The following is a 56,802-nucleotide window of genomic DNA, read 5'->3' as shown; positions in this document are numbered from 1 at the left end:
ATGCTAACATAGAAAAATGCTGCATCGGAGCACCGGAAAGTTTGTCTGGACCGGATTGAAAAATGGTACTACACTTACTAGGATTATAAATTCGGGGTTGAAAAATTATGCAAAGGGTCCTGGAAACAAAGAATAATCAGATTTTTTGTTATCCGCCTAAAAAAAATCTAGCCTGACCTAGACCTTGTATTATTTGTTATTATTATAGTATTATTTCTCAAGGTTTCTTAAATTTCCTCATGCTGAGATTTGGAGTTTTTCCTTGCCCTACTGTAGGTTTTAGATCAGGGGAGGGTGTCATAATAGTTTTTGCAGCACTTTGAGATTTTTTATGATTGAGGACGTCACAAATAAACAGGACTTGACATACTTATATGTTCCTGTTGCTCAGCTTTCTTCATGGCACGCGTGCGCCACCTTGCGGCGGCCGCGCCCACTGCATGCAGCAGACACTCGTGACGTCACCGTTAGAGCTTGCAGGGGGAAGAATCAGCCTAGTTGATGGGAGATTTACAGAAAACGACACACGGGGGCGCACACTCATGACGTAGTCATGACGTTTATTGAAACATGACGTCATCCGTGCAAACATTTCATACAAAGTCAAGTTTCTGAATCGTTGCGTTATGACACCCTATATTATGCTACTGTGCAAAAAAAATTAAAAGTCAGACTGACTTGTGAGAGTGTTTTAAAAACAAGGTGTGGCCCCGCCCGTTCACCCACGTATAAAAAGTTCACGGGGCTCTCAGCCAATCGGGAGTCACGACGGGCGGGGTCCGGCCTCGTTGACCTTGCCCCCGGTTGCCGCGAGGACAAAGAGGGGAGGGGACGTCCTGGAGATGGTCTCGGTCCGCCGTCCTTATCTGCCAAAAACACCACATCGCCATGTTGAAATGAACCCCTGGCGGGTGAACCACAAGCTAGCAAAACGAAGCTTCGTGAAGCACTTGCAATATTTTAGCCGAGGTGTTGATCAGGAACTCAAAATCGCAGCCGAGGATTATCTTCTCAGACCCCCGACTCAATGAGAGTTAAAAGGGACAGTGTGTATTTTTTGCACACTCGATGTCACTGTTTTCTGTCAAAAACGAGTGCTAAAAGCACAACGGAAGAAGACTAAATACAGGAACTCAAAGCGACCAAAATGCACCTTCTTACGTTTGAAATAAGAAATGAAAACATAAAAGAAAATAAATGAAAAAAAAAAAATGAAATCCAAAATGACCATAAATGCTTCATGAAGCTTCATTTGTATCATAGTGAAAACGCAAAGAAAAATGGCCACCTCCAAGGAACAGCTCCCATCTCATTCAGTGTTTGTTTTGTTCCCGATACTGTTTCGGGAGTGGGGGGTTGGGGGGCTACCTAAATAAAGCAATGAGTGGGACAGCTCATTCCTTGCAGGTCTTGGGCCAAATCCGAGACCCGCAGGACCAAGCGGTACCGGTTTAGTTCTATTCAGTATCCAATTCTTGTCCACTTTGCATCCGTCTGTCACTCTGATTGGACACAGGATATTGTATATATTCCGATTATGTAAACAAGCATATTAATCCAAATAATCCTATTCCGATTGAAACGCTTCCGTGAGCCCTCATACATGTACACAGTCGAGTGATTGGGCAATATCCCTCATCCGGGATATTTTGAAGCTGCAAAGCACTGTGGGATTTGTAGTGCAAAGACGAATGATGCACACAAACATTGCTTAGAAAACCTCATAAGTACTGATTTATTTCTCCGGGACATTCCAGTTTTATTTTCCCCTCTTCATGGATATTATGCCACTGTTGTATCCAACCATATATAGTGTCCGTTTATGATATTGGCAAAACACGTATGTGCAGAGTTTGTAAACACACGAGACGCAGCTACGGAACCCACTTTAAGCATGTTGAATTTTGTTGTCACTGTTGTATCCAACCATATATAGTGTCAGCTTATGCCACAGTTGTATCCAACCATATATAGTGTCCGTTTATGCTATTGGCAAAACACGTATGTGCAGGGTTTGTAAACACACGGACGCAGCTACGGAGCCCACTTTAAGCATGTTGGATTTTGTTGTTAGTGAGTTAATGAGTAACAGGAAGAAAATCATCCTTTAAAGGGACAGTGTATATATTTTTAGCAGTAATGGAGTTAGAAGAAAAAGTCCCTTCATAGAAAAATGGACTACTACAATGGCTCTTCAATGTGCCTACACGAGACTCAATGGTCTTACCTGGTTCAAACTGGGTATTTTGTGCAAGAGTGCTTTTAGATAATAAATGCCAAAGCAAGGACAGCAACCTAGCAGATTAGCTCAAGTCTTGTACCAATTTGCTCTGGTTACCGGGTTACTTGCGAAGGATTTTATACATAGGACTATAAAAGATTTTATACGATTGAATACAAGTTACATTTATTGAGTGAAATGAAATTATCTGCATTTATATAGCGTTTTTTAAGTCAAGACTTCCCAAAGCGCTTTACAGTGTGCTTCACATTTCCCAATAGCGGCCTTGCAGCCATGTAAGGCGCTAACCTGCTTATTGGGGGTATTAGGGGTTCAGTGTCTTACCCAAGGACACTTCGACATGTACCACGGAGGAGCCGGGATTCGAACTGCGATCTCTTGATCCCAAGACGAGCGCTCTACCTCCTGAGCCACTGCCGCCTCCGCAATGAAGATTTTCACCGAGTAGGCTTAAGTTCAATAACATGTCACGCTGATCCGAAGGCGGAATGGTTTGTCTAGTTCTGATGATAACAAGACGCTGACGCGGGACGGCGAGCGATGTTTTGAGAGCAAGGCCCGGATGACGTAGAAACGCTCGGTGTTGTTTTTGACTTTTTCAGACATGGGGACGCTCTTCTTCGATATGGAGGAGCCCACATAGGGGCTTCCCTGGCACGCCCATGGGAGGAGCCGGCACACCAGCTTGCGGGAAAAACGTGGGCCGAGAAAGAAAGTGAGAGAACGAGAGACGAGGCTTGACAGAGACTCGAGCGACACTAATATTCAATGGATCTCTTGTCTATCTTTTCCATCAAGAAATGAGCGCGCATTGTTAGGTGAATGTAGGTTAATGGAGTCAGATAACTAATATGAACAATTTGTTACATTTTAATATTAAATTCCTAACATTGGCAAAGGCCATATGTAATCATTGGTATTGTTCCACAAATTCAATATTCATTTTCAAACAGGATGAGCGCCTGCATGTAAATGTAGTTCTCACGATAGGACAATGTTTGGCTTTAGTCTTTATAGTCTCTTCTTTTGGGTCAGGGCTTCCTGTCACAACCCTTTTCCTGTCTGAAGCGCTACGTCTAAGAGAAAGGGAATTTTCTCGGACATTCCTGGGAGCCATTCCGGACGTGTAAACGTCTGCTCTTGTTTTCCTTAAATTTCCGGCACATTAGCACGCAGGAAAGGGCCGGTGCGCTCAGGACTTACGAGTTCTGGGGAATTACCGGCGTGCTGATTAGCGAGTTGGGCTAGCAGCCAGCTAACATCTTTAGCCGTCATGGACATTTTATACAGAGAAATTGCCGCCAATTTTTTAGTGAACCCTAATTTTGGGGGCAGGATTTTGTTAGCTAGCCCCTAAAGTGGCACTACCCACCTGGAGTGTCCGTGCATACTCTTCTCCGGTACATTGTTGCCGTTTTGGAGCTCTTTCCTGGCGGTCTGAAAGATAAACAGGCAGAAATTTAATTTTGGGAGGACATTTCTGATGCAAAAACTGTCTTTCGAGTGTCCCACTGCAGTTACAATTGAGTTATATTTCTTGTTTCTAGGAAACAGGGTTTGTACAGTCTTTTTGTGGACAAATTCAAGCACTTTTAAGACAATTGTTCAATTTCTACAGTGCCATCCATCCATTATCTGCACCGCTAGATAATGGATGCTAGGAGTATTCTTTTGTTTATCTTTCATTCGCTTCAACACACGTGTTTTCCTTGCCTTCGTGGTCTTCCGAAGAATTTCTCCGCCGTTTTTTGGTGCCGGAATTATTGCCTTTGTTACCACTTTCTGTATTATGTTTCGACTTGTTACCGACACTGAAGAAAATACAAATTTTTGTTGATTTGCACCTAATACCAACTGTTTTTTACAGAGGCATACTTCTCTTTCACTCGACAACCACCAAAACAATGACGTCATCTCGAAGCAACGAGATCTCGTTTGCCGAGATCGCCGCGAGACCAAAACAACAATGGCACATCTGCCTGACGAAAAGTTTGGAGTGCGGTAAATCTTTGTTAAAAAAAAAAAAAAGACTGTAAATTCCGGACTATAAGCCGCTACTTTTTTCCCCAAAGGTTCAACCCTGCGGCTTATTCAGTGATGTGGCCAATTTATGTCATTTTTCTAACAGCCGCCAGCGGCGCTCGACTACAAAAGGTAATATTTAGACCGCTGGAATATATGCGCCGAGGAAGACTGCAATTTCTTAGCTTGTGCACAAATTAAATCAGCGTAGAAATGTCCTCACCATGCTAATTGCAAAAAGAAAGGCACATGACGCAGCTTTCAAGCTAAATGCAATAGAGCAGTCCAATAAAGAAGGAAACAGAGCTACTGCGCGTAAACTTTACTTTGCGTGCGTGTTGCTAGCGTGTTTTTGAATAAGGGAGCGTGGGACGACGTCTATATGACATAGTCTCTTTCCCATACTGGGGAAGACGACTTTGATGACGTCAGTTATAAGGAGGAAGATGAGGACGGGCTACTGTGATTACTACTAGTACGGTATGTTTTTTTAACAGAGCCGTTTGCTGAGTTGCGAGCGTGTTGCTAGTAGCGTTTTGCTACCCTTCACAGGCACGGTTTGGGATGAAAGTTAAAATATTATTATTAAAGCTTTGAAAACTCTCTCGGTGTACCGTCTTTCTTTGTAAATATGTGTAACCATGTATAATATGTATTTGCAACTGTATATTTTTGTAATGTATTTATTTTAGAGACTTATTCTGATATGCTTTCCACGGGCGAATCAAAAAGAAGTGGCGAAAACAACGGGGGCTGACGGGAAGTGGAGTAAAGGTGAGACGCAGCGGACAATAGTGGATATATATTTTTCCCACCCTTACCTTTGGAAACATACATTTTTTTCCCTTGGATTATTTTCAACGGGACCCGGACTATGCAGGTCTGCATCAAACCTTAAGTACTGGTATCATTTTCCTTTCATTTTGCCGGCTGTGGTTTTTGGACTGTGTACTTTATATTCAGTTACAATCGCGGGACTCAAAGTCGGGTTTGGGTTAAATTTGTGATTGTGTTACATATTTTAATGTGTGCGCATGCGGCTTATATACAGGTGCGCCTTGTGTAAGTACAAAATCTGTTTTCCTCTGAAAATGTGGTGGGTGCGGCTTATAATCAGGTGCGCTCTATAGTCCGGAATTTACGGTAATTGGGTAATAATGACAATTTGGTGTCAAAAAAGTTGCGTCCCAGGGACGCGGGCAAACCAGAACAATACATATATTGTACTTTCTTCCATGTTATAAGCAAATGATGAAAGGATTGGTGTCCAAACCCATCACACACGCCCACCTTGAGGAAATTGCGCCTGACCAGGAAGGCCACCAGCACAGTGGCTAGGCCTAGCAGGATGAAGCCGTACTGCATCACTTCCATGACGGTGGGCAGGACCACCAGGTTGGTGTGGAAGGTGTCCAACACCGGACCGTCGATAAAACCGCTCTGTGGACGACAAAAGACGAAAATAAGCCGGGGACAGACAACCGGGCAGGGTCAGGAACTCTCACTCAGAGTCCATTTTTGAAACGATACACTTGTACGATTTTCTCACTTTCCCCGCGCAAACTTTAGTTGTATGTGTAACGGGTGTAATAATAACTTTTGATTTGATGAAATTTCTGCTGAAATATGTTCGTACAGTGGAACCTCGGTTCTCGAACATAATCCGTTCCAGAACCCTGTTCGAAAACCGATTTGTTCGATCACCGAAATCATTTTTCCCATTCAAAATAATGTAAATCGTTTTAATCCGTTCCAACACCCTGAATGTTTACCTTGAATGTTTAACGTAAACATAAAGCTAACCCGGGCAAATCGTACGTCCGCGTTTTCGTAATCCTCCGTACGAAAGATTACGCTAATATGAACGTGTAAAAATAAAAAAATCAGGTCGTTTACAAGTTATTTAGCACCCGGGTCTCCACAACAAGTGGTGAGCGGTTCATTGAAAAGGGGGCTCCGTTCCAACACCCTGAATGTTGGGCTCCGTTCCAACACCCTGAATGTTTAACGTAAACTTAAAGCTAACCCAGGCTAATCGTACGTTCGCGTTATCATAATCTTATAAATAGGATTTCTTACCTTTGTGGTGGTCAGCAGAAGGCGCTCGCACACCTCCTTCATATTTGGCTATTATTTCTTTCTTAAATGCAATAGTTGTACGCACTACTTTTCTTTTTTTACCTGTAGCAACTTTGCCGCTTGCACTGACTTTCTTCGGAGACATCATACGGGGCTAAAAGACCAGCACGCCGCTCAGCATAGCCGGTGTTCGAACTCCGATCTTTTGACCGAACAGCGAAGCAAGAATTTCTCAAAATTTTTGTTCGAACTAAGAGGCGTTCGAAAACCGAAGTTCCACTGTATAGTTTGTATATAAGTGTCCTGCAATGACGAGTCCAACAGCGCCACCTGCTGGTATGGGGTAAGGTTTAGTTTAGCCTCTGATTTTATGACCGGAAGGCGGATATTGTTAGCCACAACTGACAAATCTCGCACCATACACAGTAATGTAATGGATATTGTCAAGCTGTTTGGATTTATTTTCGTTTTGTTTCTCTCGCCTTTTATGTTAGTTTTGCCGGACGTTGCATGTTGTGCTAAAATGCTAATTCCCCTTATAGATGTTGAGAACCAGGAGAGGTGCTAACCAAATGGTGTGTGTATGTTGTGTTGCTCATTGGGGATGGATGTATATGGCGAAGGATAGTTAATGACATCAACGCATATGATGCGGAGGGGGTAAACCAGTGCATGCTGGCGGGCTTCTCTGCTGATTGCATGGTACAACAACTCAGCCCTTGTTGTGCTGTAGGCTTAATGTTTGGTATCAGGTTGGGAAGAGTAAGGTTTGGTGAATGTGAGTGTGTTCTTGACTAAAGCCACCTCCCCCTAGGACACAGGTGTCAAACAGGCGGCCCGCGGGCCAGATCAGGCCCGCTAAGGGATTGAATCCGGCCCGGGAGACAACACTCAGAGAAGCGCAAGAGAAAAACAAGCTGAAGGTTGAAATTTGTCAACTTGCTGTTGCCAAAGAAAGGTGACTCGGACAAAGACACTGTACTTGTATTTCTCTCTCTCTCTCTCTCTCTCTCTCTCTCTTTTCCACCCCTTTTCTCCCACCCTCTGTCTCTCTCTCTTTCACTCTCTGTGTCTCTCTTTTTCTTTTCCTTTGTTGCTCTTTGTCTCTTTCTCTCTCTGTGTCTTTTTAACTTCTTTTGCTCTAACTTCCTTTTCTCTCTTTTCTCTTTCTCTCTTCCTACCCTTCGCGCTTTCATTTCTCTCTCTCTATCTCCCTTTTTCTCTTACTCTATTCCTCTCTCCTTCACTCCTGTCTCTCCTTTTCTCTTTCTTTGTTCCTCTTTCTCTCTCTCTTGACATCTCTTGCTCTCTCTCTCTCTCTCTCTCTCTCGACATTTTTCTCTCTCTCTCTCTCTCTCTCTCTCTCTCTCTCTCTCTCTCTCTCTCTCTCTCTCTCTCTCTCTCCCTCGACATATCTCTCTCGACATCTTTCACTCTCGACATCTATCTCTCTCTCTCTCGACATCTCTCTCTTTCTCAACACCTCTCTGTCTCTTTCTCTCTCTCTCAACATATATCTCTCTCTCTCGACATCTCTCACTCTCGACATCTATCTCTCTCTGTTTCGACATCTCTCTCTCTCTCAACACCTCTCTCTCTCACTCTCTGTTGCTCTTTGTCTCTTTCTCTGTGTCTTTTTAACTTCTTTTGCTCCAACTTCCTTTTTTCCTTTTTCTCTCTTTTCTCTTTCTCTCTTCCTACCCTTCGCGCCTTCTTTTCTCTTTTTTCTCCTTCAGTCTTTCTATTTCTTTTTGGATTTCTTTCTTCCGCTCCCTTTCTTTCCCCCTCTCTCACAACTTTTTATCTTTTGTTTCTCACGCTCTCTCACTCTCTCTCTTTTTCTTTCTTTGTTCCGCCTCTCTCCTTTTCCCTCTTCTCTTATTTCTTTCTCTCTTTTTCTTTCTCTTTAATCTACTAGTCCGGCCCCCGACAGAATGTTTGTTCTATCGTGTGGCCCCAGAGTTAAAATGAGAGAGGAGGATATGGCTTTGGTATACAGATAGACTTCCCCACCTCCTCAAACCAGATCATGGGCATGATGGTCTCGGGGATCTTGCCCGTCTCGCTGCAACACAAAGAAGGCACGTCAGGCCGCAAACAGGAAGTCTTTGTAGGACGCGCTCGAGGGACGGCTCCTACGTAATTCCGGACACTCGTTTGATGTAGAGGTTGAGCTGCAGGCGGATGGACACGTTGAGCGGGACGCCCGTTTGCTGAAAAGACAAAGAAGAGTCGAGAATTGACGACGCACGTGGGACGGTAATTAGCCAAGCGCCCCTCGGCCGCCCTCCCTGGTACAATGGTGGGACAGGAAGGCCGCAGGCATGGCAGCTGCGCCCCATTGCTGCTTCCTGTTTTGTTGTAGCTAGCATGTTAGCATTCAGGCTAACGCCACACGGATGCTATTTCTTTGCTCGGTTCAATAGTGCATGAGCAAACGTTCTGGTCCTCGTTTTCAACAAGGCGCCCGCTCCTAGGCTTTGTAAACGCACCAAATGTCATGTAAATAAAGGTCGCTATTAAATTCATCCTCCATGTCAAAGTTAGAATTAGAATTACCGTATTTTCACGACTATAAGGCGCACCTAAGAGTCTTTAATTTTTTCAAAAGCTGATCATGCGCCTTATAATACAGTGAGCCGTGTATATATGGATCAATATTAAGTCGCAAGGTCTCTCATCTAAGGCAAGCAGCTGCCGACTAGATTTCCCCCAGAAGGCGAAGTAGTCCGCGGTGTATGCTAGGATATATATACCGCCGTTTCATTTCCTAACTAATGTGTCAATCATCATTGGGATTGGTCACTATTGGCTAAAGTTATTCGGAGGTTTTTTTTAGCATTTACAGGTTCGTGTAGGCTAAAGCGGGGCAAAACAAAGCCTGCAATTGGCCGAAAAAGATGTGAATCACATGTTTGGTTGCTCTACGACCAGGAGAAAACATTTTTACTCCTGTAGTCTGTATTTGTAAACAGGAATTATGGGGCTAAACAGACAGCTAGCAACAATTATTTGTCGGCATTATTGCGTGTTTTGGAGTGTCTAAATATTTTACACGGTTGGATTTACTACACTCATGGCTGTAAAGGGACCATGGTTGCGTATTATTATAGAACGTGATGGCTGCAAGACGACTTTGGTGAGCTACTTTATATTTTCTCAGTATCTTGTTCCTGTCTGATCTTGATGTTTCGAACATTAAAATAAAAACAGAACAGGACACGTATTTGCTTCTTTGAGAGCCATCTGAATGTTAAGGGGTTAATACGTTTGACTGAGCTATCTCACTGTTTTGTTGACGTTCCCACTGTAGCGCCTTATAACCCGGTGCGCCTTATAGTCGTGAAAATACGGTAAATTTAGAAGACGGTAATCCTCGGTTATCGCGGTTAATGGGGACCGACACCACCCGCGAAAACTGAAAATCCGCCAAGTAGCGGCACCCCTTCAAAAATGCTTAAAAAAACGTATACAGGTATACAGTATACCCCCCTGTATACAGTACACCATATAGAATCTGGGTAGAGAGAGTGAAATTCACGTTATAACAAAAATAAAAAAACTGTAAAATATTTTGTATGTACACGGAATAGGACTGCGGCGAAACCACTACGAACCATTCAGTATGATTGTATTAACCGCTCTCAACCACATGGAGCCATCGCAGTTTTTTTTTCGCTTGTTAACACTACAGTGAAAATGTGATATTTGATGAGTGTTTGTGAAGCGTTTTGGGAAACAACAGTTAAAAAAATGGTCCGTGTTCATTTTAATGAAAGCGAAAGAGGAACCTTCTGACAATAACAACATACTTTAGCTAGCGGCATCGAACAGCTTTTACAACAAATACACAAAACCACACACAACTAGCCGTGTTTAGGTAGTACAAACAACCGCTCGCTTTTGGTATGATAAAGTCAAACTTGAGATGAAATGTGACATAAGAGAATATTCTTACGTCGCGTCGCCGAGTTCCTCCACTATAAACTGAGCGCCACATAAGAAGGGGGTGAGGTGGGAGGAGTTGAAGGAGTGGGAGTGAGCGAAGCGGTTACTCACCATGACTAAGCATTGTGTCAGGGCCTCCCCCTCCCCTTCACAATAAGAGTGTCCACACCGTGTCCTCAGTTGACATAAGCTCGCGCTCAATGGCGTCAAGTCAATAAATGCTTTTATTGAGGAGGTAAGGTATATTTTTTAGACCCGCGAAGCTCTGAACCCTCAAAAGTGGAACCGCGAACTAGCGAGTTTCCACTGTATACCTTTATTGTCATTGTTACAAAATGGGTTGAACATATTGTGACAGCGAAATTGGACGTGGCACTCCAGTTTCACATTTTACAGTGAGTATAGAAGAGAACAAAGAAGATAAAGGAAAAAAAGAAGATTTTTGTATTGTCCTTGTTGCAGGCTTTGTTTTCCGGGGAGGGGGGTGCATGAGGGGGGTGAGGGACAGACAGAGAGGGCCGGATCAAACTAGGTGGGGGCAGGGGGAAAGCTCTGTACACATGTTTGATGTTACTGTACACACGGCCCAGTGTTTTTTCCCCCCTCGTTGCACAGTCCACGTATTGAATGAATTTGGGAAGTACAGTCCTTAAGCATGCCTGATTAAAATCGCCGGCGACGATAAAAGCTCCGTCGGGGTGTACAAGCTGCTCTTTATTGACAGCAGCGAGCAGGAGATTTAGCGCTATGCTAACGTGAGCATCCGGTGGAACGTAAACAGCAATCACAATGACCACAGTTAGCTCTCTCGGTCGATAGAAGGGTCTACCCGATACTGCTAGAAACTCTATATCGGGTGAGCAGTGTGTGTCAATGATTCTGCTGTTATTGCAGCGCATAGTCCCCCACCCCTGTTTTTAGCTGGGGTCTCCGTCTCGGCCGTGCCAGTGTAGCGTGTGTCCTGCGGCGTCAGGGAAGCCAAGATTCCGTGATGACAAAAATACTGCAATTCCGGACGAAGCTGTTGGTGGCGATCCGCAGCTCACTAATTTTGTGAACGATAGACATTGGAGAGGGTTTGCTGTAAGGGGCATAACCATTCCTACAGAATTCCCTTGTTGCTAGGTCTTGGATTTCACTGCAACAACGTGCTTTTCTTCTCAGTAGAGGCCGCCTGCTCCAACCTTTACGCTGGTGGCCCACAAGACCATCTTCCAATCTTTGAGCCACACATGCATACATCAAGCTACATGTAGGCCACTTTGTTATCATCGCCCTCAATATAAGGACAAGATCGTCTTTTAATCTTCAGTTTTATTGAACTCATTTCGATGTGAACGTGGCTGTAAAGGTATTATCCAATTAGCTTATCTGCGATGCATTGACTTTATGAAATTTTATGGTCGTTGCGCATTTACAGGTACAGAGAAGAAGAAAACAACATCACGAAACAGGTCATGAGAGATTTCAGGAGAAAAGAAGGGAGAGCGAAGGACTTAAAAAAGCAGGAACTTGTCATGGATCCAACTGGCCTACTGAAAACTTATCATTGTCCAGAATGTTGTTGACATGCCTGTGAAAATTCCCTATGGCTACCTTTGACCTGGAGCCTGATTACCAAACCGTGGTTGAAAAAAAGGGACCCTGACACTCAAGCCAAAGTCTGTTGGACACTTTATCTCCTCACACACTTTCAGCTGTAAACACGGAGGCTTTATCTGATAACCGCGACACCGGCACTCACCGGGTGGATGTCGATGAATAGTCCGTGCTGGTCCTCGTTGGGACGGAGTCCGTGCACATAGTCCAGCAAGACCGGGTCGGCGTTGAAGAAGTGAGGATGCGAAATGAAGACGGGGGAATCTGAGGCAGAGAGTACGTTAAGATGGCGGACGGTCGAGAGTAAAACCCATCGTGTCGGACCACCCTTAGCCCGCCACTCACTTTGGCGGCAGCTGCTGACATTAAGGAGGCCCGACTGCCGGCAGGGGCAGAACCCCTCATTGGGTGCGTAGTCGTTGCCGTTGGCGAAGAGCGTCTTGGGAGCCACGTAGCGGTACAAGGGGATGCCTTTCGTGCTGCCCGAGCGCTGGTACACCAGCTCCATAGACCTGGCGGACCGAGAGACATGGTCAAGTCACGTTCATTTGTATAGCCCTTAATCGGAATAAGTCTCGGAGGGCTACTTCAAGTCAAGTCAAGTTTATTTGTGACGCCCTAAATCACAAAGAGTCTCAAAGGGCTGCACAGATCCAAGACTATTGCAAACTACAGACTATCATGACACCATCCCGATATTGTCAACATAAAATAGAGGTTATTCATATGCTATAGAATAGAAGTGTGTTTTAAGCTTAGATTTAAACATTTCCACTGAGGTTGCAGATCCAATCTCAGGGGGAAGAGCATTCCACAGTACCGGGGCCCGAATGGAGAACGCTCTCCACCCTGCGGATCTCTTCTTGGCTCTTGGGATCACTAGTAGACCAGCGTTTTCAGAGCGAAGGCTCCGGACCGGAACATAAGGGGAATTTAAATCTGATAGATATGAGGGAACAAGTCCTTGCATGATTTTGTATACTACCAACAGAACCTTCAAATCACATCTTAAGTTAACAGGGAGCCAATGCAGGTTAGCTAAAATTGGGGTCATGTGATCAAACTTTCTTGTCTTGGTTAAAAGCCTCGCTGCAGCATTTGTACCAGCTGAAGGCTCTTGATTTTGAACTTCGGGAGAACGGAGAGTAGTGCATTACAGTCATCGAGACAGGAGGTAACAAAGGCGTGAGTTATAACCTCAGCATCAAACTGAGCAAGGATAGGGCGAATTTTAGCAATGTTGTGAAGAGGGAAAAAAGCTGTTCTAGTAATATTTGAAAGGACAGATCGGTGTCAAATATGACACCTACATTTTTGACTGAGTCACTCTGGGTTATCTTACATTTGTCAATGTTCAGAGACACTTTTGAGAATAAGTCACGGCATTTAGATGGACCAATGACTAACATAACGGTCTTTTCAGAGTTAAGACACAAGAGGTTGAGTGACATGTCCACAGTTTAGTGTGCCAGATTCCTCCGTCGGAAGATATAGTTGAGTGTCATCTGTGTAGCAATCGAAACTGATATTATACTTGCGAACGGTATCACCTCATGGAAGCATGTAACTACTGAAAAAAAGGGGGCCAAGTACTGAACCCTGCGGAACACCACAGGTGACACTAAAGGGCTCAGATGTCATTTCACCCTATTTAACACGGTGCGTCCTATCTGAGAGGTAGGATCTGAACCATTAGAGGACGGTTCCTGAGAGACCAATCCATTTTTCCAACCGTTCTAGTAAGATATTATGGCGCACAGTGTCAAAGGCAGCACTAAGGTCCAGCAGCAGCAAGAGTGATTCAAACCTACAGATTTTTTCTTTCACTCGCCCCGGGTATTGTTCAGGCTTTTAAGTCCACTTTCATTAAACCTACCCTTAAATTACCCAAGCTTGGCCCGGAAAGCCTATGTAGTTATAGACAGGGTTGGGTAGGGTTACTTTAACTTGATTACTTTCAATGACTTTTGGATTACTCCAATACCAAATATGCTAATAAAAGACAAAAGAAACTAAATATGAATAAAATTACTTTGTATTTTGTGCAGGCTTGGGGAGTAACGGAACACATGGAATGGCAAAAATGATGTTGGCAAGCTGTTTGGATTTATTTTCATTTTGTTTCTGTCGCATTTTAAGTTCGTTTTGCCGGAGATCAAAGAGATCAAAGCCAGGAGAGAAAGCTTACCACGTGTTGTGAGTCATCATTGTATTCATATTTAGTTTCTTTTGTCGTCTCATCTCATTAGCTGCACCGCTTATCCTCAGTAGGGTTGGGGGTGCTGGAGCCCATCCCAGCAATCATCGGGCAGTGGGCAGGGGACACCCTGAACTGGTTGCCAGCCGATTGCAGGGCACACAACTCGCTCGCTCATTCACACCTAGGGACAATTTGGACCGACCAATCAACCTGACATGCATGTCTTTGGAATGTAGGAGGAAACCGGAGTGCCCGGAGGAAACCCACGCAAGCACGGGGAGAACATACAAACTCCGCACAGGAAGTCCAGTAGCTGGATTTGAACCCACACAGGAGGTTCCCAAGACCTTAGAACTGTGCCGCACACGCGCTAACCACTGCGCCGCCATGCTGCCCTTCTTTTGTCTTTTATTAGCATATTTGGTATTGGAGTAATCCAAAAGTCATTGAAAGTAATCAAGTTAAAGTAACCCTACCCAACCCTGAATATGGTGATATGAAATTAAATGAAATGATCTGCATTTATATAGCGCTTTTCAAGTCAAGACTTCCCAAAGCGCTTTACAGTGTGCTTCACAATAGCGGCCGTGCAGCCATGTAAGGCGCTAACCTGCTTATTGGGGGTATTAGGGGTTCAGTGTCTTACCCAAGGACACTTTGACATGTAACACGAAGGAGCCGGGATTCGAACTGGGATCCCTTAATCCTAAAACGATCACTCTACCTCATGAGCTATTGCCGCCCCAGTTTAGTGTTACCTTTGGTGTTCCGCAGGGCTATGTACTTGGCCTCCTTCTTTTTAGCATTTATATGCTTTTGTTGGTGATACTATTCGCAAGTAGGATAATGCTTTCCATTACTACGCGACGGGCGCACCTGCAAGCGTCTGGACTGTAGAAAGGCAGCGTGGAGCTTTTGGTCATGAAGGGCGGCCACATCTGACCCGCCGTGCCGTTGATCATGTTGCACTGCGGCGTCCGCCAATAGTTGAGCTGCCCACACAAAAAACCATCAGCCGCCAAGATGTCTTCCACTCGGGTTTTGCTTTCTCACCTCGGTCAGGCCATTCCAGGAGTCTACTTTGTGCACGTTGCGGATGTCGTCCTGACCCGTGAAGATGGTGAACAGGCCCGTGTCGGAGTTGTTGAACTGCGCACGGGAAAGCGTGAGAGTTAGCGGGGCTCTCTGCAGGGTTCATACACCTTTTTCATGGCCAAATTCAAGGACTTTCAAAGGCGTTTTTTCCAATTTCTCCTGTATCATTCACAGAAGAAAATCCAATGTGAACCTTTGCACTAATACACATTTCATTGTGCTGTGTTTAGGTGTAGCCTGCACCTATCTCCTTGGGCATGACCCACATGGGGTGTTGACGCTTGATAGGACAATGTCATACGAACCAATGCCAGCCACCGTTAATCACGGGGGAAGAAGGAAACCGGTGACAAAGTAAAGCCCTAGAAAGCAGTGTCATCATTTTAAGGAGACTTGTTGAGAAATCTATCTACCGAAGCCATACCCCCCTAGTGCACAGGTGTCAAACAGGCGGCCCGTGGGCCAGATCAGGCCCGCTAAGGGATTGAATCCGGCCCACGAGAAACCACTCAGAGAAGCGCAAGAGAAAAACTAGCTGCAGGTTGAAATATGTCAACTTGATGTTGCCAAAGAAAGGTGCCTCGAACGAAGACACTGAATTTGTATTTCTTTCTCTCTCTCTCACTCTCTCTCTCTTTTCCACCTCTTTTCTCCCACCCTCTGTCTCTGTCTCTTTCACTCTCTGTGTCTCTCTTTTTCTCTTCCTTTGTTGCTCTTTGTCCCTTTCTCTCTCTGTGTCTTTTTAACTTCTTTTGCTCTAACTTCCTTTTCTCTCTTTTCTCTTTCTCTCTTCCTGCCCTTCACGCTTTTTTTTCTCTTTTCTCTCCTTCTGTCTTTCTATTTCTCTTTGGATTTCTTTCTTCCGCTCCCTTTCTTTCCCCCTCTCTCACAACTTCTCTTTTTATCTCTTTTGTTTCTCATGCTCTCTCCCTCTCTTTTTCTTTGACCCACCCTCTCTCCTTTTCCCTCCCTCTTTCTCTTATTTCTTTATCTCTCTTTTTCTTTCTCTTTAATCTACTAGTCCGGCCCCCGACAGAATGTTTGTTCTATCGTGTAGCCCCCCGAGTTAAAATGAGTTTGACAACCCTGATTTAGGTGTAGCATGCACCTGTCTTCTTGGGCACGACCTATATGGGGTGTTGACGCTTAATAGGACAATGTCATACGAACTAATACCAGCAACCGTTATTCACGAGGGAAAAACAAAGCAAATCCCTAGAGAGCAATGTCAGCATCATCTATCTACTGAGCACATTCACCAAGCATTTATTCGTGGCTACAATTTCAAAGCTTTTCACCCAAAATTCAAGCACTTTTCTATCCTTGAAAACAGCACATTACCATTAAGCTGTTTTTTAAAGATTTCAAGCACATGTACAAACCCCGTCTCTGAAAGAGGCAGGTCAGAGCAAATCTCACCTCGCTGAAGAGGCCGAACTTCCCGGAGGAAGGCAGCATCCCGGGCAGGTACTTGTTAAGGAAGTCCACCAGGTTGCTGTCGTAGCCCCACATCAGCTCGCCCACCGTCTTGGTGAGGAAGGGGCCCTCCTTGAAGGTCTTGAAACTGGCGCTGATCATCAGACGCACGGCGAACGGGAGGTTCTCCATCATCACTGCCGCGCCCTGACAAACGGCAATAGCATCAAGCCCCGATGACGAAATCCCGCTACGGAAACTACACAGTGCTTTTTTTCCACCAAAAAAAAAAAAAAAAAAATTCCACAGAAAAACCTAAGTTGATGACATGCCAAAAGTGAGGCAAGCCGCTTGAAGCTGGCTTTCGATTGGGGGCGAGTTTGTGAACAGCGCAGCCCCATATTTTTTATTTTGCACACAGGAAAGAAGACGACAGAAAATGCCATCAAAACGGGAGCTCTTCCAAAGTTTTACTTCCCCGCCCCTGCCTCTACGTTTTGATAGCCGCTAGTCAGAATTTGGCTAATGTTTACATGTCAGCGCTAAAGAGCTATCTATCTACAGTGAAGCCTTTTTAATTTATGAACACATACTTTTTCATGATTACTGATTCGGGGCACCTGCGGGACCTGATTGGCTGTTGGACTCTTTTTAAACTCCCGTCTTCCGAAAGGAACCCGTCAGACCGTCTGCGAACCTATGCTCTCAGCTAGGCAAGCTTCTGTACTCTCCGACACTATCCTGCCTTATACCTGTTGCCGACCTCTTTTTTGGACCGGTTTCTGTTTTAGCTCCTCCGTCCCGGCCATCGACCTGTTTTTCCCGCTGCCAACGACCACCCAGAAGTGCCACTTCCGCGTTCCTGCTATCTGCTACCAGTGACTGACAATCATCGGATCGTGGATGCAAGCACTGTTCTCTTTCTTAATAAAAACTGACTAAAACGAATATTGGGCCAATTAACCGGCCAATTCACCTGACATGAAAGTTTTTGGAATGTGGGAGGAAACTGGAGTGCCCGAAGGAAACCCACGCAAGCACGGGGAGAAAATGCAAACTCCACACAGGAGGTTTGATCTCATAACTAGTCAATGGATTTGTGGAAATGCTAAGGTTTTTTCTCCCCTCCAATGGAGTCTGTTTTCTTTTTTTCTACATATATAAAACAAATTCATTTCAAAAGCTCCATGTCTGCTGCATCCATGTGACAATTTGGGACAGGGAATGAGTCTTATTTTCACGGTTGCCATGGCGCCCAATTGGCCCCGCCCATGTGTCACGGTTGCCATGGCGCCAGTTGCAGCTTGTTGACATATTAGCTCCCTGTCAGTATTTAAACTCTGTCCTGTCAGTCCCCTTTTGTCGGTCCATCTGCGAATCTCTGTTTTTACATGGGAAGACCTTTTTCGCCTGTCCTGTTTTTCGCCCCTGTTTGTCTCCCGTTCTGATCTGTTTTGATCCAGACCACATCTGCTCTCCTGTCCCGAATTACGACCTGTTTTGATCTCGACCACATCAGTTCTCCCGTCCCGAATAACGATCCCTTTTTGATCCCGGCCACGTCTTCTCCTCTACCGGCTTTCGACTTGTTTCCGATCCCGATCACGTTTTTGCGCTTCTATCCCGGCTACTGACCCGTTTTTTCCGTTCCCGACACCGCTCGCCACGGAAGTCCCACTTCCGCGTTCAGAGTGACCTGAAATAAAACTGTGAGAAACGTCACGCGAGTGGGTCCTGTTTCCTTTCTGGTCTTGACACTTATAGGCTGTATGCCACCAGATTTAAAAAAATAACAAGTGTTTTCTGATTTCAAAGTGCTTCTTACCAGGACTAGCATGTTGGGGATGGTGACCACGTCGGACTCGCTCCCAGCCGACATACCGGGTTCGAAAAAGTAGCTCCGATACTCCCGGTAGGTCACGGTGTTGTTGCTGTGAAAGGTGATGTTGTCCTTGTGGCACTGCTTCCTAAGGGAGTAACATTCACTTGGTCACTATCTTCTTTTTTTCAAACCTGAGTAATAATTCCGGGTTCGTACACCTTTTTCATGGCCAAATTCAGATTGATTAGATAGATGGATGTCTAGATAGATAGATGTCTAGATAGATAGATAGATGTCTAGATAGATAGATGGATGTCTAGATAGATAGATAGATGTCTAGATAGATAGATAGATAGTTAGATAGATAGATGTCTAGATAGATAGATAGTTAGATAGATAGATGTCTAGATAGATAGATAGATAGATAGAGGGATGTCTAGATAGATGGATGTCTAGATAGATAGAAAGATATATGTATAGATAGCGGGAAGTCTAGATAGATGGATATATGTATAGATAGATGGATGTATAGATAGATAGATATCTAGATAGAAAGTGGTAAAGATAGATGTTTAGATAGATGGATATATGTATAGATAGATGGATAGATAGATAGAAAGATAGAGGGATGTCTAGAGGGATAGAGGGATGTCTAGATAGATGGATGTCTAGATAGATAGATAGATGTCTAGATAGATAGATAAAAAGATGTCTAGATAGATAGATAGATGTCTAGATAGATAGATAGATGTCTAGATAGATAGTTAAATACTTTATTCATCCCTGTAGGGAAATTCACACTTCCAGCAGTATCCTTGTGTTGAAAAATAAAATGATAAAATAAAGATATAGAATACAAAAACACCCAATATAACGTTTTGCTATAGAGTATTTAAATAGTGCTACAGAAAATACACACTGTCATAAAAAAAGGGTAATATGCAAATGTGGGGGTGGGGTTTCATGTGGGGTTTTACTCCCCCGGGCGGAGTTAAAGACCCTCATGGCATGAAGAAGAAATGATCGCCTCAGTCTGTCCGTGGAACAAGACTGTGATAGCAGTCTGTCGCTGAAGCTGCTCTTCTGTTTGGAGATGATGCTGTGTAGTGGATGTAATGAATTCAAGCACTTTTCTAAGACTTTCACAGCCAATTTTCTCTAGTACCATTAAAAGAAGAAATCCAGTGTGAAGCATGTATTTGGCAAAACCACAAATATGTGATTTTTAATGTTGTGTGTAACTTTATCAAGACATACAACTTTTAGATCCCGAGTGAATCACAAATATATTTGTTTTTAAAACAAATCTCTACCATATAGGTGTTGGGGAAAGAATCTTGGCAACAATTTCAAGTATTAACAAGCACTTCACCCAAATTCCAACACTTTTCAATGCTTGAAAACACAACATTATTATTCAAGCACTTTCAAGGATTTCAAGCACTTGTCCGAACATGTTCATTCTGGGAAACACTATCTTCAATTTTTACCCAGCCCATAATAAATGGCCGATGTCGCTTCATAGGATGTGCCGTACAAAATAATGCCAGCTGCAGTTAGTCACAGAAGAAATGCAACAGAAAATCAAAGTCACCAGAGACCAGTGGGAGTGTCCTTAAAGCAGACTTGTTGAGTATCTTGGCAACAATTTCAAGTATTAACAAGCACTTCGCCCAAATTCCAACACTTTCCAATGCTTGAATACACAACATTATTATTGGGATTGAAGGATTTTATACATTTGACTATAAATGATTTTTATATGATTGAATACAAGTTACATTTATTGAGTTTAATGCTGTAGTTATTTACTGACTGTGCCTTTATTCAATGAGAAGTGAAAGTTCAGGGCCCCCTGGTAGGAAATGTTGTTTACAGGAACGGCGGGAACGGGACGAAGGGCTGATAAGATAATCAGCACATCCAGATGCAGAGAGGCCCTGATGATGTAGAATCGCTCGGTGTTGTTTTGAACATTCTAGACATCACAGCGAGGTGGTGGAGCCAAGGGGGGGCTTCCCTGGCACGCCCATGGGAGGAGCCGGCGCGCCATTGTGCGGGTAGAAGATGGCCAATAAGAAGAGAGCTAAAAGACTTCAAAAGAAGGCTTCCCAGAGACTCCAACGACACTAATTCGGCCGTTTTTCGATGGAGTAGACCCAGTTAAATTGTTAATGAAATTAAATCTGCCCCCGTGTGAAAATGTCGGCTTTCCTGTTCATCTTTTGCATCAAGAAACGAGGGTGCATAAATTGTTGGGTGAATGTAGGTTGTGTTTGGTTAATGGAGTCAGATAACTAATTCGAACTATTTGGAAATCGGTACATTTTAATATTGAATTCCCAACAGGATCAAGAGGTCGCAGGTTCGATCCCCAGCTCCTCCGTGTTATATGTCAAAGTGTCCTTGGGCAAGACACTGAATCCCTAAAGCCCCCAATAAGCAGGTAGTCGCCTTGCATGGCTGACTCCCTATTGGTGTGTGTGAGTGTGTGTGAGAATGGTTAAGTGTGAAGCACATTGTAAAGCGCTGTGGGAGGTCTTCATTGACTTGAAAAGCGCTATAGAAATGCAGACCATTGACCATTATTCAAGCACTTTCAAGGATTTCAAGCACCCGTACGAACGCTGAATATTCATTTGGAAACACATCCAAATACAGCATGCACTGTTGATGATAACAAAAATCTGTCACCTAAAAAAGGAGTGGCCTAGAAGCTGCAATCGGATAAATAGCATGACACAGCGTTTCCCGCTCTTATCTCACAGGCGACATGTCAACGACACATAGTCCAAGTCGCATTGAATCGTCATCTGAAGTGGAATACTCGTCAAATACGAATAGAAATGGACTCCGAAAAAAATGGCTTCTATTGAAGGTGGTGCTCGGGACAAGATGGAGCATTTAAGTCAAGTCATGATTGTTTGTGACGCCCTTAATCACAAAGAGTCTCAAAGGGCTGCACAGATCAAAGACTATTGCAAACTACAGACTATTTTGACACCATCCGCTGATCTAAAACCTACATGGGGGCAAGGAAAAACTCAAAAACCCAAACATGAGGAAAATTAAGAAGCCTTGAGAAAGGATAGTCTTAAAGGGCTGCACAGACCACATGTTATTGCAGACTACAGACTATTATGACACCATCCCCTGATCTAGAACCTACATGAGGGTAAGGAAAAACTCAAAAACCTCAAGTCATGTTTACTCGTTTGGCCCTTAATCACAAAGAGTCTCAGAGGGCTGCACAGATCAAAGACTATTGCAAACTACAGACTATTATGACACCATCCCCTGATCTAAAACCTACATGAGGGCAAGGAAGAACTCAAAAGCCTCAAGTCATGATAATTTGTGACGCTCTCAATCACAAGGAGTCTCAAAGGGCTGCACGGACCACAGACTATTGCAAACTATGGACTATTATGACACCATCCCCTGATTTAAAACCTACATGAGGGCAAGGAAAAACTCAAAAATCTCAACATGAGGAAAATTAGGAAGCTTTGAGAAGGGATAGTCTTAAAGGGCTGTACAGACCACAGGTTATTGCAGACTACAGACTATTATGACACCATCCCCTGATCTAAAACCTACATGAGGGCAAGGAAAAACTCAAAAACCTCAAGTCAAGTCATGTTTACTCGTTTGGCCCTTAATCACAAAGAGTCTCAGAGGGCTGCACAGATCAAAGACTATTGCAAACTACAGACTATTATGACACCATCCCCTGATCTAAAACCTACATGAGGGCAAGGAAGAACTCAAAAACCTCAAGTCATGATAATTTGTGACGCTCTCAATCACAAGGAGTCTCAAAGGGCTGCACGGACCACAGACTATTGCAAACTATGGACTATTATGACACCATCCCCTGATCTAAAATCTCAACATGAGGAAAATTAAGAAGCTTTGAGAAGGGATAGTCTTAAAGGGCTGTACAGACCACAGGTTATTGCAGACTACAGACTATTATGACACCATCCCCTGATCTAAAACCTACATGAGTGCAAGGAAAAACTCAAAAACCTCAAGTCAAGTCAAGTCATGTCTATTTGTGACGCCCTTAATCACAAAGAGTCTCAAGGGCTGCACAGATCAAAGACTATTGCAAACTACGGACTATTATGACACCATCCCCTGATCTAAAACCTACATGAGGACAGGGAAAAACTCAAAAACCTCAGGTCAAGTCATGATTATTTGTGATGCTCTCAATCACAAGGAGTCTCAAAGGGCTGCACAGAACAAAGACTAATGCAAACTACAGTCTATTATGACACCATCCCCTGATCTAAAATCTACATGAAGGCAAGGAAAAACTCAAAAAACTCAACATGAGGAAAATTAAGAAGCTTTGAGAAGGGATAGTCTCAAAGGGCTGCAAGGACCACAGATTATTGCAAACTACGGACAATTATGACACCATCCCCTGATCTAAAACCACCATGAGAGCAAGGAAAAACTCAAAAACCTTAAGTCAAGTCCTGTTTGTTTGTGACACCCTTAATCACAAAGAGTCTCAAAGGGCTGCACAGATCAAAGACTATTGCAAACTACAGACTATTATGACACCATCCCCTGATCTAAAACCTACATGAGGACAGGGAAAAACTCAAAAACCTCAAGTCAAGTCATGATTATTTGTGATGCTCTCAATCACAAAGAGTCTCAGAGGGCTGCACAGATCAAAGACTATTGCAAACTACAGACTATTATGACACCATCCCCTGATCTAAGACCTACATGGGGGCAAATAATACACATATTATCAACATAAAATCTAGGTTATTCATATGCTATAGAGTAGAAGTGTGTTTTAAGCTTAGATTTAAACATTTCTATGACACAGGTCTATAATTACCAGTGTTCAAAAATCTATGGGTCCCAACAGAGATCTATAGGTCCCCAAAATTTAGTAGAAAAGTCCTTTTCTTGCTAGGAGTATTCTTTTGTTTATTTTCTTTCGTCGAATCGTTCGCTTCAACACGCGTGTTTTCCTTGCCTCCGCGATCTCCCGAAGAATTTCTCCGCCGTTTTTTCGTGCCGGAATCATTGCCGTTGTTAACCCGGAAGCGGGCTGAACAGGTAAGTCGTCAGTTTGGCCGTATTTACCACCCGTTTAAGATTATCGAGTGACAGATCACTAAATCAGGAAAAAATCCCTGGACAGCCACCATGTTGCGCATCTATAGATTTCAGACTTTGATGTGATGTATTTACAATGTCTTTAGAAATTTCTTCGCGAATGCGTTGAATCTTCTTATTAAAGAAGACCATAGAGTCGTGGGATGAATGGGTAGAACTATCTGGAATCATCTGTTGCCTCGTTAGCGATGCTACAGTGTCGAAAAGGACTTTCGGGTTATTCTTTTGTGCCACAATCACCTCAGGTTTGACGGAAAAGCTCAAGCTTGGTAGCGCGCCATTTTCTTTCAGATTTCCTGCAGTCTCGTTTGAGCATTTAGCATGCAATCAAATGGAAATACTCCAACAGCAAGCAAAAGAGACAAAAGTAATAAACTTCCCGAAAATCGTGGGATGCCTGACCTGTAGACGTAAGGTCCTCGCTGCTCCAGCATGGGCTTCTCGCCGTTCAGGACCTCCTTAGGGTTGAGAACGTTGAAGAAGTAGACGGACATGTAGAACGGGACTGGGAGGTCCTTCCACATGTGGTACGACATCTCATTCTTGGGGTCGATCACGGTGTTCTGCGCCCACATTAGGATTCTCGCTTAGTTTCTTTGTGAAAGGGACTTTTCGTATTTGAGGAACACAAATCAGACATACATTTCCATCGTTTTCCATGTTGAAAGTGACAGTCAAAAGATTGCTGCATTTGTTACATTTATAAACGTGGCCATAGGTAGGTGGGTAGGGATAGATGTCTAAGATATATAAATAGATAGATGTCTAGATGTCGAGATGGATAGACAGATGTCTAGATGTCGAGATGGATAGATAGATGTCTAGATGGATAGATAGATGTCTAGATGGATAGATAAATGTCTAGATGTCGAGATGGGTAGATAAATGTCTAGATAGATAGATAGATAGATAAATGTCTAGATAGATAGATAGATAGATAGATGTCTAGATACATAGATAGATGTCTAGATAGATGTCTAGATAGATGTCTAGATAGATAGATAGATAGATAGATAGATAGATAGATAGATAAATGTCTAGATGGATAGATACATGTCTAGATAGATGTCTAGATGTCTACATAGGTAGATGTCTAGATAGATAGATAGATAGATAGATGTCTAGATAGGTAGATAGATGTCTAGATACATAGATAGATGTCTAGATAGATGTCTACATAGATAGTGGTCTAGATGTCTACATAGATAATGTCTAGATGGATATCTAGATAAATGTCTAGAAGTCTAGATGGATAGATGTGTACATAGATGTCTAGATGTCTACATAGATAGATGTCTAGATAGATGTCTAGATAGATAGATGTCTAGATAAATGTCTAGATGGATAGATACATGTCTAGATAAATAGATGGATGTCTAGATAGATATATGTCTAGATAGATAGATAGATGTCTAGATAAATAGATGTCTAGCTAGATGTCCAGATGTCTAGATGGATATATGTCTAGATCGATAGATAGATGTCTACATAGATAGATGTCTAGATAGATATCTAGATAAATAGATGTCTAGATGGATGTCCAGATGTCTAGATAGATGTCCAGATGTCTAGATAGATGTCCAGATGTCTAGATGGATGTCTAGATAGATATATGTCTAAATAGATAGACAGATGTCTAGATAGATGTCTAGATAGATAGATAGATGTCTAGATAGATAGATATCTAGATAGATAATAATAATAATAATAATAATTTCCTTTGTATTGTCATTCTTTGTAACAATGTACACAGAACGAAATGTCGATACACCTGACCCGTTGTAGCGAGCCGATGCAGCCGCAGCCAACAGAGGGCGCCGCCATTTTTACCAATGTTATAAGTCTTAGGTATGACTCGGCCGAGGCGCGAACCAGCGACCTCCCAGTCTCAAAGCGGGCGCCCTACCATCTAGGCTACTGAGCTGGTGTCTAGATGGATAGATGTCTACATAGATAGATAGATGTCTAGATGGATAGATGTCTACATAGATAAATGTCTAGATAGATAAATGTCTAGATAGATGTCTAGATGGATAGATGTCAAGATAGATAGATAGAATGCGGCCAAGTCCCTTTCTCTCTTTACAACGGTTTGTTTCCATGATTCAAACTTTGATTATCAAAGATTGGTTGTTTTTTTTCTTAATTTACATTTTAACTGCTTTTAAATGTCATTTGATTAGGCACAATCTCTCATTATTACTGTATCAAAAACAAGATTCAATCGTAAACACAACGCTTTTAAAATCCCCTGAGCCGAGTGGGGTCTTTCCATTGTACAATATTGTAAACAAAATAGAATACAGATTAGAACAAGATTAAACATGAGACTCCAGTATGAACATGTAATAAAAGACTCTAAAGAAAAAAAGAATATTGGAATAAACAAGTCATATTTATAATTTAATGTACAAGGGAGGAGTCACTAGTGACACTATTAGAAGTTCACCATGTCCATTTCTTAGTGCTCTTATTTAGCTTTGTGGGAACGGTGCCGTTTTCTTGTTTTGATTTTGAATATGTTTTCCCTGCCAGGAAAAGATGGAAAAGGGACTTAAAAGCTTTGGTTTCAGCCTACTCCCTTTGGGCACTTGCTTATGTAATATTGTTGTATTGGATATCTATTTTTCTGTGCAAATATTTTGTTGTTTCATTTTAGTAATTCGTTAATGTTGTTTTTTTTTGTGTGTGCTCTGCCTCAATAAACGCCTCAAACAAGGTAGTACTTGTAAAGAGGCCTAATTGTATGCATATCAGAATATAATGCAATCATATTAGCAGCAACATTGTGCAAAAATACTAATAAATGAATATGAATATACTATTTTCTATACATAATCAGGAATGTTCGAGAACCTAATAATCACTGTTATTTAGTATCAATTTTAGGATTTTAATGTTGTAGAAATATTATTCATTTATAATTTTGGGAGCGGTTGGGTGGTTTGCACACGGCCCAAAGAGTGGAGGCCCAAGGTTCAACTCCAGCTAGCGGCCTCCAGAGTTTGCATGTTCTCTCCAAGCCTGTGTGGGTTTCCTCTGGGGACTCAATTTTTTTCCCCATATTCCAAAGAGGTGCATGTTAGGTTAATTTGCGACTCAAAATTGTCCCTAGGTTTGGTTGATCAAGTGAATGATTGTCTGTTTCTGAGTGCCCTGCAACCAGATCAGGGTGTCCCCTGCACACTGCCCATAGATAAGCTGGAATGGACTCCAGCACCGCCCGCGACCCTACTGAGTATAAGCGATGCAGAAAATGAATGGATGGATTTTATAGCAACTATCAAAACCTTGATGACATTTCTATTTAAAAGCACACATAAATGACGAAAGAAATACCCCTTAGTCCATACATTAACGAAAATGTCAATTATATTATGAGATCAAATAAAGATAAATATGCTAAATGCTGCATTCAGGTGTCGTCGGTGGGCCAGTATTTACCACCTGGGCGACATTCAGGGACCATGGGGAATTGGACACTCACCTTGATGATCTGATCCTTAATAATGAGCGGTCCCACGAAGGCTATGACGGCTCCAAAAACCATCATGAGCACCCCCACGACCATAAAACACAGTGATATTTTGTTTTTCTTCTCCTCCATCTTAACTTTTTTTGTTGTTGTTGTTGTTTTAAGCTAACTGTTAGCCTGCTAACCTCAGGAAACCGCGTACGAAGCTTGTTCGGAGACTCGAAAGCGTCTCAGCGTCGCCGCCGCCACCGTGGAAACATTCCAGCTGACACTTTAGGTTCTTAAAAGTCTGAGTTTGCGTTTGAGGCGCTTGTCCAGCTGCCATCTCATTTATAGTCGCTACAATCGCATCGTTGGTTTACTACAAGAGCCCCGCCTCCCCTATCAGGCATCCTGGGAAGTGTAGTTCAATAACCGCATTTCTGACTTTGCCACACATGCGCTTCTATCATCGCAAGGCCTTCTGGGAAATGCAGTTAAACTCTTCTTGCCGAGTCAAGCTGCAAAAAAGTTTTTGTTTTTGTTTTTTTTAAATCGCACTTTCCACCGAAATGCATTTAAAGGTGTTGTATAGAAATATCAAATCTACAGTCAGAAAAATACATAGACACACAAAAAAATTGGTAAATAAATGCAACTTAAAAAAATAAAAGATAAAATATCTCCCCAAAACACTCAAATAAATGCATAAGAATGTTTTTTCTTTCAATCATAAGAATTATCATCATCATAATCATCATGAATAAATAAACATACAAAACGAAAAAACATACAAAATATCAAGGGGTTTTATTTTTTTGATTAGAACAAACTTACTATATTATATTGAAAGGTTAGGGGAATAAATTAAAAAATTTCCGGAGAAATAAGCATGTTTTGACAAAAAATCTGACCGTATTGTGGAAGTTATTCAGTAAGGTTTGTATTTTTTCGTTGAAATCTGACTATCAAATTGTTGCAAACCTTCCTGTGTGGAGTTTGCATGTTCTCCCCGTGCTCTTATCTGGAAGCAGGATATGGTTTCCACATGAATTATTTAATGGTCGGTGATTTTAAGGGGAGGGGCAGAATGGCAGCGCACTGGTTAGCGCGTGTGGGGCAGAGTTCTGAGGTCATGAGATTGAACCTTCCTGTGTGGAGTTTGCATGTTCTCCCCCTGCTTTGCGTGGGTTTCTTCCGGGCACTCCGGTTTCCTCCCACATTCCAAAAACATGCGTGTCAGGTTGTTTGGCCTAACTGAAATCTCCCTAGGTGTGAATGAGTGAGTGAGTTGTCCGAAGATATGGGCTCCAGCACCCCCGCGACCCTACTGAGGATAAGCGGTGCAGATGATGGATGGATGGATCATGTTGTTAAAAATGTGGCAAAACGTTTAATAAATAGATATGTATATTTTTGATAAAATAAAATAATGTTTGAAAAACTAGAAAACAGTTGTAAAAAGTATTTTTTTCACATGAAACTACTTTGTGTTTTAAATCTTACTGCAACATGTATCCTTATTAGAAGGTGGCAGCAGATTACTATTTTTTCCTTTTATTTTATTTATACTATACAAATTAAAATGATTTGACTTCCATCCATCCATTATCTGCACCGCTTATCCTCAGTAGGGTCTCGGGGGTGCTGGAGCCCATCCCAGCTATCTTCGGGAAGTGGGCAGGGGACACAGAGACGGACAACTCACTCGCCTATTCAAACCTAGGGACAATTTGGTTACGCCAATTGACCTTACATGCATGTTTTTGGAACGTGGGAGGAAACCCAAGCAAGCACAGGGAGAACATGCAAACTCCACACACGGTGTTCGATCTTATGACCTCAGAACTGCGCCGCCGTGCTGCCCATAATTTGACTTATGTTATCAAATTTAGCAATATGATGATATAAGATAAGTTAATGACGCTTCCCAGGAGAATGCTGTACAAACTAATATCAGCTGCCGTTAATCATGAGGGAAGAAGAAATACAATGGAAAAGCAAAGCCACCTGAAAGTAGCGTCATTATCATTTTCAAGCAGACTTGTTGAGAAACATGGGAAAAATGTCAACCATTTGCACCCAAAATTCAAGCAGTTTTCAAATCTTGAAAACACAACATTGAAATTCAAGCATTTTCAAGCGTTTTAAGAACCCTGCGCTTAAACAAAGCTTGAGAAACACAGGGTCTCATCCAATGTTCCCTCTAAGCTGCGCGCTTGCGCAATAAAGACAAGAAAAACTAGCCAGCGCACAAAAATCAGGGCTCGAAATTGCTAATTAAGTCAAAGTTACAGTGCATGAAGGTAAAAATACACGGGTTCCCCTGACGCTGTTTTCTAAATGCGGTATTTTGAAGTCAATGTCGAAGTAGAACGAAGTTGAGTAAAGTCAGTAGAGTTTTTCGAGAACCGGCTTCTTCGGCTCGGCTCATTAAAGAGAACCATTTCTTTCGGGTCCCAAACTGCTCTTCAGGTTGTGTTTGCTTCTTTAAACCCTACACGACCAAATATTATGTAAAATTGTGCACAAAATGACTTAAAGGAAAGGGGGGAATTGAACCAAAAAAAAAAATACCAAAATGAAAAAGTAGTGAAAAGCTGAGAAAAAAGAAACAAAAGAAGAGTAAAAAGAAGGAAAAAAATCTGAAATAAAGCCAGAAAAAAAGAAAAGAAAGAAACAAAAGAAAAAAAGTAAATAGAGAACCAAAAGAAAAAAAACAGCTAGGAAAAAAATAAACACAATGAGGTTTTTTTTAAAGGTATTACAGAGAAAAAGAAGAAAAAGTTTGTGTTGCATTCAAATAATTTCCAATGATACCACGTCAATCTTGTTGCCAACATTGTACTTCCACAAAAAAATTTGATTAAATACAGTTGTGTATCGTGCAACCGACTCAATAAGCCCCCCAAAATGTTAGTATTATGCGTCAAAAGATACCAGGAAAAAAAAAAGAAAATCTTGTGAAAGAATTGTTGTAAAAACAAATGACGTTTGTAGGCAATCGTACATGAGTCAATTCATTCAAAAGTGAAAAATGTTTTTGCATTGCCGGAAACTCCGCAAAATGTAACTTGATGTCAAGTTTTGGACATGTTTAGTTGCCATACTTGGGATTGCCGTTGCTCACTGTTGTTTCAAGCGTTGTTCACCGACTTTGTGTGAACGCTCAGACCCCTGGAAGATTTAGAGGGAACATTGGTCTCATCAGACATGCACTCTCACGCACGGTACCTTGATGATCTGGTCCTTCATGATGGCCTGACCCACAAAAAACAGGATGACTCCGGACAGAGCTGTGAGAACTCCTGCCGCCATGAAGCCCAAAGCCACCTTGGACTTGTCCACCGCCATGTCGTCAACCTTGAAGATGCCGGTTCTGGAGGAGACGGAGGAATCTGGGCTGGGGGTCCGCGGAGTGGCCGGTTTTATTTGGAGGAGGGTCCCCTGACATCCTACGAGGAAGCTCCACCTCCAAAGTGCCTGACTGGGCTCACCACCAAATGTTCCTTCTGGAACGTCACGCGTGGTGGGCACACTTTACAGGTTTTTGTAGGGTCTCCCCTGACACTCGCCACTTGGAAGCATGTGTAGAGCAATGTTCCCTGTAATTTTTGTTCGATTCCCCCCTTCTTTTAAGTCATTTTGTGCATCATTTTACATCATATTTGGTCATGTTGGGATTAAAGAAGCAAAAACAACCGGAAGAGCCGTTTAGGACCCGAAAGAGCCGGTTCCTTTTACCGAGCCGAGCCGAAGAAGCCGGTTCTCGACAAACTCTACTGACTTTACCTTTCAACTTCGTTCGACATTGACTTCAAAATACCGCATTTAGGACACAACGTCAGGGGAACCCGTGTATTTTGACCTTCATGCACTGTAACTTTAACTTAAGTCGCTTCTTAATTAGTAATTTCGAGCCCTGATTTTTGTGCGCTGGCTAGATTTTCTTGTGCGCTGAGAATGTGCGAGCAGTGCGCAGCTTAGAGGGAACACTGGCGTAGAGGATGTGGACAATGATGCGGCACACTCACAATTTCACCCACAGGGCCCGAAAGAAAAAGCGGTCGTCTTCCCTTTTTTCGATTTTGTGGAACTTGGCAGGAAGGAAGTCACGCCAAAGTCAGATGACAATCGGCGAACGCCATTGCGGCTTCCTTCCCCTGGACTCTCCAAGGTTCTTTTGAAGAACTTTCAAAACGAATTTCACAATTTCTCCAGTAACATTCAAAGAAGAAATCCAGGGTAAACCATCTTAGATCCATGACTAAATCTGCGATTTACAAATGTGATTTTTAATCTTGCGTGTAAATTCATCAAAATTCTTAGATCTTGAGTAAATCACGAATATATTTAGATAGATAAATAAATAGATATCTAGATAGATAGATAGATAGATAGATAGATAGATAGATAGATAGATAGATAGATAGATAGATAGATAGATAGATAGATAGATAGATAGATAGATAGATAGATAGTCAGGGAGGACCAGAACAGAGCAGGTGACCCCCAGAGCGTTCGTTACAAGTCTTTTATTTGGGGAAGCGTACAGGGTTAGCGGAAGACGCGATGACCGTCGAACGTCAGCAGCAACGCCGTGAAGACAACTTCGGGACACGTAGCCAATCGTAGCGTGGAACGGAAGCAGGTCGGATCGGCGGCAGGCAGAATCAGGTAAACAAGTCAAAAAGACACAGGAAAATCAGGCGAGTCAAACGGGGTAAAAAAGTATCCTCTGACGAAGAGGTCTCCGCGTAGCATGCTTAAAAAGGGAACATAAACCAATCAGGAAGCGCATTCCAGCGCGCCAGATGATTACCCCAGGTGGCTCCACTTGGGTAATCATGACATAGATAGATAGATAGATAGATAGATAGATAGATAGATAGATAGATAGATAGATAGATAGATAGATAGATAGATAGATAGATAGATAGATAGATAGATAGATAGATAGATAGATAGACGTCTAAATAGATAGACAGATAGACAGATGTCTAGATAGATAGATAGACAGATGTCTAGATAGATGGATAGATGTCTAGATAGATGTCTAGATAGATGTCTAGATAGATAGATTTCTAGATAGATAGACAGATAGATAGATGTCTAGATACATAGATAGACAGATGTCTGGATAGATGAATAGATGTCTAGATAGATGTCTAGATAGATAGATGTCTAGATAGATAGATGTCTAGATACATAGACAGATGTCTGGATAGATGAATAGATGTCTAGATAGATGTCTAGATAGATAGATGTCTAGACAGATGTCGAGATAGATGTCTAGATAGATAGATGTCTAGATAGATAGACAGATAGATAGATGTCTAGATAGATAGATAGATAGATAGATAGACAGATGTCTAGATAGATGGATAGATGTCTAGATAGATGTCTAGATAGATAGATGTCTAGATAGATGTCTAGATAGATGTCTAGATAGATAGATGTCTAGATAGATACACAGATAGATAGATGTCTAGATACATAGATAGACAGATGTCTGGATAGATAGACAGATAGATAGATGTCTAGATAGATAGATAGATAGATAGACAGATGTCTAGATAGATGGATAGATGTCTAGATGGATGTCTAGATAGATAGATGTCTAGATAGATGTCTAGATAGATAGATGTCTACATAGATAGACAGATAGATAGATGTCTAGATACATAGATAGACAGATGTCTGGATAGATGGATAGATGTCTAGATAGATAGATGTCTAGATAGATGTCTTGTGTTAAAAATAAAATAAAATATATAGAATACAAAAAATACCCAGTATAGCTTGTTAATCAAGAGCATTTAAAAAGTGTAACAAAAAATACACACTGTAATAAAATAGGGTAATATGCAAATGTGGGGGTGGGGTTTCATGTGGGCTTTTACTCTCCCGGGTAGAGTTAAAGAGCCTCATGGCATGAGGGAGAAATTATCTCCTCAGTCTGTCCGTGGAATATTTGTTAATTTGAGCGTATGTATTCAAATATTTTTGAGACAAATCTCTCTCCCATACAGGTGTAAAAATAACTCTTATGTGTAGCTTACATTTTCAGTTGGAGGAAGTTCTTCCCATTAAGATTCACCACTTGGAAGCACTACGTTATTTTTTTGCAAGAAATGTTCATATTGTATTCGCAATCCTTGCACCAATACACATTTTATAGTGGCCTGTTTGAATGTAACATGCACCTGTCCTCTTGGGTTTAACCTGTAGGGGGCGATGACAAGTCATTAGACAATGGCATACAAACTAATACCAGTGGCTGTTAATCACAAGGGAAGTAGAAATGCAATGGGAAGGCAAAGAGCAGTGTCGGTGTCATTTATTGAGCAGACTTGTTAAGAAACATGGCAACAATTTCATGCAGTCTCAAGCTCTTCACCCCACCTTCAAGCAACACGACAATAAAATTCAAACAATTTCAAGGATTTCAAGCACCTGTAGGAACCCTGTCTTCCTCCTCCATCACAAGGGACTCAAATGAGTACATTGTTCACTCGACTCGGGAGTGTTGCAGGAGGGACCTGCAGAAAAGCAGCTAGGTGAGGACAAGACAGCCTGCCTGTCTCCCTCCTCCATTCCAGGTGACTCAAATGAAAGCACCGTTCACTTGACTCAGGTGTGTTGCAGGAGGGACACAACACAAAAAGGGGCAGAAGAAGAGAGAATGGCGCTGGTCGTTTTGCCCTCTGCAGGAGAGCCTGCCTGTCTCCCTCCTCCATCCCAGGTGACTCAAACGAGAGCACTGTTCACTTGACTCAGGTGTGTTGCAGGAGGGACACAACACAAAAATGGGCATCAGAAGAGAGAATAGTGCTGGTCCCTTTGCCCTCTGCAGGAGAGCCTGCCTGTCTCCCTCCATCATTCCAGGTGACTCAAATGAGAGCACTGTTCACTTGACTCAGGTGTGTTGCAGGAGGGACACAACACAAAAATGGGCATCAGAAGAGAGAATAGCGCTGGTCCCTTTGCCCTCTGCAGGAGAGCCTGCCTGTCTCCCTCCTCCATCCCAGGTGACTCAAATGAGAGCACTGTTCACTTGACTCAGGTGTGGTGCAGGAGGGACACAACACAAAAATGGGCATCAGAAGAGAAGATGGTGCTGGTCCCTTTGCCCTCTGCAGGAGAACCTGCCTATTTCCCTCCCTCCATCACAAGTGACTCCAAAAAACTCGCTGTTCAGGCTCAGGTGTGTTGCAGGAGGGAAACACAGAAAAATAGGCAGGAGATGACGGCACAGCTCCTCCTCTTATCCGCCTGCAGCTTACGTTTTACGGACCCTCACATGTTTCCTGGCGTCCCGGCCGCACGCACAAAAGGCAGCAGTGTGCGGTACCGCATCCCTACCGCAGCCGCTTTCTCCATGGATGCGCCGCATTTGCACATGAAGGGATCCTCTCTCGCCCACCGCGCACATGATGTGCGCTATTTGGCTCAGCTGACATCGGGGAGTCCTCTCCGGACCATTCACCATTATCGTAAAGGTTGGGGAGATGGAAATGTCCCCTTTTGAAAAGTTGACGGACAGAAGAGCGACATGATCATGAAATTAAACATCGTTTGATCATTTAACATGTGACAAGTTAGCTAGCTAGCACTTGAATCAGGTGTGTTATAGGAGGGACACAGCACAAAACAAGGTAGGAGGATAAAGGACAGGCCCTGCAGGTCACTATTTCGCCTGCAGGTAAGCCTATCTGTCTCCTTATTCCATAACAAATTACTCGAAAAAGCGTGCTGGTAACTTGACTCAGGTGTGTTGCAAGAGGGACAGAAAACAGGATGGCAATGGTCTCTTTGCCGCCTCCCGGAGACCCTCACTAACTCCCCTTTCCATCACAAGTGACTCAAATGAGCCCACTCTAAAGGCTCAGGTGTGAAATGAAATTAAACGCTGTCTGATCATTTAGCATTTGACATGAAATAAAGCTAGCTGGCTAGCAATTGACTCAGGTGTGTTATAGGAGGGAGATAGCACAAAACAAGGCAGGAAGGGAAAGGACAGCCTCGGCCACTATTTCACCTGCAGGTGAGCCTATCTGTCGCCTTATTCCATAACAAATTACTCGAAAAAGCGTGCTGGTAACTTGACTCAGGTGTGTTGCAGGAGGGACAGAAAACAGGATGGCAATGGTCTCTTTGAGGGGCTCACTGACTCCCCTTTCCATTACAAGTGACTCAAATGAGCCCACTGTTAAGGTGAAATTAAATTAAAAAGCTGGTTAGCACTTGACTCAGGTGTGTTCTAGGAGGGAGATAGCACAAAACAAGGCAGGAAGGGAAAGGACAGCCTCAGCCACTATTTCACCTGCAGGTGAACCTATCTGTCTCCTTATTCTGTAACCAATTACTCAAATAAGCGTGCTGGTAACTTGACTCAGGTGTGTTGCAGGAGGGACAGAAAACAGGATGGCAATGGTCTCTTTGCCGCCTTTTTGAGATTGAATTAAGGATGATTTCATTCATGTCTTTCACCAAAATCAACAAAGTACCACGCTCCAAAATCAAGAAGCATGGATTTACACTGTATATGGATGGATACAATAGTAGCATTTTTGCCCTCGGGACTGAAAATAGAATGGAAATGCACCCTGACTGGCATGACATTTATACATATTTCACGTTTGACATTGAATTAAGTATTATTTTATTCATATCACTCACCAAAATCAAGTACCCTGCTTGGTTCTCTCCAAAAGAGAGCTCAATTGCTGCGACCTGTCTCTTTACAAGTTCTGTGGCTTGCCAGAAGCACGTACTTACATTATATATGGATGGATACAACTGTCATATTTCCAGAGGCTTTTTTTAATTAATAAATCAGAGTTTGTGTGTCTCATTCCTCTCTGTCCTACAAGTCCCACTGTGCTTGGCGGCATCAATATTTCCTGAATGAGGGAAACAAGCAATTGGATTACTTAAAGTGTGAACGTGCAATCATAAAATGTCCTTACTAACCCTAGCACAATAATCTGAATAGTCGCGTGTGTGCTATGAAAATTGGATTATTGGAGTATTGCCTAGGGGGCACCATGGTGAAGCAGTGGTTATCAGTTATGATGTCATGAGATCGAACCTCCTGTGCAGAGTTTGCATGTTCTCCCCGTGCTTGCGTGGGTTTCCTGCAGGCACTCCGGTTTCCTCCCACATTCCAAAGACATGCATGTCAGGTTGATTGGCCTAACCAAAATTAAATTCTCCCTAGGTGCGAATGAGTGAGTGAATTCTCTGTCCCTGTGTCCCCTGCCCACGTCTCGAAGATAGCCGGGATGGGCTCCAGCACCACCGCGACCCTACTGTGGATAAGCAGTGCAGATAATGGATGGATGGATTATTGCTTACACGCAAATGTACCAACTGATGGTTACTAATGCGCTTGGTCAGCGGCCATCTTTGGCCCTGGCTGCATTTTTTGTCCCTCAAAAAATACAAATTCCGCACCAGTAAACAGATACAAATGCCTGCTGGAGATGGACGGGCGCAACAAGGTCGCAAACGAAGGCTAACTCTTCAGCAAGCTTCCTGGGTTTCCTTCTTCCTGTTGCGCAGAGCGCTAGCATGGTGATAAGGCTAATGAGCGCTAATCTGCTCTTTGCAATCGTGTCGAAAGATTGTGCCCGTTTCAGGAAATCTGTGTTTGGGTTTGGTCGTGGTTCACTGAGGTCCTCCTTCCAGTAGGGGGCACACTTCACAGTTAATTAGCAAATGAGCTTATTTAAGGACCCTCAGCTGTACCTGGGTCTTGATTGCCGATCTACCTGCCGGTGCCATGTTGCTGCTTTTTGCTGCCTTTCTCTGTTGGGCGGGCCTCCTGGATAACGGTAACTGGATTTATTTTTATTCATTTGGATTTTATTTCAACAAAAACATAGCGCCAGAAAACATCCAAAAATGATTCATTCGGAAAGAGGGAAATGATAACTTAAGGGGCTGTCGTAAATTCATAATCCCAAAGGTGAGAACCACCAGGAAAAGTATGTGTGTGTCTGTGTGCGGAGTCAAATTTACAAGACGAGATCAAACAATGATTGATTATTCACTTGTTCAAATTAAAATAAAATAAAAAAATACTGGTGGAATAGAGAGATGAAGAAAATGGGTAATACGAGAGATTGGGAATAGTGCATCTAGAACTGGAGTGTCAAACTCATTTTAACTGGGGGACCACACGATAGAACAAACATTCTGTCGGGGGCCGGACTAGTAGATTAAAGAGAAAGAGAGAGAGATGAGAGAAAGAGGGAGGGAAAAGGAGAGAGGGCGGGACAAAGAAAGAGAGAGGGAGGGAGAGAGCGTGAGAAACAAGTGCTAAAAAGAGAAGTTGTGAGAGGGGGAAAGAAAGGGAGCAGAAGAAAGAAATCCATAGAGAAATAGAAAGACAGGAGGGAAAAGAGAAAAAGCGCGAAGGGTAGGAAGAGGGAAAGAGAAAAGGAAAAAAGGAAGTTGGAGTAAAAGTTAAAAAGACGGAGACAAAGAGCAACAAAGAGAAAAAGAGACACTGAGTTAAAGAGACAGAATGGGAGATGTAGAGAGAGATGTAGAGAGAGAGATGTAGAGAGAGAGATGTAGAGAGAGAGAGAGATGTCGAGAGAGAGAGAGATGTCGAGAGAGAGAGAGATGTCGAGAGAGAGAGAGATGTCGAGAGAGAGAGAGATGTCGAGAGAGAGAGAGAGATGTCGAGAGAGAGAGAGAGATGTCGAGAGAGAGAGAGAGATGTCGAGAGAGAGAGAGAGATGTCGAGAGAGAGAGAGAGATGTCGAGAGAGAGAGAGAGATGTCGAGAGAGAGAGAGAGATGTCGAGAGAGAGAGAGAGATGTCGAGAGAGAGAGAGAGATGTCGAGAGAGAGAGAGAGATGTCGAGAGAGAGAGCGAGATGTCGAGAGAGAAAGAGGAACAAAGAGAAAAGGAGAGACAGGAGTGAAGGAGAGAGAGTGAGAGAAAAAGGGAGATAGAGAGAGCGAGAAATAAATACAAGTAGTGTTTTTGTTCGAGTCACCTTTCTTTGGCAACATCAAGTTGACATATTTCAAACTGCAGCTTGTTTTTCTCTTGCGCTTCTCTGAGTGTTGTCTCGTGGGCCGGATTCTATCCCTTAGCGGGCCTAAAATGGCCCGCGGGCCGCCTGTTTGACACCTGTGCTCTAGAACTATGGTAAACTTTGTAGTTATTGTTGCTATTATTATATCATAACTCTTATTATTAATAATATTACTATTGTATTATTATTATTATCATTGGTGTATTTGGTAGATAAAGGGGGTAGGGAATATAAGCATCTGCTACCCCTTTTCCAACATATTATGTCATATTATTTTGTTGTTGAGTTATTGTTTTTGTTCTGTTTTTAATATTCGAATAAAGTTTTCATTCATTCACGTTTTAGGACGCAGCTCGGCAATGACGCTACGGGACAAAGGTGATTTTAGCACGTTAGCATGTCTGATAAATGCTCAAATGAAGGGCTTGTCCATTGTTGTATGCAGACATGCTGGCCCGGGCGCTGGAGTACACCGAGACCAATCCGGAAACGCTGGCAGGCCAGTTTTCTTTTATTATTTCCCCTTTTTTTTTTCTTTGTTGACATCATGACACACTTTTCAGTCGCATCAAATATTTTGGAAAGGAAATGTTGAATCGAGAGTCCCAAAAAATGAAGATGCTATTGGATTCTAGGCCTGTTTGCTTAAAGATTCTCTTTCTTTCTCTCTTTCTTTATCTTTGTTTCTCTGGTTCTTGTTCTCTCTCTTGTTCTCGTTCTCTCTTGCTCTGGTTCTCTCTTGCTCTGGTTCTCTCTCGCTCTGGTTCTCTCTCTCTGGTTCTCTCTCTCGCTCTCTCTCGCTCGCTCTCGCGCTCGCTCTCTGGTTCTCGCGCTCGCTCTCTGGTTCTCGCGCTCGCTCTCTGGTTCTCGCGCTCGCTCTCTGGTTCTCTCGCTCGCTCTCTGGTTCTCTCGCTCGCTCTCTGGTTCTCTCGCTCGCTCTCTGGTTCTCTCGCTCGCTCTCTGGTTCTCTCGCTCGCTCTCTGGTTCTCTCGCTCGCTCTCTGGTTCTCTCGCTCGCTCTCTGGTTCTCTCTCTCTCTCTGGTTCTCTCTCTCTCTCTCGCTCTGGTTGTCTGGTTCTCTTGCTCTGGTTCTCGCGCTCTTTCTTTTTCTCTCGCGCTCTTTTTCCCTCGCTCTTTTTCCCTCGCTCTTTTTCTCTCGCTCTTTTTCTCTCGCCCTTTTTCTCTCGCCCTTTCTTTCTTTTGCTCTCTCGCCCTTTCTTTCTTTTGCTCTCTCGCCCTTTCTTTCTTTTGCTCTCTCGCCCTTTCTTTCTTTTGCTCTCTCGCCCTTTCTTTCTTTTGCTCTTTCGCCCTTTCTTTCTTTTGCTCTTTCGCTCTTTCTTTCTTTTGCTCTTTCGCTCTTTCTTTCTTTTGCTCTTTCGCTCTTTCGCTCTTTCGCTCTTTTGCTCTTTTGCTCTTTTGCTCTTTCGCTCTTTCGCTCTTTTGCTCTTTTGCTCTTTCGCTCTTTCGCTCTTTTGCTCTTTCTTTTGCTCTGGCTCTCTCTCTCTCTCTCCTCCTCTCCTCTCTCTCAACAGCTCTAGGTTTTCTTTACGTCAATTGGAAGGAGATGCTTTTAGCCTATTGCCAAAAACATTCAGTTAATCACGGGGGTTGAGGTTCTTAAATAGACCCGTGGATATAAAACTTTTACAGTTTTTTTATACAAAAACCCTCCAACGCATTGAAATCAAAGAACCCCTTTCTTAAAGACCCAAGGATTCATTTAACAGATGTGTCCTTGGGCAAGACATTGAATCCCTAATGCCCCTAATAAGCTAAGGGATGGGCAGGGCACCCGTATGATGCGGCAGGGGTAAACCAGCGAAAGCTGTCGGGCACTCTTCTCCAAAAAACAAGTATTGCACAATTACAATTTAGGCCAGTCTCTAAGCACCACACCATGTTTTTTTCCTGCCATTATCTCGAATCTTGTCGGGAATGGGCAATAACGGGTCAGTAGCTGGGGTAGGAGAGCAAAAAAACGTGGTCGGGATCGGAAACGAGTCGAAAGCCGGGAGAGTAGAGTAGACGTGGTCAGGATCAAAAACCGGGGAACAGATAGGAGCAAAAATAGGAGTGAGTCGGGGTCGAAAAAGGCTTGCCTAGAGTTCACTGAGGTTCGCAGACGGACTGACAAAAGGTGACAGAAAAGAGTGGGTTCATAAAGGGAAAGGGAGACAATCAGAGAATTGGAATTATGTACCTCGATCAGGATTTGAAATCTTTAAATACGACTTTAGCGCCAACACCCACGGAACCCGGTTTGCTGTTGGACTCTTTAAACTCTAGTCTTCCGGAAAGAACCCGTCAGACCGTCTGCGAACCTATGCTCCCAGCTAAGCAAGCTTTTGTGACTCTCCAACTCTATCCTAGCCTGTTTTCTGTCTGATACCCGTTGCCGACCTCTTTTCAGGACCCGTTTCTGTTTTGCTCCTCCGCCCCGGCCATCGACCTGTTTTTTCTCGCTGTCAACAATGACCCTCGCTCGACACGAAAGTGCCACTTCCGTGTTCCTGCTTTCTGAGTAAAACGAACGCAATTGGGTCCCGTCTCCGTTCCTGGTCCGTGACAGGGTTGTAGGAAAACAAAAACCCCATGACTTCTGTTGGGAATTAAATATCAAAATGTATCGTTAAATTATCTGACTCCATTAACCAAACACAACCTGCATTCACCCAACAATGCGCGCTCGTTTCTTGATGGAAAAGCTAAACAAGAAAAGCAGACATTTTCACACGGTGGCAGATTTAATTTCATAAACAACTTAACGTAGTGAACTCCATCGAATATGGCCGAATTAGCGTCTCTCTGAAATCCTCTAGCCTTCTCCTCTCGACCCACGTCTTTCCGCAAGATGGTGTGCCGGCTCCTCCCATGGGCGTGCCAATGAAGCCCAACGTGAGCCCCACCACCTCGTCTAAAAAAACTCAAAACAGCTGAGAGCGTTTCTCAAACAATGCCTGCTGTCCTCCCTCATCAGGGCCTTTCTGCGTCAACTGATGTGCTCACTATCTTATCAGCCTCACGTCCCGTTCCCGCCATTCCTGTAAACAATATTTCCTACCAGGGTGCCCTGAACTTTCACTGCTCCTTGAACTTAATCCTACTCGGTGAAAATCTTCATTGCACTCAATAAATTTGTGTTTGTTTGCTGTTTACTTTCCACCGCTAACCGTTTCACCGGATGCTAACGTTAGCATAGTGCTAAATCTCCTGCCCGCTGCTATCAATAAACGGCAGCTTGCACACCCCAACGGAGCTTTATCGTCGACGGCGACTTTAATCGGGCATGTTTATGGACTGTACTCCCAAATCCATTCAATATGTGGACTGAACAATTCGGGAAAAACACTGGACTATGTGTAATGTAAGATCAAACCTCAAACATTCCGGTTGTATCCACCAACTCTGTTTGTCCCTCACCCCCTCATCACCCCCCCTCCCCCTCCGAAGGAAAACAAAGCCTACTTACAACAAAGACAGTTAGTTCTTTGTTCCTTATCCTCACTGTAAATGTGGAACTGGAGTGGTCCAATTTTGTTGTCACAGCATATCCCATTTTGTAACAATGACAATAAAGGCATATTCTATTCTAAATGTAACTTGTATTCAATCGTATAAAATCCTTTATAGTCCAATGTATAAAATCCTTCACTTGGCATTGATATTGAAATTTGATGATCCTCCCTGACCAAAGCTTTGAAATCTCGACAGGCCTGGTGGACGACGAGGTGGTAGAAGGCGACATAATCCTGAGGGTGAGTTCTCCCCCGACCTGCCTTTGGGTTCTCGCCCCGTTCACCGTCTTCGTTCCTTTCCCGAGCAGAATTTTCGCAACGCGGCAAACCGAGCGTGGCCTTCCAGAATCATCCCTTATGAAATCGATCACAGCTTGGGTGAGTGGGGCTTCGTGTTCGAAGCGCTAGCTCGAAGCTAATTTGACGCCCCCTGCTGGAGGGACCCTCAGGCTTCCGCAGGGCCGACGTGGAGAAGGCTTTGAAAATGGTGTCCTACCACACGTGTCTGTCCTTCCGGAAACGTACCTTTGAGGCGGATTACATCGGCTTCAAAAGCGGCATTGGGTAAGACATTTTTTGAGTGCTACGTAAAGGGCCTAGAATGTCAATCATTGCTGTTGGGTTCGGGCCAGACCGGGCTTCTCTCTTTTTAAATGATCCACCTGGCATTGTTTTTTTGTGAAGAATCCGCACGCTCGTCAGAAACGCCTTTGGACACATCTGTGGGCTCGCGGCGGGTGCAGTTGACTAAAATCACACTTTGTTCCTCCTCCCGAGTCCTCACAAATGTGAAATTTCAGGTTTGCTTGAGGGCCGGTTCCTCAAATCATGTTTATTGGTCGTGGTCAGTGTTAGGGGATGAAATACTAAAATGTACCGTTTACCGAATTGTTCGAATTAGTTATCTGACTCCATTAACCAAAAACAACCTGCATTCTCCTAACAATGCGGGCTCATTCGTTTCTTGATGAGAAAATATGGACAAGAGACCGGCATTTCCACACGGGGGCAGATTTCATTTCCTAAATGATTAAACCAAGTGAACTCCATCGAATTAGCCAAATTAGTGTCGCTCGAGTCTGTCAAGCATCCTTTCGATCTTTTGCCTTTTTTTCTCTCGACCCACGTCTCTCTGCAAGCTGGTGTGCCGGCTCCTCCCATGGGCGGAGAAGAGCGTCCCGATGTCTGAAAAACTCACAACAGCAGAGCGCTTATCAAAACAACTTCTCCTGCCGCCTGCGTCGGAGTCCTGTTATCAACAGAACTAGACAAAACATTCCGCGTTCGGATCAGCGTGACCTGAAACCCACTCGGTGAAAATCTTCATTGCACTCAATAAATGTAACTTTGTTTAATCGTATAAAATCCTTTATAGTAAAATGTATAAAATCCTAATGAAGGATTTTATACTCTCAGGCTGGGTCAGGACGGATTTTTTTTTTTTTTTTTTTTTTAGGCCAGATCTCCCCTAGTTTTGACCCAAAAGCAAAATATTTGGATAGTTTTTGAGAGCACGCATCATATATTTTAAAATAAACCTGCTCTCGACACAAATACTAATCTGTGCATTCATCTTTTTGACTTTCTATAATTTGATTTATAAAATAATGCCAGACGCTGTGTCCCATATCAATATAGATCTGCAGTACCACTTAAAATAATAAAAACTAAAAGAAAACTAAGGTATTTAGAGTGAAGGGAAGGCATAGCTCCGCCCATTTCCACCACTCACCAAATCAAGGTGCCATGTGTGCTTTACTAGCGTTTTTGAGTGTTTACAGTTTGTTCTGTAGGTTTTCTTCATAAAGTGTCTCAACAGTGAACATAGGATTCCTTAGTGGTGTACTGCCAAAATGGGGTCTGTTGGTGTGGCCCATTTCTACCACTCACCAATACAATGTGCCCTGTGTGCTTAACTAGCGTTTTTGAGTGTTTACAGTGTGTTCTGTAGGTTTTCATCCTAAAGTATCTCAACAGTGAACATAGAGGCTTCCTTAGTGGTGTACAGCCAAGATGGGGTCTGTTGGTGTGGCTCATTTCTACCACTCACCAAAACAATGCGCCATGTGTGCTTTACTAGCGTTTTTGAGTGTTTACAGTTTGTTCTGTAGGTTTTCATCATAAAGTGTCAACAGTGAACATAGGATTCCTTAGTGGTGTACAGCCAAAATGGGGTCTGTTGGTGTGACAACGTGAGTGATGACTATAGCTGAAAATGTGCCCTACAGACCCATATCCGACTCGCGAGCCATAGGTTCCCCACCAGCTCTAAAGCTATAGAACTGTAATTTGACGGTTTTATCCGGCAGGTGCGCTTCGTACGTCGGCTTCATGGGCGGCAGGCAGGAAGTGCACGTGGGCAGCACCTGCAAGGTGGGCAACATCGTGCACGAGGTCCTCCACGCCTTGGGTTTCTACCACGAGCACACCAGGATGGACCGCGAGAACTACATCGCCATCTTGCCTGGCAACATCATGAAAGGTCTGGTCGGGTTCCTTTTGGTGTCATCATGTGGTTCCGTCCAGTCCAGATGATTTAAAACCAGCAAAATGGTGTGGTAGATGGAAGAATGGGTTCGGTTGCTTGGAGTGGTTGGTGAAGGAGAGCCGCAGTACCCAATTTGGCCGCAAGGGGATATTGGGGACAAAAAGAGGTCAAAACCCGGGACAGGAGAGTAGACGTGGTCGGGATCAAAAACGGGTCGAAGCCGGGGGACAGGCTGGAGCAAAAACGGGACAGGTGGGAGTCGGGGTCGAAAAAGGCTTGCCTAGTGTTCACTGAGGTTCGCAGACGGACTGACAAAAGGGGACAGACAGGAGTGGGTACAAGTACTGATCTGGAGCCAATCAGTGTCCGAGGCAGTTGGCGCTGAGTCACATTGGTAATCATGACAGTAAAGTACATATCGGATTGGGATAAGAAACAAAATTGTGGGTTATTTTGTATTTGAAAGCAGTTGTTTTCACTCAAAATTTGGGTGGTAAAGAACAAAAATACCGCCAAATCATTCTGATATGAATACAATAATCTCAAATCTGCTTGGTTAAAAAAGAAAAATGGTTGCGTGAACTAAAAGTCGTAAACAAAAGCACCCGTAAAATGTGGGTCATTTTAGGTTCATCCATCCATTATCAGCACGGCTTATCCACAGTAGGGTCGCGGGGCTGCTGGAGCCTATCCCAGGCAGCGGGCAGGGGACACCCTCAACTGCTTGCCACACAGAGAACTCACTCACTCATTCACACCTAGGGACAATTTGGTTAGGCCAATCAACCTGACATGCAAGTTTTTACAATGTGGGAGGAAACCGGAATGCACGGAAGAAACCCACGCAAGCACAGGGAGAACATGCAAACTCTGTTGAAGATAAGACCAATTTGTTGAATCGTCTCATACGTGTTCAAAGAAATGCAGGAATCAAAATGACGTAAGAGGGAGTTCTTTTTATTGATACACAATTTCAACAAGAGACTCAGCGAATCAAAGATATGCGTGTGTCTTTATAGTTTTCAACATAGCACGTGTACCCGGTTTGGCCCCGTCCCTTTTCACGCCTGAAGGCGTACATGCCCAGGGTTCCGTCCTTATTTGGAAGTGTTTTTAAGTTTATGCCAGTTTATGTCACCTTGCCCTTTGCCGTTATCTCTTGTCCTCCCTTAAGGAGGATTGTTTATACTAATTCGTCCTCCGAGACCTTCCCGAGATGTAAACAACATTTCTCCCAACTGTAAGCAAGTCTTTCTACATTTCTTTCTAAGAAATGCAAATCTATTCTACAAATGCAAGTTTATTTTCTACAACAACTCCACACAGGAGGTTCGATCTCATGACTGCAGAACTGTGCCGCACACGCGCTAACCACTGCCACACCGTGCTGCCCCGTCATTTTAGGTTAAATTCTTGTGGAATGTGAATAATAACTAATAAGTATGTAGGCATCTGGTGAAGGTCGTGGGATGACGTTGTCTCAACCTTCACGAGATATCTCAACTTTATTTGAGAACACTATAAAACCCAACGTTGAACTTCTGGAACTTTGACTGTGTCCCGAATGCAATGAAGCGCGTTCCCTTTTTGTCATATCTCCTCTCTGCGAATATTTTGGGGCAACGCCCAACAACGTTCTCTCAAAAAAAAATGAGATGTGGATAATAACAAGTATGTAGGCATCTGGTGAAGGTCGTGGGATGACGTTGTCTCGACCTTCACGAGATATCTCACCTTTAATTGAGAACACTATAAAGCCCAACGTTGAACTTCTGAAACTTTGACTGTGTCCCGGATGCAATAAAGCGCGTTCCCTTTTTGTCATATTACCTCTCTGCGCATATTTTGGCGCGACTCCCAACGACGTTCTCTCCAAAAAAATGAGCCAATTTGTTTGAAAGACGAGAGTATTCCACATCGTTAAGAACAAAATGACCTGGTAACAACTGGTCCTTTGGTTTAAAATATTGTTTATTACAAAAATATTGCTTCATGAACTCAAAACCTGACCAATCTGTTTAAAATAAAGCATGAGTGTTCCCGAACAATAGCTTCGTGAACCAAAATTGGGTGGTAATGTCATAAAAGTACCAGCAAAATGCACGTTATCACAGTTCTCAACAGATATTGCATCCACCTTGGATGGAGTTGCTCAAAATAGTGGTTTTTCTTTTACTGGGTTTGAAATATTGTCCCTGCTAACCGAACTTCTGATTCGTGCAGAATCTCAAGAAGGAACCTATTTACAACTACGGTACTCATCCCGTGTTTTTCTTTCCAAGGCCACCATAAAAACTTCCGCAAGCAATCGGGAGAAACCTTCCAGCTGCCCTACGACCTGCTCTCCATCATGCACTACGGCGGGTAACGGCACGCGTGTACTCGGGCCAACCGGGTCGGAATCCCATTTTCTTCTCCAGACTGAAATTTCCTGTGTCGGCAGGACTTTTTTCTCTGCCAACGGGCGTCCCACCATCGTGGCTAAAGTCTGGGACGACAACATGGGCCAACGCTACGCCATGACGCCCACCGACGTGCTCCGGGTTCGATTACTCTACAAATGCGGTGAGTTGCGGACGGACTTTCCGACCGGTGACGCCGTTAAAGCGTCGTTTCGCCCTTTTTTGCAGATCTGCTCGGCCCGGTAGCGGACGAACCGCCTTCGGATGCTGCGACCACCCGAGGGGCGGTTATGGAAAAGGGCGGAGATGGCGTGGAAGGTCTCAGCCGAGGGGCGGTCACCACCGGGGGGCCGACTCAAAGCGGGCACAAACCGGAGGATGTTTAAATAAAATTTCATGCATTTTGCAAATGTATTATATGAACGAGGTTTTGAAGTCAAGTTTATATTCCATCCATTATCTGCACCGCTTGGTCACAGACCAGAACAGGAAACGGGAAGGAGAACCCAATCGCGTAACGTTACTCTCAGTTTATTGGGGAGAAGAGAAATGAGCCCACACTCGATCCAGGGATCGATGGTCGCGGAAGTAAATTGCTCAGTACGGGGAAGAGGTCAAAATTAAAAAGATCAGGCCGAGAACAAAACGGGATCAAACACACACAAAAACAGAGATTCACAGGGCTTGGCAAACAAGAACAAAAACGGGGATTCATAATCTACAACAAACTCTATCCGAAATTTCGCAGACACTCCGACCCCAGGCAACTCAGACATTATAAGTAGTCACAGGGAGCAATCTGTCAACGCGTTTCAGCTGGTGTCCATGGGCAAACCAATTGGGCGCCGTGGCAACTGTGACAAAACCTGGCGCCGCCTGGTGGGGACCAATTGGGCACCATGGCAACCATGACACCGTTTATCCTCAGTAGGGTTGCATGGAAGCTGGAGTCCATCCCATCCATATTCAGGCAGTGGGCAGGGGACACAGAGACGGACAACTTACTCATTCCCACCTAAGGACAATTTGATTTTGGTTAGGCCAATCAACCTAACATGCATGTTTTTGGAATGTGGGAGGAAACTTGCGCAGGCACAGGGAGAACATGCAAACTCCACAAAGGAGGTTCGATCTCATGATCTCAGAACTGTGCCGCACACACGCTAACCACTGCGCCGCTGTGCTGCCAGAGTTGTGAAACCAGATTTCCTAATATTTAGGTTCTATGAAATAGGTTGGTTCTCAATATTTGGAGAATGGAATTAGGACCCAAATGCGTAGTTTATTGACTAGAAAAGAGGAAGGGCAGTGCGCGCTGGACGTAGGAAGCAAGTCGCACTCGTAATCGGATCTAATATAGAAGTGGATCTTCCGTAGCAGGAGATGGCGGTGTAAGGACCGGAAAAACAGGTCGGGATCAAAAACTAGTCGTAAACTGGGACAGGAGAGCAGCGGTGGTCGGGGTAAAAAATGGGTCGTAGCCAGAGATAAACGGGGAGATCAGGAACGGACGGGTGGAAAACGGGTGCAAAAACGGGACAGGCAGGAGTCAGGGTCAGGTTCACACAGACTGACAACAGGTGTCAGATAGACGTGGGTTTAAATAGTGACAGGGAGCCAATCAAAGTCCAAGGCCGTGTCCGCTGATCCCGACCACGTTTTTTTGGCTCTCCTGTTCCGGCTACTGACGATGGGTGGTGTCAGGAACGGAAAAAACGGGTCAGTAGCCGGGACAGGAGAGCAAAAACGTGGTCGGGATCAAAAAAAAAAACGGTCGAAGCCGGGGAACAGACTGGAGCATAAACAGGTGGGAGTCAGGGTCCAAAAGGCTTGCCAAAAGTAAACTGAAGTTCGCAGACGGACTGACAACAAGTGTCGGATAGACGGTTTAAATAGTGACAGGGAGCCAATCAAAGTCTGAGGCCGTGTCCGCTGAACCTGACAACGTTTTTTGGCTCTCCTGTCCCGGCTAATGACGATGCCCGTGTCAGGAACAGAAAAAACGGGTCATTAGCCGGGACAGGAGAGCAAAAAACGTGGTCGGGGTCAGAAGTGAGTCGTAAGCTAGGAAAAGAGAGTAGACGTGGTCAGGATCATAATATGGGTCGAAGCCGGGGAACAGACGGGAGCAAAAACAGGTGGGAGTCAGGGTCGAAAAGTGTGCCTAGTCTAAACTGAGGTTCGCAGACAGACTGACAACAGGTGTCAGATAGATGTGGGTTTAAAGAGTGACAGGGAGCCAATCAAAGTCTGAGGATGTGTCCGTTGATTCTGACCACGTTTTTTGGCTCTACTACTGACGACGGCGTTGTCGGGAACGGAAAAAACGGGTCAGTAGCCGGGACAGGAGAACAAAAAATGTGGTCAGGATCCAAAAACGTCTCGAAGCCAGGGAACAGACGAGAGCAAAAACAGGTGGGAGTCAGGGTCAAAAAGAGCTTGCCAAGATAAATCTGAGGTTCGCAGACGGACTGACAACAAAAACGGGTCAGTAGCTAGGACAGGATAGCAAAAAACGTGGTCGGGGTCGGAAGCGAGTCGTAAACCAGGAAGGGAGAGTAGACGTGGTCAGGATCAAAAAACGGGTCGAAGCCGGGGAACAGACGGGAGCAAAAACAGGTGGGAGTCATGACACACGGTCCTTTAAACAGGATTTCTTCAGGGTCAAGCAGTCTCTTATATTCTCATGCTCATACACTAGCACTTTAAGCTTTAGACTACCGCCTCCCCTTCTTTAAAACGCCTACCGATTTTTTTCGAGAAAATCAACGTTTTTTTTCACATTTAAACGAAAGAATATCTTGTCTCGAGACTCGAGAGTATTTTAGCCTATGAATGCTTTAATTTGATGCGAAACTTTTTATGCGTGAATAAATGATCACATTCGATTCCAGTTGAAGTAAAAATTTGCCACTGGCTGTTTTAAATAAAGCGCATGTTGTTCCTTTATTGTATTTGACTTAATATCCCGAATTACCCGCAAGAAAACCGAGAAACCAAAAAACGGAAGGGGGAGAAATGGAAACTGCAATACTACTTGTCGCCACTAGAGTGAGCTAAAGAGCTGCAGCTCCACATTTTAGTGAGTAGAAAGCGGAATTTTGGTTGACATTTGTCATTTTTTCGTGTTCAAAAAGTGTTTTAAGTTGAATATTGGTGTTGTGATAAGAGTTATATCATTCATTCAATTTAGGGAGATTTTAGGTTCAGAACTTTAGGGGTGTTGAGTACCCAGTGTGTCCCGGTGGTTGATTTTTATTTGTTTTTTATTTCGCGTGATGTAATTTAGGATCATCCGGGCACTTTCTCTCTTTTCTCTCCCACTCTTCTTTACATGTCTTTCGCTCTATTATTTTTCTCTCCTTACCTTTTCTCTATCTCGATCTCTTCTTCTCGTTTTTTGCGCTCTCTCTCTCTCTCTCTCTCTCTCTCCCCTTTTTCCATTCATTTGTTTTGCTCTCTCACTTTCTGTCTTTTCTCTCCCTCTCATCTTTACACGTCTTTCTCTTTTTGTGTCTTATTTTTCTCTCCTTACCTTTTCTCTATCTCGATCTCTTTTTCTCCTTTTTCGCTCTCTCTCTCTCCCCCCTTTTCCATTCCTTTCTTTTGCTCTCTCACTTTCTGTCTTTTCTCTCCCACTCGTCTTTACACGTCTTTCTCTTTTTCTGTCTTATTTTTCTCTTCTTACTTTTTCTCTATCTCAATCTCTTTTTCTCGTTTTTTGCTCTCTCTCTCTCCCTTTTTCCATTCCTCTCTGTTGCTCTCTCACTTTCTGTCTTTTCTCTCCCACTTGTCTTTACACGTCTTTCTCTTTTTCTGTCTTATTTTTCTCTTCTTACTTCTTCTCTATCTCAATCTCTTTTTCTCGTTTTTTGCTCTCTCTCTCTCTCTCTCTCTCCCCTTTTCCATTCCTCCCTTTTGCTCTCTCACCTTCTGTCTTTTCTCTTCCACTCTTCTTTACACGTCTTTCTCTTTTTCTCTCTTATTTTCCTCTTCTTACTTTTTTTCTATCTTGATCTCTTTTTCTCGTTTTTCGCTATCTCTCTCTCTCTCCCTTTTTCCATTCCTTTTTTGCTCTCTCACTTCCTCTCTTTTCTCTCCCACTCTTCTTTACATGTCTTTCTCTTTTTCTCTCTTATTTTTCTCGTCTTACTTCTTCTCTATCTCGATCTCTTTTTCTCGTTTTTCTCTCTCTCTCCCTTTTTCCATTCCTCTCTTTTGCCCGCTCACTTTATCTCTTTTCTCTCCCACTCTTCTTTACACGTCTTTCTCTTTTCCTCTCTTGTTTTTCTCTTCTTATTTTTTCTCTATCTTGATCTTTTTTTCTCTCTCTCGCTCTCCCTTTTTTCATTCCACTCTCTTTTGCTCTCTCACTTTCTCTCTTTTCTCTCCCACTCTTCTTTACATGTCTTTCTCTTTTTCTTTCTTTTTTCCCTCTTCTTACTTTTTCTCTATCTCTATCTCTTTTTCTCGTTTCTCTCTCTCTCTCTCCTTTTTTTCCATTCCTCTTTTGCTCGCTCACTTTCTCACACTCTTTTTCTCTGTCTTTTCTCTCTCTCTCTCTCTTCTCCCCCCCTCTATGTCTTTCCTTCTCTGTCTCTCTTTTTCCCCTTCTCCCATTATTTCTCTCTTTATCTCTCCCCTCTTGTCTTTTCCTTTCTCCATTTCTTTCTCTTTCAGTCTCATCAGCCCGGTCATCCTGAAAGGGGATTACTTCACTCTTTCTTTTCCCCCTCTCTCACAACTTTTTTATCTCTTTTGTTTCTCACGCTCTCTCCCTCTCTCTCTTTTTCTTTCGTTGCCCTGCCCCCTCTCCTTTTCCCTCCCTCTTTCTCTTATTTCTTTATCTCTTATTTTCTTTCTCTTGAATCTACTAGTCCGGCCCCCGACAGAATGTTTGTTCTATCGTGTGGCCCCCGAGTTTAAATGAGTTTGACACCATTGACGTAGAGGATGGTGTCGATAATCAATGTCGTTCTGGCCTAAGAGAGTAGAACGTCTTTTGGAGGAAGAAATGAGTCTACAAAACCAAAAGTCCAGAGTCAGGTTTGTTGACCATTTTTCACATCTAGGGTAACCAACTACCTGGGGTAATATCTAAACTACTTCCCCTTTTTCTTGGACGGACACACACACACACACACACAAAAACAGACAAACAAAACAGAAATAATACAGAAATATGAGAAAAATCCAGGGACATCTATTAATACACACTGTCCCTTTAAAATCTGTCATGTTATCCCTGGAGTGCCGCTTCTAATCTCGTAAACAATAAAGACAAATTCCTATACGGAAAAACCTCAAAGCTGCCTTATTTGCATGGGTTCAATGCAGCAGAAGGCGAGGACAGGTGTTCGTGCGTGTGCGCGCGCCCGAAGGTATGAGGGGGCGCGCATCCAAACAAAGCAAGGGAATTGTCGCACGTGCACGCGCATTCGCTGCTTACTTCCAGCTGCCTTGAGAACGCATTTGAATGAAAAAGGGGGGCGGGGTCAGAGAAGGGGGCGGGGCTTGGTGGTGGAACAGGCGGTCCGCTCTAGCATGACTATGGGGAAAGAGAGTGTACGATTCATGATGTGTTGTTCGTGGACGAAACGATTTATAAGCTGACTCTTCATCAATCAAGAAAGAATCATTTCAAGCGGGTTTTTTCTCTTGTGATTGGTTAATACCAATTTTTTTTCTAAGGATTCTGTGTTGTCGCCTTTAAATGTGTTTTTTTTTAATATAAAAATGTTAATAAACTCGTGAATTTCATACTTTGTTTTGCACCGAAAAGTGAATCTTTTTAGTGGTATCGTGTGTTTTCCAGAGATTCAGAGTGATTCGACTCTTTGTTGCACGTGCCAATAAGTGAAACTGTCAGGACCTGACAGGAGACAGGACCCACTTGCGTGACGTTTCTCTCAGTTATATTGGGAAGAAGGGAAAGGATGGCACACAGGATCTGGTGATCGCTGGTCACAGGAAGCAGGTCGCTCTGAAGGCGGAAGTGGCACTTCCGTGGCGAGCAATGGCGGTGTCGGGAACGGAAAAAACGGGTCAGTAGCCGGGACAGGAGAGCAAAAAACGTGGTCGGGATCAGCAACGAGTCGAAAGCCAGGAGAGGAGAGTAGATGTGGTCAGGATCAAAAAACAGGTCGAAGACGGGGAACAGACGCGAGCAAAAACAGGAATGAGTCAGGGTCGAAAAAGCTTGCCTAGAGTCAACTGAGGTTTGCAGACGGACTGACAACAGGTGACAGATATAGAATAAACTCTTCCTTTTGCATCTTTTTGGGGATTATGGTTGGCATTTGGACAGACGGGAGCAAAAACAGGAATGAGTCAGGGTCGAAAAAGCTTGCCTAGAATAAACTGAGGTTCGAAGACGAACTGACAACAGGTGACAGCTAGAGAAAAACCTCTTCCTTTTGCATCTTTTTGGGGATTATGGTTGGCATTTGGACAGACGGGAGCAAAAACAGGTGGGAGTCAGGGTCGAAAAAGCTAGCCTAGTGTAAACTGAGGTTTGCAGACGGACTGACAACAGGTGACGGATAGAGAATAAACTCTTCCTTTTGCATCTTTTTGGGGAATATGGTTGGCATTTGGACAGACGGGAGCAAAAACAGGAGTGAGTCAGGGTCGAAAAAGCTTGCCTAGAGTCAACTGAGGTTTGCAGACGGACTGACAACAGGTGACAGATATAGAATAAACTCTTCCTTTTGCATCTTTTTGGGGTTTATGGTTGGCATTTGGACCAATAACCTATAAGGTTTACATACCTTTTTTCTGCTTTTCGGCCAAATAGTTCATTATATTTGCATCTTGTAATTTGCAGAATCTGATTTTCTTTTCGGTGCCATTTTGTTCAGTTTGATTCGGGCGCGGAACTTTATAGTCCACACCTGATTTAAGGGACCAAGCCGAAGCCCGCGCTTTGGCCCCGAAGTACGTAAAACTTCGGGTTTACTTTGGGCTGAGTCCCTCGAAACAAGTTGATACATCGGGTTCGGGCTGATGTACCCGCAGGTAGGGTCGGGCTGGATTATCTATAGTGAAAAGGGTCAATACACACAAATAATTATGGTATAAGCAAAAAGCATGGGCAACTTGTTTTTCTACCTGCCTGGTACCAAATGGTCCAGGACCTAGTGCGCAGGTGTCAAACAGGCGGCCCGCGGGCCAGATCAGGCCCGCTAAGGGATTGAATCCGGCCCGCCAGACAACACTCAGAGAAGCGCAAGAGAAAAACAAGCTGCGGGTTGAAATATGTCAACTTGATGTTCCCAAAGCCAGGTGCCTCTCACAAAGACACTGTACTTGTGTTTTTTTTTCTCTCTTTTCCACCTGTTTTCTCTCTTTCACTCTTTGTGTCTCTTTTTTTTCTCTTCCTTTGTTGCTCTTTGTCCCTTTCTCTCTCTGTGTCTTTTTAACTTCTTTTGCTCTAACTTCCTTTTTTCCTCTTCTCTCTTTTCTCTTTCTCTCTTCCTACCCTTGGCGCTTTCTTTTCTCTTTTCTCTCCTTCTGTCTTTCTATTTCTCTTTGGATTTCTTTCTTCCGCTCCCTTTCTTTTCCCCCTCTCTCACGACTTTTTATCTTTTGTTTCTCACGCTCTCTCCCTCTCTCTCTTCCTCATTCTTTGTCCCGCCCTCTCTCCTTTTCCCTTTTCTTTATCTCTCTTTCTCTTTAATCTACTCGTCCGGCCTCCCGCCAGAATGTTTCTTCTATCGTGTGGCCCCCGAGTTCAAATGAGTTTGACACCCCTGAGCTCGTGGTTATCATCGGAAGAGCCGTTTGGGAGTCAAAGAGCCGGCTCTTTTTAGTAGGCCGAGCCGGAAGAGCCGGTTCTCCTAACTTCCTCTCACTCCAACATGCTGTCTCGATCCCCCCTCCCCCAATGGGGGCCTTCCTCCCCATTAGCATAGCAGCTGCCTGATGCAAGCTTGCAGGGAGGGGCCCCGGCCAGGTTGCAGTGTGCAATGTTGGGGGGGCTGCACATTTCGGGGGTCCCAGTCAATGGCGGTCCGTCTGGCTACTGAATAAGGCCCCCATAAGCCAGACAATGGTCCAACTAAGAGGAGGGGGACGGGGTCAGGGTGGATGTTGAAGGGGGGGGGATTCTAAGAATGAGTGAATGGAGCGCCTTGTCAGCGGCCAGCGGAGAGGAACACAGAATAAAGTGGCAGCGAATGAAAAGAGGGGTTGCGAAAAAAGGGGTGAGGAAGGGGGAGGAGGGAGACCACCTGTCTATCTCTCTCTTTACAGCCCGTCTTACACCCCGCCAGTGAGTTCAAACGGATGCTTCTATCCCCTACCCCTTCATCTTCCCTAGGAAATGATAATAACAACACTAGTCATCATATTCATAATAACAGTTATGATATAACAATGGCAACTATAACAACAAAGTTAACCGTAGTTCTAGAACAGGGGTGTCAAACTGGTTTTACCTGGGGGCCACAAATGCTATAAAAAAATCTCACGGGGGCCGGACTAGTAAGTTTAAGAGAAAGAGAGGGAGGAAAAGAGCAAAAAAAAGTGGGTGAGAGAGAAAAATAGAAATAAAGAGAATCAAAGTGTAAATGAGAGAGAGAAAATAGGAAGAAAGTGGGTGAGAAAGAAAGAGAAAAATAAAAAGAAAGAGCATTAAAGTGTAAATGAGAGAGAGGAAATAGAAAGAAAGTGGGTGAGAAAGAAAGAGAAAAATAGAAAGAAAGAGAATTAAATTAGAGAGAAAAAATAGATCGAGGGCAAGACGGAGAAAAGGAGAGAGTGAGAAATAGAGAAACGAGAAAAAAAGAGAGAGAAAAAGAGGGAAAGAGAGAGCGATAAACAGATAGAAAGAACAAGAGAGACAGAGTAACAGTGAGAGAAAAAGAGAGAGCAGAACAGAGATAGGAATGGAGAAAAAGGGGGAAATGAATAAAGAGAGAAAAAGAAAGTGACACAAGAGAAAGATAAAAAGAACAAGAGAAGTGAAATGATAGAAAAAAAAGAGTCAGCAGGAGAAAAAGAGACAAAGTGAGTTGAGAGAAAAAGGAAAAGAAAGTGGGTGAGAGAGAAAAATAGAAAGAAATAGAATTAAAGTGTGAATTAGAGAGAGGAAATAGAAAGAGAGTGGGTGAGAAAGAAAGAAAAATAGAAAAAAAGAGAATCAAAGTGTAAATTAGAGAGAGAAAATAGATCGAGAGCAAGACGGAGAAAAGGAGAGAGTGAGAAATAGAGAAAATAGAAAAAGAGAGAGAGAAAAAGAGAGGGAAAGAGAGAGCGATAAACAAATAGGCAGAACAAGGGAGACAGAATAACAGTGAGAGAAAAAGAGAAAGCAGAACGGAGATATGAATGGACAAAAAGGGGGGAAATGAATATAGAGAGAAAAAGAAAGTGACAAAAGAGAAAGATCAAAAGAACAAGAGAAGTGAAACGACAGAAAGAAAAAGAGTCAGCAGGAGAAAAAGAGACAAAGTGAGGTGAGAGAGAGAGAGAGGTCGAAAAAGGGAAAGAAAGAGGGTGAGAAAGAAAGAGAAAAATAGAAAGAAAGAGAATTAAAGTGTAAATTAGCGGGAGAAAATAGAAATAGAGCAAGACAGAGAAAAGGAGGGAGTGAGAAATAGATAAAAGAGAAAAAAAAAAAAAGAGAGAGAGAGAGAGAGAGTGAACAGGAGAAAGAAAAAGAGGGAGAAATAAATAAAAAAGAAGTGAGTCCGAGAGAAATGGAGAAAGACGAACACAATTGTTTTGCGAGCGCTCACTGGCTTTGGTGACATCCGGTGGAAATATTTAAAACGACAGCTCATTTTCCTCCTGCGCTTCTCCCACTGTTGTCTTGAGGATAAATATCATAAATAAATAAAAAATGTAATCAATCATAAAATCCAAGTATCATAATATTACAATAATGTAACTAGATTACTTTCCTTTACCGTATTTTCCAGAATAAAAACCCCAAATGGGTCAGAAATTTGAAGGGTTCCTTATCTACCACAAGAAACTGGAAATGATGGAAAATTACAACTAAATGATAATGGATACGGTAACTGTTCTACCTTTGAGAAACATAGTCTTATACATTCTAAACTAGGGGGCGGCAGTAACTCGGGAGGTAGAGCGCTCGTCTCGGGATCAAGGGATCCCAGTTCGAATCCCGACTCGTCCGTGTTACATGTCGAAGTGTCCTTGGGTAAGACACTGAACCCCTAATACCCCCAATAAGCAGGTTAGCGTCTTACATGGCTGCAATCCAAGGCCGCTATTGCGAAATGTGAAGCACACTGTGAAAAAAAGGAAAAAAAAAAGTCCTAACGACGCAAACAAGATCCTCAACTG

The 56,802-nt window shown here is 43.5% G+C and overlaps 2 protein-coding genes across 4 annotated transcripts; one reads left to right on the top strand and one right to left on the bottom strand.

Moving 5' to 3' along the window:
- Positions 1–532: 532 nt before the first annotated feature.
- On the bottom strand, positions 533–30,410 carry scarb1 (scavenger receptor class B, member 1). Of its 3 annotated transcripts, XR_015853005.1 has the most exons (14): positions 27,062–27,428; positions 23,977–24,137; positions 18,427–18,568; positions 16,605–16,808; positions 15,144–15,239; positions 14,967–15,082; positions 12,236–12,402; positions 12,036–12,154; positions 8,483–8,556; positions 8,357–8,408; positions 5,555–5,704; positions 3,615–3,679; positions 789–866; positions 533–713 (listed from the first exon to the last, which is right to left on the bottom strand). XR_015853005.1 is itself a non-coding variant. In XM_088355473.1 (13 exons), the coding sequence occupies exons 1-13, from the start codon at positions 30,380–30,382 to the stop codon at positions 863–865; spliced, it is 1,470 nt and encodes a 489-aa protein (XP_088211599.1). In that variant the 5' UTR covers positions 30,383–30,410; the 3' UTR covers positions 533–862. The 3 variants fall into 3 exon arrangements, 2 of the variants coding, with proteins under 2 accessions (XP_088211599.1, XP_088211598.1); XM_088355473.1 differs by lacking the exon at positions 27,062–27,428 and adding an exon at positions 30,263–30,410 and having other exon boundaries at positions 533–866; XM_088355472.1 differs by having other exon boundaries at positions 533–866.
- A 6,334-nt stretch (positions 30,411–36,744) lies between these two features.
- LOC148349925 (hatching enzyme 1.2) lies at positions 36,745–46,911 on the top strand. Its single transcript, XM_088355495.1, has 10 exons — positions 36,745–36,867; positions 38,430–38,462; positions 38,530–38,583; positions 41,795–41,838; positions 41,907–41,976; positions 42,048–42,162; positions 43,908–44,080; positions 46,369–46,450; positions 46,530–46,651; positions 46,717–46,911. Exons 1-10 carry the CDS (start codon positions 36,816–36,818, stop codon positions 46,872–46,874), a joined length of 903 nt encoding a protein of 300 aa, XP_088211621.1. The 5' UTR covers positions 36,745–36,815; the 3' UTR covers positions 46,875–46,911.
- Positions 46,912–56,802: the final 9,891 nt, after the last annotated feature.

This window comes from Urocampus carinirostris, chromosome 16 (assembly GCF_059441175.1).
Source record: "Urocampus carinirostris isolate Australia breed hairy pipefish chromosome 16, RoL_Ucar_1.0, whole genome shotgun sequence".
NCBI classification, from domain to species: domain Eukaryota; kingdom Metazoa; phylum Chordata; class Actinopteri; order Syngnathiformes; family Syngnathidae; genus Urocampus; species Urocampus carinirostris.
This window is presented reverse-complemented; position numbering and strand designations above follow the sequence as displayed.

Bases quoted from the DNA above. Each gene is read 5' to 3' on its own strand.
- scarb1 (XM_088355473.1), bottom strand. From the start codon at position 30,382: ATGGCGGTGGACAAGTCCAAGGTGGCTTTGGGCTTCATGGCGGCAGGA. The intron at 8,557-12,035 runs GTGAGTGCCGGT...TTGTCTTTTCAG, and splicing joins TATTCATCGACATCCACCCG to CAAACGGGCGTCCCGCTCAA. The intron at 8,409-8,482 runs GTAGGAGCCGTC...TTTGTGTTGCAG, and splicing joins AAACGAGTGTCCGGAATTAC to CGAGACGGGCAAGATCCCCG.
- LOC148349925 (XM_088355495.1), top strand. From the start codon at position 36,816: ATGTTGCTGCTTTTTGCTGCCTTTCTCTGTTGGGCGGGCCTCCTGGAT. The intron at 41,977-42,047 runs GTGAGTGGGGCT...AGGGACCCTCAG, and splicing joins TGAAATCGATCACAGCTTGG to GCTTCCGCAGGGCCGACGTG. The intron at 46,652-46,716 runs GTGAGTTGCGGA...CCTTTTTTGCAG, and splicing joins TCGATTACTCTACAAATGCG to ATCTGCTCGGCCCGGTAGCG.